At 34.5% G+C, this 72,089-nt stretch overlaps 1 protein-coding gene across 1 annotated transcript; it reads left to right on the forward strand.

Moving 5' to 3' along the window:
* The first annotated feature begins 16,525 nt into the window (after nt 1–16,525).
* LOC122146602 lies at nt 16,526–45,309 on the forward strand. Its single transcript, XM_042766348.1, has 5 exons — nt 16,526–16,604; nt 17,498–17,567; nt 44,554–44,620; nt 44,801–44,897; nt 45,011–45,309. The coding sequence occupies exons 1-5, from the start codon at nt 16,526–16,528 to the stop codon at nt 45,307–45,309; spliced, it is 612 nt and encodes a 203-aa protein (XP_042622282.1).
* Nucleotides 45,310–72,089: the final 26,780 nt, after the last annotated feature.

A 72,089-nucleotide genomic window follows, 5' to 3' on the forward strand; every position in this document is an offset into this window, starting at 1 on the left:
ATTCAGGCAGTGTAGTCTGTAGTGGATGACTCTTATGAGCCGTTTTTTTTTTAGTGAATCAAAAATACTGCATGGCCAGTGTAATTTCTCAATGAATGACACTTTACAAGTCAGTTCTGATATTGAATACACCGATGTCTGTATTTATTCAGTGTCTGTTGTTACTGTACTATAATTGTATGTTATTTTTGTTTTTTGTTTTTTATGTGGCAGCATTTATGTCCATGACAAATTTCCCTAGGGACAAATAAAGTAATCTTAAATCTTGATTTTGCAAGAATTGTTTTAAATGTATTTATTATCAAAATGATCACATCATTTGTTATTGGAACTGCATTTATTTATACCAAAAAAAAAAAAAAAAAAAAAAAAAAAAAAAAAATTCTAAGGAATCAGAAATAGAATCAGATCCAAATCATTACATTCTTTACATATCCCATCCATTTGAATAAATAATAAACTGTAAACATATTGTAACATATCAATCACAAAAAAAAAAGAAAAAAAAAAAAAAGATGAAAATGCTTATAAGTTACTTTATTAATCAAACAGAATTTGTTAATAGTATTGTTCTTGGTATTGTCAGCAGTAATAATGGACCAAAATATTAAATATGAAATTAATAAAATGCATTTGTTCATAGCCAACTCTTTTACCCTTTTTTTTCTTCTTATATTTTTCTTTTTAGTTGCTTCTGGTCAAGCAAGAACCAGTCATAGATGTTCTATCTAGATGTTCTAATCACAAAATATGAATTGATAAATTAATAATCTCAATAAACACAATGCTGCCAAAAACATTTTTGGTGCCTTTATTGCAAAATTGTAAACAGACAGTCAAATAATAAATAAATAAATAAATAAATAAATAAATAAATAAATAAATAAAAATAAAAAATGGCGATATGACTCATTATGAGGTAAACATCAGCTAATTAAATTAAATGGAATAATTTCAGACCCTCAAAGTTAAATAGAAAACATTCAAACAAGAATATGCAGCACACTTCAGATCTCCATTTGCCTGCTTCATTAAAATAAACAAATCAATAAATTAATGAATAAATAAATATTTCACCCCACACACAGGGAATGTTTCTGGCAGTTTTCTGTCAAATCTACCATTGTAACACCTCAGCTCTTTTCATAACAGACCAACCAGGGGTGACCAATCCAATCAGGCTATTTAATCCACCAAATCTAGTCCCTGGATCCCGACCTTATGCATCTATTAGTAGAGCTGTTCCCACTAGGTAATTGGAAGACTGCAGTGCTCATCTACATAACTCTCTTCCTATACTAGCCTGTTTTGGTCAAGTCAGCACTGAACTGTTTTATTCCAAGAAAGTATAAAGGCACATTCCATGCTTCTAATGTGAACATTTTTATTCTAAAAAAAAAAAAAAAAAAATGTAATAGCTTCCTTCAAATATTAATGAATAATTGCTGGTATAGCGGCTAAAGCTCCAGACTTAGGCCAATAGGTTGCTGGTTCAAAGGGGTGTTTCTATTGAAGCTTATTTCCACCACAAAATAATAATAATAAAAAAATAATAAATAATAATAATAATAATAATAATAATAATAATAATAATAATAATAATAATAATAATAATAAAGACAATTTACTTGCAATTGCAACAATAAAAAGTCAGAATAGTGAAATAAAAAAAATCACAACTACAAGAAAAAAATGAGATGAGTTGCAATTTCCTTTTTTTTAATTCCTTGAAACAATTCTTACAATTCTGACCTTTTCCTCACAACTGCGAGTTTATATCTCACAATTCTGACCCTTTTCTTGCCAATCTGAGAAAAAAAAAATCATCTGAATTGTGAGAAAATAACTCGCAACTGCGAGAAGAAAGTCAGAATTGTGAGATGTTAACTCACAATTGGAAGTTTATAACTCACAATTCTAAGAAAAGTCAGAATTGTGCGATACATACTTGCAATTACCTTTTTAATTAATTTACTTTTTATTACTTGAAACAATTCTCACAATTTTGAGTTTATATCTTGTAATTCTGAGAAGAAAGTCAGAACTGTGTGAGGTATATAATCAGAATTTGCGAGAGAAAAAAAAAAAGGTGCATTGTGAAATATAATCTCAGAATTGTGAGAGGTAAAAAGACAGAATCCCCAGACAAAAAGTTGCAATTACTTATTTATTTATTTACTTTATCAATTCTGTGGAGGAAGTAATATTCCATACATTAACTTCCATACATTTCGAGTGACAGCGTCAAAAATCTAACCCTAACCATCAAACAGTGGTTAAATTGTTCTTAATGTGAAAGGGGCTTAAACGTGATTTGATCATAAAATTCATATTTATTTCTTGAAATCATATTCTTTATTTATTTATTTATTTATTCATATTTCTACATTAAACTATAATGTGTGCATACATGAGTGTGTCTGCTATATGAACATGCATCACTATCAGGGACAGATGATCAAATAGAATGTTTGATTAGGTCTTCAAGTGAGACCAATCATGTATTTTTCCACAAGCAAATTCCTGCATAATGATCCAACATTCACCAGCATACTTCTAGTTGAGCTGGCACACCCACTTTAAAAGACTGGGATGTTCTGAAATTGAAGCCATCGATGCTGTTGATAATATACTTACAATGGAAGTCAGTGGGCCAAGGCATTGCATTGAGATAAGTGTTAAACACGGTTTTGAAAATCTAGCCACAAGACTGTTATAAAATCCTTTGCAAAGGTTCTGTATATCCAAATTGCAGCATTTGTCATGATCCCGTAAAGCTAGTAAACCTTGTAACTTTTATGTGATATGCTCAAGGATAATATGAAGGGATGTAACTATTTTTAAAATACTATTTGGACAATGAAAATCCTGAAAATTGAATGAATGAAAATTGATGTATTATTGATGTTAGATGATCTGGATCTAAAAGGATCTATCAAGCCGTGCAGAGTTTAGTTTCAACCCTAATTAAACACACCTGATCCAACTAATCAGGTCCTTTAGGCTTATTTGAAAACTACATGATAAGTGTGTTGTAGCAGGGTTGGAATAAAACTCTGCACGGCTTCGGCCCTCCAGGAATTGAGTTTGACACCCCTGCTCTAGAGGGTTTATACAAAAAAATGCAGGTAGAATAAAAATAGTTAATTGCCTTAACAAATTCTTAACAAGCATAACCAGACAGTTATTCTTATTGTTAGCTGTGCAATGCCAATTTAGTTCATTGAGGGTACTTCATTTAATGCTAAACACAAGTTATCATGAAGCTGGGTTCTCTCAACAAGCTTAAACAAAGTAGCGAGCAACAAATTTACCAAAGATTTATTCAACTGAAAAGACAAACAACCCTTGATGAATTTAAATGCCCTTCTCCCTCCCTTAAAAAATAACATAATCCACCTTGTGATGTTTTCCATCACACCATAATATGTAATTTTCCAAGCAGTTCCCTAGTCATGTTGCAAATGGTCACCTGTGTGATTACAAGAGTTTTGGAGATTGATTTCTCTTAAAATAAAACAGCTGTGGCCTCTCTGAACATGGTAAGAAAGAGCCTACCCTCTATATCAAGCGTCCAGTCCTCAATAGAACGCAGTGGAGGTGAACACAGTAGGATCATCTCACAGATGATTTAAAAGACAGATAACCTCTGGAACAAGGCATTCTGAGAATAAAGTCTCAACAAAAGCCTGGCCTCCACCTGCAAGCAAAACTGTGGGAGATGCTGCTAGCTGGTAAACAATATCTCCAGCACAGCATCCACATCAGGCTTTCTGTGATTTCGCCTCCTGCTTGAAGAACCTCTCATTATATGCTTTGTGTTGCACAAGCTTTCTCCATGGATCTGTGGGTGTTCTGCTCTGGAGATCTCGGCTTGTATTTAATAACAGCGTTTGACAGAGGCAGAGAATTCAATTGAAGCAAGTATCTTTGAGACCCCAACCAGGGGTGACATATAGGTTTGGTTAAGGACCCACATTGACAATGTAATTGCATTGGAAACATGTTGTGAGTTTAGGATCTCAGAATTAATCTTCCTAACTTGAGCAGACACCTGTGATAAAATATATAATTTTCCAATTACACAAGACTTTGAAATGCTGTGAATTTCTGTGTGATCCAGATCATGACCAATTTTTTAGTGAACAATTTTTTTTTTTTTTTAAGAAGCTTTTTCTTTTTGCAATGAATTGCATCATGTCTATCTTCTTAAATCTTGCAAACAATTAAAAGGTTTTAAAGGAGTAAACCGCTCCTAAAATAGTTTTTGGTCAGGAAGAAAAACTTTATTTTTTTTTCCAACAAGGATGCATTCAATTTATCAAACTTGAAAAAAAAAAAAAAAAAAAATATCACAAAAATATTAAGAGGCACAGATGGTTTCAATATTGATAATATTTTTTTAAATCAGCATATTATAATTATTTCTGAAGAATCATGTGACATTTAAGACTGGAGTAATGGTTGCTGAAAATTCAGGTTTTACATTGAATAGAAAATGGTCATATTAAATTGAAAAAATATTATTTCACAATATTACTGTTTTACTGTTTTTTTTTTTTTTTTTTTTTTTTTTCAAATAAATGATTCCTTGGTGAACATAAGTGACTTGTTTCAAAAATATTATTAAAATTGTACTGACCAAAAACTTGAATGGTAGAGTGGGCTGAATAATAGCACACATTTTACAATATTATTTTAATTATATTTAAAAGTGCACAAAGCTAATTTTACCAAACAATGTTGATATTTGAAAGCACCAAAACAAACACACCCATACCTCAACAGAACCTCGCCCCTATTTTGATAACTCCGCCCCACACATACTAACACAACCCTGGCAGTGACGATGGCAGAATCTGGGGGGTATTCCAGAAAGCAAGGTTAACGAACCGTCACATATACCCTGAACTCTCGGTTGATTAACCCAAACCTGACTTATTTGTGGTATGCTGATTCCAAAACACATCTGGAAGTAAGTTCAGTCAACCCAGAGTCTGTTCACAGTTAACACACAAGACATTCTCAACAGAGTGACGAATTATAAAATTCACCTTCAACTTTAGTGACCTCAGTTTGTCAGACAGTATTTTGTGCACATTAATATTTCATAAATAAATAATTTCAGGAAGGAAATCAGAAAAATGGACAACATCTGTTATTTAGTCTTCTGAAGTTACTGCAAAAAAGGATGAAAATACACAACAAAAATCTTATTTTTTCAACAGAGGCATTTCCAGATCAGTCAATCAAATCATTAACCTGCACATAGAGTGCATCCATACACAGAGCAGATTCTAGATCATTTCACTCATCCACCAATAAATATGTTCATGAAAGATACACCCAGTCAACCTCACGCTGAAAAATAAATCATGCAGTGATACATCAGTGAGCAAGTAAATGAGTTCATATATCAATCACTCAACCAGAGCTGCCCATTCAATTGAGTACAGCCAACAAATTCATTTAGTGGAAACAGATGCAATTTGGAAGTCAGAGTGATAAGGGCCATCAAACTGAGTTGCTTGTTGTGACTTTGTAAACATGTAAATGTGTTTAAACCTGTAATTGGAAACTGTGAGCGTAGCATAGGGCTGAAAAATACAAACAGGGAGATGATAGATCTGAATTAACTCTAGTTCAGGGTAAAACATATAATTTATTAAATTATTATATTATTTATTTATAACATTAAAGTATTTAATCCAGTAAGTGTGGAGTTACAGGTGAGAATTTACAAATGTTTTCTTCAGATGTGGCTAATCCAATAAAGTTTTGAATTTGGTAAAATTGTTTAATGACTATTTTAACTGTATTTTAGAGGATTCCTTTAGTCCGAAAGGAATGGAGTGTATGTTTGGACTATCGATTTACAGAAGAATAAAATAAGGTTGGAATTTACTAAGAGGCAGAAATGCAGTAATGAAATGTACCTGTACACTATGAATTTCAAAAGAGCTACTGGAAGGATGGACGGAAACAGGATAAACAAGCATATGGTCAGATATATGGGCTATATGGTCAGTAAGCACATGATGATGTTGTTTATTGTGTGTTTTCTTAAGCATCATTATTAATGCTCATACTCTGGGTTCGTTTTGTTGTAAATCTTATCTAGAGATCAGGATATCACAGATTTGAGAGTGGACTCTTTTGATCTAACCTTAAATCCACCCAGAAGACCCTAGCATCATGACAGAGTGTTTTGCATTGGAAATCATGACTCGCTCAAAACCTAAATACTTGCATTTTCATTTGTGATAAAGTACTGTATTGTCAAATTAATTCATGATAATAATTTGCTTCAAAAAGACTAAACAAACTAAATATATATTTTCTACTGTAATCATATGAGATCAAATCAGACACCAGTGATTATTGAAATGGGCTATATTTCAAATAAAATGATTTAGTGTTTAAATCTGAAAATGAAGAAGTTAATTAATAATCAATGAAAAAGGAGTTCAAGTTATGTGGTTTCAACTTTGGGTTCTTTGGAAATGGAATCAGGTCTAAAAATTTAAAGCAGTTTAAAGCAGTAGAAAATCTGTTCATACAAAAGTTATTTTTTTTTTTTACTCAACATCATGACATTCAAATCTGAAAAAAAGAGAGGTAATTTGCATAAAACAATGTTTGATGAGCTATGAATGAATGTTAAGACAGTTAATTGCCATACAACGTTTGTCTGTCTCATATATATAAGACAAAAACAGGTTAAAGGGATGCAATTTCCATAAGACAATGTCCGATAAGCTTTAAAAAATACTAAATATGCAAGTACATTGGTAAAGAATATTCAGGCAGGTAACTTACATAAAACAATTGTCATGAACTGCTCTGAGACAAGGCTGAGGATCCAAACAAAGTGTTTATTCAGAGAGTAATCTACAACTGTGATTCAAACACAGGGAAAAGTCATAAACTAGCAAAACAGTCCAAACAATAACAAGAAACACAGACAAAGTGTAATCGAGAACAGGGGGCAGAATCAACCAAGACACAAGAAAACAGAAAATACTGGCTCAGGAATACAGTAATTAACACGTACAAGACTACACCATGAATGGCTGAATGAACGTGGGCAGAATCAATCAAGACACAGGAAAATGAGACACAGGTGCAAACAATGAGTGCTGAAGCGTCTGGGCAAAGGATTATGGGAAATGCAGTCCAAGACTGAGTGACAGAGGAATGAGATGCAGTCCCTTCTGGTGGTTATCAAGGGCACTCCAGTTTGTGATTGTGACAACAATATCTGAAAAGCTTAAACATAAATAATTTGCAATTGTCTTTTTGTGTTTCACACTTTTGGTTTTTAAACAACACACAAGGGTGAGTAAACGATGACAGAAATTTCAATTTTGTTTGAATTATTAAAAAAAAAAAAAATAAATCAGGTAACAGTTCCATGCAAACACTCTGCAGTACTGTCCAGGCTGCTGTTCGGTTCTGGAGATAAGGCTATTCTGATGGTGTGGAAAAGAGACTAATGAATAAGCTGACTATGTGGAAAAGAGGCTTATAAATGAGGTGGCTTATTATCACACTAATTACATCATGCACAGCTTGCCAGAGTGGCACTATGGGAAGGAAACGGCTCTCGACCAGTCAACATCTCTATCAGCTTTCACAGGTACATGTGTATTGTGCTGGAACATGCTGGATAGGTTTATTGTGCTCAGTAGTTTTAGGGATTGACTAATTCATTTGAATTCCTTTGTATCTATGTAATGTTAGACAGCTATAAATCAGCATATTAGTCAAAAGTTATTTCTGTTCATCAAAAGAGCCCTTTGAAAGGTTTGCTTGGAGCTCCAAACAGGACAAACTAAATTTCCATGATGACCAATAGAATGGTAAGTGTTGATCTTTGCTCAACTGGGTGTTGTGCAGAGGACTTCTGGACATCAAGAAAAAGGGTCTGGAGATTTAAGATAAAGATAGAAAAGAATCAATATGCTGTAGTTTTAAATTTTTACAAATATGAGAAGCTGAGTATGTTTCTTCAATGAAAAATATTTGGAGAAATTTAGCATTGCAGCACTTTCTCAAGCACCATTTTACAAACAAAAACTCCAAACAGTTCTAAATAAATATTTCAGTGATTTTTTTATTAGTTTTTTTCTTCAATGGAGTAAGCAGTATTATGGATTACAAACTTGTAGATTATGTCCAGAAGGAAAGGTTTAAACACCTTAAAGTTGGATTTGTTTTGAATCAAAGTGTGCTAAAGGGTAATAATGGAACCAGAGTTTGAAAAAGTGATTTTCACTATTTTTTACAACAAGATCTGCATTTTCACATGTTTAAATAAACGATTTTTGCTATAAGACAAAATGAGGGCAATCAGATTTGCTAACCTTTATAGGTATTTTCGTAATTTTGTAATAATGAATTAAAATATAAAACCTTTAAATGTAATATTGTGTAACATTGCAGTTAAAATTAAAATGAAATATTTTACATGACTTTAGGATGCCAACACAACATCATTTAAAGCACAAAAAAAGTTAATTACATATATTCATTATATGATTTAAAAAAAATATTTTTACATTAGTACTTAAGTGTGTTAAGAAACAGTCATGAAAATTTACCTTCTTTAGGTATACTAAAGTGTAAGTACATCTACACTTAAGTCCACTTTTCTTGTATTAATATTATATTTTCTACAGGTTATCTACAAGTAAACATTTTTTGTAAAATGTCCTTTTAATATCTGAAGTGAACAACAACTGCATATTCAGTACAATTAAGCACAATTTTTTTGAGTTAAACATGACATTCATTGCATTTATTATAAATACAAACAAATAAACCCATGAATTGTATTTGCCATTGTTTATCCAAACAGCCCCCCCCCATAATAAAATAAAATAAAATACAATAAAATAAAATAAAATAAATTAGATTGTGCTAAAATAAATAAATACATAAGTAATTTAATTAGTAAAAAGATTTTGACACTAATCAGAGAACATGCTGGCATATTCACTGAAGGTAGCAAGAATCATAGTCTGTTAAGGTGCGGTCAAATCAGTATGACATTTTTTTTTTTTTTCCTCTTGTGTAATGAGCATTTGAACCGTTGCATGTTTCACCCTTACATAGCGGACAATATTTATTTTTTTGATAAAGTCTAATAGGATATTAAAGGAGTAAATTATGACTCACAATTAAAGCCTGTTGTCAGTTTTACTTGGGTCATGATTGTGCCAAATAACCAATGGAGTGTAGAAGTGTTTCTCAAAATGAAAACCAAAGCAATAAGGAAGAGTAATGGCTATCCTTCTGTACCATTCCTGTGGTGAAATTAATGGCTATAATTATGTGTAATTGCTGTGGTTATGTTTTATTTGTGTGTTTTACATTTAAGTGTTGATTTTTGTTAATTTATTTGAAAAAATAATAACATTTAAACAGTGCCTTTTGTTTTACACATTTATTTCTCAGAAACATGAAAAATAAATAGAAATGTGTAGATGTTGTGAGTGTTGTGAATAATGAATCATGAGGATGATGATGGTGTTTTTTAAAATTTTTTTTTGTGTATTTTGAAAATAATTATTATTATTTAGGACAGAAAATTTATGTAAATTATCCATAAGATGCTATACAGATACATCTCAGTATTTACTATTTGTATTTGGAAATACAAAATGCACCATAATCCAAATTTTAGTTTAACTCCTTTTGATCAATTTTACACATTCTTTAGCTTTAATGTTCAAACAGTTACTTGTAATTTTTTATTTGTATTTTTATTTATTTATTTATTTTTTATTTTTTATTTGTTTTCTTTTTATTTATTTATTACATCATGATCTACATTTTTTTGGGTTTACATAAAATATTTTTTGGTATAAGAGACAACTTTGTGCATCAAAGTACCTCCTTTCCTAGTAAAAAAAAGGTTATATATAAAATATAAAAAAAACTTGCTTTTAAAAAAATAAACAAATAAACAACTTTTTGAATTTTCAAAGGGCAACATGCAATTTATTTAAGCAAACTTAAGCAAATTATTAACTATGCAAAAAGTGTTTTGTACATCACATTTTATAATTACCTAAAAATCAAGTATAGTTCCCTCCTACATTATCACATCTGTCAAAAACTTTGGCTGGCTGTCGGTTGGAATATTAGAATTAAAAACATTAACATAACACACTCATGGGCATCAGTTATTTGAATTAATAATTTTTGGATAAGATATTAATGGTTATTAAATTATTATTCGTTTGTTTTTGAGATAAGAATTATTTGAATATAACAACAAAAAAAATGTCTGTCATAAAATAACATGCACAATACATGGCGATATTTATGAGAAGGTCCAGAGACTACACGCATTATTTGGAAAACCAACGTAACTGGATATTTTGACTGCATCATCACTTTACGAGAAAGAAAAAATTAGTCACTGTAGTCACTGTATGCTGAAGATGATAAATAGCAATCCAATCAAAAAACCTCACAGTGTTAGTGAACATCCAGACATTTTTATGCACAAACTACACATTTTGATTCTGACATTCCTGATTTAATGTCCTATTCTTGACTGATCCCCGCCCCCACCAATAATTTTAGCAATAGATTACCTGTTCAATGTGTGAACATGAGATGACTCCCTGTAGTCAAATTTGATTAATTAATGAAAAATTAATGATAAAACAAAGCAAGCAAATAAATTACTAACATACTCAATTTAACAAATTACTCAATTTACACATTAAATGAATTGCAAAGCTTATTTGCATTTGGCAAAAAAAAAAGTACCATTTTTTTTTTTTGGCAGCATCCAGGTGCAAAATGTTTTAATTAAAAGTGTTGGCGTATAAATGATCAACAGTTGCAACCATAACTTGGCACAATTTCAAAGGTTAAAGATCTAAACAATCACATTTCCTCATCGTGGCTCACTCCAATAAGGACAACAAATTATGACAATGAGACCAACTAATTATGTTAAATAATTTTCTTTAATATATTTTCAGCAATCTGTTACTATTTCTGAATTTCACAGCACTGATATCTCCACCAGTGTTGATGAGTAAATTCAGAAAAAAAGGAAAAAAAAAAAATATATATATACACAAAGTTACACTCATATAAATTTCTAGAATGAGAGATATGATGTGCCTGAACAGAATGAGACGACATGATCATGCCTGAACAAAAAAAGTTACACTCATATAAATATCTAGAATGAGAGACATGATGTGCCTGAACATTATGTCCTACTGCCTACATATAGTGTTGCACTCAAACCAGGTTTACTCACGAGTTTGCCTTGTATGCTAAAATATGGGAAAACAAGGTATCTCAAAAAGCCACATAATGTTGCTGTCTACTATTTGGAACATATATTTCTGCTGAAAGTATAAATGATGCCTTAAAACACCTGTGAAAACTCACCAGGTTTTTGGAACAGAACTAATGTGTCAAGCTTTTTAGATTCAAAGAAATGCAATGAAAATACCTTACATAGAAACTCTTTTCTGGAGTTTGTGTAACATAGTGCTTTAAATGTATAACTAAAAATGAGAAAGGTGCTGGTTTGAGTCCAGTAAGGAGCAAGGACTGGAGCAAAGGCCTTGTTAAAGGTACCTTTGGATAAAAGCATCTGCTGAATGACTATTTACTGTGCTCGGCATGCAACTTTACTCTTAATAAAGACACATTAAGAGACACAGAACAAATTATTTTCTTGTTCACAGACATGCAGAGTTCATCCTACCAATCTATACTCTTTATATGGATAGTGGCCTGTAATTACATCACAAAGTTTAAGTACAGTCCTCCAACAATGCAAATGGAAGAGTGGGGGAGCTCTCTCTCAATCTCTTTTTGTTTTTCTCCAAACATGCTTTCTGACTTTCTCTGTAATTAACACCCACACTGTGAACTATATCAGCAGATGCAAGTTATGGAACACTGGCCCTGATACAAAAGCACTTTTGCTGAACGAACAATTTCTGAGTGAAAACTGTTTCAAATTTCACAAATAAATACGAAGAAATGGCAAGCAACACATTCAATTAAACCTGAAATTTTGAAGTAGAAAGACTGAATTAGTATTTTTCAGTAAAACCTTCTTCAATAATCTTTGCTTTATTTTTAACATTGAGACGATATCGGAATTGTTTTCAAAGACTCATATTTTTTGAAGCATGTTTTAAAAGTTTTAAAAGCATTTTCAGAATCCCAAAACGGCATTGTTATGTAAACGATCAGCCAAAACACATAAAAAGTTTTACGGTTTTAGTTGAAAATGGTGTTGAGTAAATACCCGCTATGTGAAACAAAATATTTAATGAGAAATTATTTAGAAACGATTAAAAATCCCAAAACAAATATGAATCAGCATTAATTGCACTGAGATCATTTGTAGTTAAACAGTTCAACAACACAGTCACCTTGAGCATATTTTAACTGCATTTCATAAATTACCATGTTGATAATACACCACAGGCCCAAGCAAAAAGTCATCATCAGCTATAAAATCCAATTATGCAATGCATTATACCATCTTCGCCTCAAGCAATCAAGCATTCTTTTGCATGAGAGGCATCATCATCACAATTTAAGTTGAATAAAAAATGATTTAATTATGATCAGTGTTCACTGTGATCACTTCACTGAACCACCTCCATGTTCCCACATTCGTTGTCAGGGTTGTTAGAAGACACAAGAATCCGATCAAGGGGACTGATGCCTTGCTAATAGAATGAATTAATGAATGAATAAATATATATACATTCAAATTTTATATGAATAAATAAATAACAATAAAAACAAAGTCTTTATTAGATTTACATGAACTTATATAGAAAGAAAGATCAAATTAATACATATTTATCTGTGCTGGAAATATTTTAATAACAAGTCAAACTGTTTTATTGCAAGAATAAAAAAAAAAAAAAAAAAATCTAGTCTGTTCAATTGCTCATATGCCAAGCACCAAAGTAACTAACAATAATGTTTCACAATGGCTTCAAACAGTGCACATCCAAGATATGATCTGTTTTATAATTCCATACATCCAAAAGGATAAGAGTTTTTGTCTAACATCTGGATCGTGGTTATCTATTATCCTGGAAGTAATCTCTAGATCTGTAAAAGACCGTAAGGCTTTTGGCTCATATCAAGATCATCTGTTGTCCATGTCTATCACTCTGCAGTGACTGAGAACAGCCTGTATAGTGGTGAAGAGACTTGTTATTGAGGAGCAGATACAATCTGTCCAGCACCTGTATGCCTAGGTGATTCTGCTCTACCGTGTTGCACATACATAATGACTTTTGGGAGCCAACACACAGCAGCTGGACCTATAGTAGCAAAACAAACTCACAGGGACTTGCTTAAATCTTAGTTTTACAATTACCTCTGGATATTTTTCATCAGTGTAAATAAGAGGCTTTTTAAACGTACAAAAAATGGGATCAGTCATTGCTATGATTTAGAGATGAAAGGCTTGCTAGAAGAGCCCATAATTACATATTTTTATGATTACCAGTACTGAGACACATCTAAAAATATAACTTAAATGATATCAAAATTGTATTTCAAAATTGAGAGTTGGTAGCATTGTTATGCTGATTGTGATATGTAATTAATACATAAATAATAGAAGAATTAATACTCTGTGTGGGCTTTGTTGTCTGGGGAAGGTGAATAAAAAAATAAAAAATAAATAACTCACTAACTATAACAATGTGCACATGGTACAAAATATATCATGCCTTACAACAAAATACGATCCAAAGGAATTTTTCGCACATTTTCAGTAAACAATTCAATTCTGTACCTCCATGGTTCATGCATCAAGATGCCACCTCTAAATTGTTAGGTAATGGAGGTAGTCTTTTTTTTTTTTTTTATGAAATCTCCCCTGATACTGTTTAGAGGTGACACGAAAATGCAATCAGGTTAAATGGAAGAGTAGTAAATTCAATAAGACAGGCAAATGAAAGTGATGTTAAAGCCACATGCATTAGAGCACGAGAGACCCTCACTTAAGGGATACCACAGACAGATAAACAGCAAACTCATAAAGAAAAAATAGTTCAAACTTTAGAAGTTCCAGTAAGTTTTTATTTAATAAATACATACCAAAACAAAAAGCATTTGCATTGAAATTACACAATGATAACAGTCCACATGGTCAGCCAACAGAAAACACTATAACATCTGTTCCTATCCGTACTATGAGATACACTAAATCTCAGTTCTATAGAAAATATTTGAAGTTACATTTCTCACTCTTTAATAAACAAGAGGGCTGGGAGTACCTGAAAACCCCTCCTCCTCTAAGCGTATTTTCATACTTCTGGGATATGCAAATTACTCATGCATTGTTGTGTTCATTTAGATCAACGTTTGAGGTTTTATACCACAGTGCGTGAATGAATAAATTCTCAGTTCTACAGAAAACATTTGAAGTTGCATTTCTCACTCTTTAATAAACAAGAGGGCTGGGAGTACCTGAAAAATCCTCCTCCTCCAAGTGTATTTTCATACTTCTGGGATATGTGAATTACTCATGCATTGTTGTGTTCATTTAGATCAACGTTTGAGGTTTTATACCACAGTGCGTGAATGAATAAATTCTCAGTTCTACAGAAAACATTTGAACACTCTTTTGAGAGTTGCATTTCTCACTCTTTAATAAACACTCAGCAGGTTTGAGGTTTTATACCACAGGAGAATAAATTCTCAGTTCTACAGAAAACATTTGACAAACTGGGGGTAGAAAACTCCTCTAAGCATATTTTCATACTTCTGGGATATGTGAATTACTTATGCATTGTTGCATTCATTTAGATCAACGTTTGAGGTTTTATACCACAGTGTGTGAATGAATAACTAGCAGCAGCTCTTTTATGAGCCGCTCATGCCTCCTGTGTTTCAGATCTGACTTCCGCTCAGAGCTCCCGATGGTCTCAAGCACATAAATAATTAATCTCAGCATTCGGCTGTATAGAGAACAGAGCTTCACAGCTCTAGATAGTCCAGAGTTCCTCTAGCAGCAGAAGATCATGGGGTTGGTGGAAAATTGAGTAGCAGCAGCCACAGGGGACTCCCTCATTCAGTTATACAAATATAAAGAGTTGATATTCATTTTTAGAAAAATTTTGTTTAGAAAAATAAAGCCCTAGGGGCAGGGGTGGATTGATGCTAGCTTGCTAAAACAATGGTAAAGTTAATTTTTTATTTTGTAAGCTAATTTAAAATTGTGTAACACTAACACATATACACTTACATTTAAAAGTTTGTGGTTGGTAAGAACTTTTAATGTTTTTGAAATACCCACCAAAAATAATTTGACCAAAATGACAGGAAAATAATAATAATAATAATAATAATAATAATAATAATAATAATATAATAATAATAATAATAATAATAATAATAATAATAATAATGTAAAATATTATTGCATTTTAAAATAATTGTTTTCTATTTTAATTTATTTTAAAAAATGTAATTAATTCATGTGATTAGTCCATTCCAGTCTTTAGTATCACATGATCCTTCAGAAATCATTCTAATATACTTATTTTCTGCTATACTTATTTTCTGCTACAATAATTGTATAATTACATTGTAATTATACAGAATCAGAATCAGAATGAGCTTGATTCGCCAAGTGTGTGCAAACAAACAACAAATTTGTTATGTTTTTTTTAGTAGCTCTTGGTACATACAGATCAGAAAGAACATTTAAATAAGACTAAGGGGAAATAAAACAAAAACTAATTTATGTACAGATTTGTGCATTATTTACTATAGAGCTGTATTTGCATAATACTTGAGTGAGAGGCAATAATTAGCTATTATGAAATGAATTACAGAGAACAGGTGATAATTTCTCTGTTAGCTGTTTAAGCTGGAGATGGAATGGGGAAAAAAAACATGCTTAGATATTCTAGATGTAACATCAGCCAGAGGGGAGAAGTGCAAACAGATTGTGGCTGGGGTGAGGGGCCTTTGATGAAGTTACCTGCCCATTTCTTCACTCTGAAGTTGTACAAGTCCTGAACAGGTGCACACCAATTATTCTTTCAGCCGTCTTAACAGTCTGTTGCAGTTTTCTTGTATCTGATTTGCTGGATGACCCAAACCAGACAGATAGAAGTGCACAGAATCGACTTAATATTGCTGTTTTAGTATATTTGATTTTTTTTTTTGTTTAATGTAGAGCAAACTTTTATATGCCTTTTTAGGTTTTGTGTGATTGTGGTTGTAAGGAATCTGAATGACCCCACTGCAGCCAGAGTGCTGTTCATGAAGGTGTGAGGGGAGAGTGCTGGGGGTTTCTCCTAAAGTCCACAATCATCTCCACATTTTCAAGCATGTTCAGCTCAAGGTAGTTTTGACTGCCCCAGACAGCCAGCTACTCAATCTTTTGTAAGCAGATTTGTCGCTATCCTGGATGAGACCGATGTCTGTGGTGTCATCTGCAAACTTCAGGAGTTTGAAAGAAGGGTCTTTAGATGTGCAGTCATTTGTGTAGATGAATGCATGTGTAGAAGAGCAGTGGGGAGAGCACAGAGCCCTGAGGAGCTCCAATGCTGATGGTGTGGGTGTTGGATGTGAGTTTCCACAGCCTCACTAGCTGCTGCCTGTCTGTAAGGAAGCTGATGATCCACTGACAGATGTAGATGGTTACAGAGGGCTATGTCAGTTTATTCAGGAGGGTATCTGGGATGATGGTGTTGAAAGCAGAGCTGTTGTCCACAAACAGGATCCTTGCATAAGTCCTTGGTTTGTCCAGATGTTGGAGGATGTAGTGAAGCCCCATGTTGACTGCATCATTCACAGACCTGTTTGCACGGTAAGCAAACTGCAGGGGGTCCAGCAAGGGTCCAGTGATGTTCTTCAAGTAGGCCATCACCAGTCTCTCAAATGACTTCATGACCACAGACGTTAAAGCAACAAGTCTGTAGTCATGTAGTCATGTGAATTTTGGTTTCTTGGGTATAGGGATGATGGTGGACCATTAGAAGCAAAAGGGGACTTCACACAGCTCCAGTTATCTGTTGAAAATTAGTGTGAAGATAGATGACAGAAGCAAAAGGGGACTTCACACAGCTCCAGTTATCTGTTGAAAATTACCTTTGGCTTTCCTTAATTTGCATACATCGTCTTCTCAGATCTTAAGCGCAGGCTGAGAAGCAGTAGAAGGGAGGGAGAGGGAGGGTGTTGATGACTGTGTTGTGATACGGTCAGAGCGGGTATGTGGTGTGAGACCAGGCTTTTCAAACCTTCAGTAAAACACATTCAAACAGCCAGCAAAAAGTTGATTCTCCACAGTGCTGGGCGACAGGGTCTTATAGCTGGTGACAGATTGCAGGCCCTTCCACACTAATGTTGGGTCATTGCTTGAAGACTGTTTTTTTTTTTTTTTTTTTTTAGCTTTTTAGAGTAGCTTCTCTTAGCTACTCTTATCTCCATATTCAGTGTGTATTTGACCTGTTTGTACAAGGCTTTGTCCCCACTACTGTAGGCACCATATTTGGACTGGCAAAGCTGTTTGGGTTTAGCACTGACCCAAGGTTTGTTCTTGTTAAATAAGTCCTGGATAGAACACATATGTCCTCATAGAAACTGATATAGAACGTCACAGTGTCAGTGAGCTCATCCAGATCAGTGGCTGCAGCATCAAAAAACCCAATCAGTGCAGTCGAAGCAGGCTTGTAAAAACCCGCTCTGCTTCATTAGTCCATCTCCTTACAGTTCTTGCTACAGGCTAAGCAGATTTAGGTTTCTGTTTGTAGGCTGGTAGAAGATGAACCAAACAGTGATAAGAGAGTCCCAGAGTCCCTCGGGGGACAGAGTGGTATGCATCCTTTAAAACTGTGTAGCAATGGTCCAGTATATTGCTATCCCTGGTGGGCCATGTGCTGTCTGTATTTAGGCAGTTTGCCAGTGAGATTAGCTTTATTAAAATCACCCAGAATGATAATGAAAGATGCTGAATAATGCTGCTCTGTGTGTATGATCTGATCAGCCAGCTGTTCTAGTGCCACGCTCACAAACGCATTAGGAGTACTGTATGAACTCACCAGAATAAACGAGGAAAACTCCCACGGCGAATAAAAAGGGTTACAGTTAATGAAGAAAGCTTCCAAATTTGGGCAGCACATCTCCTTTAAAACTGTCATGTCTGTACACCAGCCTTCGTTCATCTAAAAACATAATACACCGCATCTTGTTCATAATAAACTGACTCGATGACTCAGTGATGCAATTGGCTCTGAACAGCTGGAAGCCCATTAGATGAAGCACGCTGTCTGGGATGCCACTGGTCAACCAGGTTTCCATGAAGCAAAGTGCAGCAGAGTTTAAAAAGTCTTTGTTTGTGTGGGTGAAGAGTAGAACTTCGTCTGTTTTATTTGCTCGGCAGTGAAGATTCGGCAGATGAATGCTCGGCAACGTAGTCCTAAAACTGCACTGTAGGAATTTCACGAACGCACCAGCACACTTTCCTTGGTTGGAGTGCTTGTATAGGATCACAGCTTCTCTGCCTAGAATGTCCAGTAAAATGTTGGATTGCTCAAAAGTGGCCAAAAGTCAGTCAACAGAAAATACACTAACATGTGTTTCCTATCTTTACTATACATTTAATGGTTATATACAAATATAAATATATGTAATAAAAAACATCACAAATTATTATGTAACTTAATCAGCTGTGTTTCTATATATGTGCGTAACTGGTAAGAAAAAAAAGGAACATTATATTTAAATGAAAAGAAAAAACATCAAATGTGAAGTGTCATGCAGGGAATTCTGGGGATGTCAATTTACGAATTTTCACAGTAAATTATAAGATTACTTATTTTTTCACTTCCAAAAAAGCTGTAAAATTACAATGAAATATTATTATTATTATAATCCATCCTATAGAAAGTAATTTTGAAACTAAAGTGTTATATGGATTAGTAACGATATAAAAACAAATATCACAAATATCAAGAAATTAGAATCTTTGTTGGAGTCTACTGCTGTAGCTGTTGGTGAGCATGAGAAAACAGAGCAGAGAGAGAAAAAAAAGAGACCCTAACAGTTCATTGGATGCAATGATCAGACACAAACACAAAGTCCACACATACCAATCAGGACACCATTAGATGCCATTCACTGACTCTTTCAGAGGTATTTGGCCTGTAATTGAGACAAATGGTTCACCTGCTCTCAGTCATCTCCATCAGAGGCCTACAGTAAAGAAGACAGTACATCACTTCAAGAAAAAGAGTTCCAAGACAAACAAGCAAACACTAGAAAAGCATATAGGAATCCAATGGAAAGCAGAACTCAGTAAAGAAATACAGTTTAGCACAACCCCAGCAAACAAGTAATTTGTTGAAGCGTGTTTATTTTTGAGTTTTGAGTTTTTATATACTATCTCATTTGATTACTGGCCAGTGTGTAGGCATCTGTGTTGATTCTGAACATTATATAACATTGAAATATTTAGTGTATTTTCATTTTTCATGAGAGCTCAAGAAGATGCTGGCATGTTGTTTATTTTCATCTTCACTGCCTTTTGCCACATTTTTTTTTTTTTTAGACTAGTTTTCAGAGGACGCCTTTTTAAAAAGTGAAGCAGTTTTTGAAGCTGGTCTTAAATATTCTGCCGCCTACTAATGTAACTAATTCATTATTAATGGGCTGTTTTCTATATCGGGGTAATATCTGTTTGAAATGCAAGTCACATCAGTCCATCCCAACAGCATTAAAGAGATTTACAGTTATGAAATATGAACCTGAAGATATGAAATAGATTTTAAAAAGTGTAAAGGTTAACATTAACCATAATTTCCTTTATCATTAAGTTCAAAGAGAATGTTAAACTTTTGTGGACTTCATTTTTCCCAACATTTTGATATCCATATATGAAATTCTCCATGTTTATAATAAATAATTAATTACCCCATGATTTAGTTTGATCAATTCCATCTAGAGATGATGCATGTATATTCAGTCAACATGGTTTCCCATAGGTGAGACAAAACAAACAACCATGAAAATAACATGTACGATTGATCAAAGAGAACAACCACATATCCTTAATGTCATTAATCACCTGGAAGTCATCAATCAGCATTTTATCCCTCATTGTTGGTAAGGCAGCTTTGTTTGCTGTGCAATAACTGTGTTCACATTTTTGGTTAGAATAAAACCAACTGAGGGCTTATATTACACATTTGGAATAGATAACGAAACACAAGACACCTGCTAAATCTAATCAGGAACCATAGAGACAAATTAATTGATGCGCAGAATCAAACAAGCTCGTAGAAACAGAAGAGAAACCATACCCATTACAGTATCACAAAATGTGATTCTAAAAGGACAGAATGCTGAAACATACTGGGTTCTTTTTGTCATAGGATCTATGCTTACAGTTCTCAGTTATTAGTTGGTAAAAATACCATCACATATACCCACATATATTTAGTCTAACACACAGCAATTTTGGATGTTTGGTAAGTTCACGAAATATATGTCATAAAAGCTGTCCAATCAGGTTGTGGCCCTATAAGCAAACTAGGACTACAATTTTTTTTTTTTTTTTGGTCCAGACCAAAAGAACAAAGAAAACTGGTTCATTCCTTGGGAATCAAACACATGACCTTGGTGTTTCTTGCCACCATGCTTTACTGTTTGAGCTATAGAAATGTCAAACTCTTCATTTAACTTTTTAAGTAATATAGTTGAGATATAGAAATGTCACACTCTCCATTTCATTTTTTTTTTTTTTTCTGGTAGAACAAATATAGTACGAACAGTAAAATGTGTAACTTCTAGAGGATCAATATATTTATTACTTTAATTCGGATAATAACAAAAACAGTTAGCCTGTTTGTTGAACAGTTCAGTTTAAATGATCTGTGCAATAATTTGCAATCAAGTCAACGATATCGCTGTAAATGAAGTGCCCCCAACTAAGCCAGAGGCGACAGAACCAAAACTCATCAGTGAAAGAATGGAGAAAAAAAAATGAAACCAAGTTGGGGGGCCAGTTCTCCTCTGGCCAGACGAAACCAGCAGTTCAATTCCTGGCTGCAGCAAAGTCATGCAGACGAACAGCCAAGATGTGTATCTGTCTTGGATGCTACATATCCGCTGTCATCAGGGCTGAGATTTTCTAGGTGCTGATCCACCATCTGGGCTGGATACATAATACACAACATTGGGTTTGTAAATATGAATACATATGAGGACACACAAGGCGAAGCCTAAGAAACATATTGGCTTACAAGACCATTGAATGAACATAAGATTATGAAGACTAGGTTAGGTAATTATTTTTTTTCTCTGTTGTTTTTTTTAAACCATTTATTTATTTATTTATTCTAATGAATTTGATTATTTTCATTAATTTCATTAATTAAGGGATTATGACAGACAGAGTGAAACTGTGCCTGTGTTTGTTGTTTATTCAAAACACACGGGGCTTTAGACAGCCAGCAGATGGGTTATGAAATTTACTGTATGCAATAATCTATATCCGGTTGATATTAGTGTGACCTCATATGTATTCATATGTAAAATGCAGTTCTATCTATCTATCTGTCTGTCTTTTAGATACTATATTTTAATGTACAATCAAAACAAAACAAAACAAAAATGCATACACACTTATTTATTTGAAAATATTATTTATTGTATAAAAATAATGTAAATGTTTTATAGAAAAGTTATTTAAAAATGCTATTAATACTTTGAAATTAGAAATTATTATAAACGTAACACTGTTTATATTTATAATAATAAATTACTAATATAACTCAATTATTATTTTTAAATATATAATTATATTTACTATATGGTTTCATTTAACACAATGATCTAGGTTCACATATTCTCTGTTGAAGAAATGTGTGATGGAGATCATATGATCTCTGAATGGTGCGCAATTAAAGTTATGGGGTTTATTATCTTATTAGCTGCTTATGAAGGCTATGAGTCAAAGCTTTGCTGAGAGAACACTGCAGAGAAATGGTAGTGGTAGGTAGACATTACACTTTCATTAAAGAAGCCATTAAACACCCGTGTGCCAATAATCTCAGGAGGCCAGAGAAAAACATTTTCATCTCTTTACGTGATGCACAATTAGATTAGGAGAAGTGCTGTTCTGTAATGAGAGAGAAAATGTCTAAATGTTGTTGATGCTTCACAAAATCGTATGGAAATATAACAAATAATATGCATACAGACTGTCAGTAATCACCCAGGGACCCCCAGTATAATAATAAAAAGCTAAATTTTATCTTTAACTTTTTTTTTTTTTCGTAACTTGTGTGTGTTAAAATTTCACCTGCTATTTTAAATACTGAGGGTGAGTTTGACTGCACTGGATATACAGTTCAAAAACACTCTCATCCATCATTTGTTCATTATTTAATGATGTTGCCAAATTAATGTAATTATGAGACAGCAACTCAGAGATTCTGCTCAGAGCTCTTCACATCTAGAGAAATTATTTGTTTATGTGTCGCTCATAATGGCATAGAGGATCTACTAGCAGATGTATTGTTATTGACGGCCAAATACTTATTCACTTCATTGTTTCTCTACATGTTCTTGAAAAAAAAGGAACAAAGATAGCGCACAAAATGACATGACTATAAAATGACCTACCAAAACACAAATATGAGTTATATAGAGATTACAATTCGTTGAAGACACAGTATTTTGTTTTTACATGACGTCACAATAGTCAAGTAAAAGAAGTTGAGGTTTCCAACTTGGGTTTGATAAAGACATGAATGCTTTATAGTTTACAACTCAGTTTAAACCTCATTTACTACATAATAACATGAAATAAGTTAAATACACTTATACAGAGCTAAACCAGTGCATAAAGTGGCCATAGGCGGTCCTTAAAGTTTTAAAACTAAACATGCATGCCGTCAGATATACTGCTGTTGTGTCTGTCAAGTGAGACACTAATTGCTCTTAAATAGCCCAAATAAGAAAATATTTTAAGACAAATGGATGTGTTAATGTGTGTAACCATCTGTCTGTTCATGCACTTATTTTTCTACATTAATTGTGACCTGTCAACATGTCATGTGGCGATTGGTTGGGCAGGCTGGCTGTCAAAGCAGTCGCTGTTGATTCTGAGTGGAACAAAGCGGAGGTGAAGCTCTTTGAAAAGACAAATAGGAGGGCTTGCCACCAATAAATAAATAAATAAATTGCAGTAAAAATGGTGAAAATAGTCAAGTCACTGGGGCAGTAAGTAAAATTAGGTGTAAAAGACCTGTTATTATATATTACAATGTGTTTGACTAATCAACTGACCCTTTATGTGGTTACAAGTTCTAACTCTAGATTAGATAGTAACAAAACAAGAAAGAGACAAATATTTCTGTCAGGAAGTTGAGGCCCAGTTGTTGCGTGTTAAAGCAATCATCATACCTGCACTTTAAAAAGATACAGAGGCTGTTTCATAGTTCAAAATGTTTAATTGAGTTCACAGCAAAGTCCCCTATGAGATATAGAATACAGTATCAACCTTATTTTTAATATAAGAGTTTGTAAGCTTCTGGTGTCATTCGCTTCCAGTTATTCTAGCTGTACAAAACAGTTTGAGTGCAAATAGTTTTCTTGTTTACTGTACTTTGTTATTATTCTATTTATTTAACTATAGTAAATAAGAACTAGAAGTCTTGCACATTAAAAGAAACTAGAATGCTTGTGTGTTGCAAAATAAGGTACAGTTGATGTGCAAGTATGATGCTAGAAAAATTTATGTGAATAACATACATAATTTAGTTGCATATCATTTTCAATGTGGACATGGATGTAATAAAAAAAGAACATTTCTCACTCCACCCGTTTCAAGGCTATCATAATTCAATAACCATATATTGTTCCACAAATTATATTGTATTAAAATAAAATAAAAAATATATACAATTTGTTGATTATTTTTGATCTTATTATGTATCCTTTTTGCAAAACTTTGGCTGGTCAGCGTGAATCTAAATTTGATTAAAGTATTGTTGCAATTATGAAGCACTTTGTTTGTGTGTTTTGACAGTACATTTAAATTACAGTTACATTTATTCATTTAGCAAATGCTTTTATCCAAAGGACAATAGAAACAATCAAACCAACAAAAGAGCAATAATTTGTACCTGTAAGTGCAGTGACAAGTCCTGGCTAGTCTAACGCAGTACACAGAGCAATATGTGTATGTGTATCTATGGTTTGTGTTAGAATGTACTTCTTGCGATCTGTGGTCACTTTTCTTTGGTTTTGTTAAGCCAAAGTAAAGAAATTAAAATATATAAATAAATAAAATATTTTAACAAATATATTAACAATAACAATGTATGCTCATTAAAGAGCAATGATTATACATGGATAAGTGTCTATTTGGTCTACAATGCTCTCCAAGTCTACATTCGGTCTTTGTTTAATCTCATTGTTGCCTGGTATAAACAGCTGAGATTTTAAAGACATGTATGCATTTTCTTTTCTTGCAGCATTTAAGACTTCATAAAGTCCATCCTTCTGGTCCATAGTAAACCCTTGCACCCCACTACATTAATCACAATGATACAAAAACATTCAGTCAAACTTCTGCATCAGTAGGCCTATCTACTGAGAACAGACTCACGCCATGGCAGTTTCATCATACTGATCGCAAAGACATCTCCAGTCATGAAATATTCATCTGAGTGGCACTCATGTCAGCAAATAGAGCCCAACAGGGACTGATGATGCAAATCATTATTGTCCATGTAGGAGATGCCGTCTAGCAGAGGTTTATTGCAAAGGACTGTCTGTTAGAAGAAATCCTGCTGATATGGATACATTAAAACATATTTACCAAAGATTATAATAACTGAAGCATGCCACATGAATCCTCACAGTAGACGATCGAAATGTGTCATGCAAAACTCCAATCATCTAGTATTCAACACACTGCTTTAGCCCAGTGGGTATTTCGCAGCTCTCAGACTTTACATCAGTTGCACAGCACACTAAAGTAACCAAACAGAGTCATTTTAAACAGACAAATGTGCGTTATTGCTATTACATGTTTTTACACTTCTTATAGGTCCTTAATCATATATATTAATATATTATCAAATAACCCAGATTTTGAGACAATGGTCGTGTGAACTAAAAATGGCAGAATTGATACTCTTTTGGGATGCAACATTTACCAAATCAGACACTATTTCCTCCTGTAATGTAATCCAAATGAATATATACCTGAAATATTTCGGATTTATTATTGTTTTGACAGAAATCTCTTATATAGTAAAAACAGTAATATTGTGAATTCTTGCAATGCAATTTTTTTCTATTTTAAAATAATTTAAAATGTAATTTATTCTTGTGATACAAAGTTGAATTTTCAGCACCATTAATCCAGTCTTCAGTGTCACATGATCCTTTGGAAATCATTTTAGTATGCTGATTTGCTGCTCAAGAACGGTTTCTTGTTATCATCAGTGTTAAAAGTTTTTACTGCTTGACTTTTTTGTGGCTGCACTGTTCAGCAAAATCTGTTTTCAACATTGATAATATTAAGAAATGTTTCTTGAAAAAATCAGCATATTAGCATGATTTCTGGAAGAGCATACACATTACTAAATGACATTAATATATTCAAATAGAAAATGGTTTTAAATTTTAATAGGTATTTTAAATTAAAAGGAAATAATATATTCAACAATATTGCTGTTTTTACTGTATTTTTTACCAAATAAATGCGTAGCTTGATGAGCATAAAATAACTTTGTCGAAAACATTAACAATAATGATGATAATGATAACGATGAACCCCCTGCAGTTCCATTTTGATCCCCTAGGTCAGGAGTGTCAAACTCAATTCCTGGACGGCTGGAGCTCTGCCGAGTTTTGTTCCAACCCTAATTAAACACACATACATACCATGTAGTTTTTAAATAAGCCTGAAGGACTTGATGAGTTGGATCAGGTGTTTAATTAGGATTGAATCTAAACTCTGCAGGGCTCCGGCCCTCCAGGAATTGAGTTTGACAACCCTGCCCTAGGTGGTTTGCAAAATCTTGGTTAGGGACCCTGCTATCTTCTGCATTTACATTTATCAGCAGGCCCAGACTCTTTCTAATCAAAGCCTCTAACCGAAACTAGAATTTGACATATATCTATTTCCAGATACAATGACAAGGACTTAGATGGTTCTAAAACCTTTCAATATCTGATCCTGTTGATGACTATGGTGAACTGGCAACCACATTTTGGATGCTCCTATGTCAATATCTTGGCACACATAGATTGGCCAAAAGAGAACGTGGTTCCCATAAAACCTTAGTACAAAAACAACTGGCCTTTAAAGACAAGACAAGAATTTGGAATTAACTGTGGTGTTTGTTTTAACTGCTTACTTGTCATTGCTATTTTCAATTCAATTCAAGTTCATTTGTATAGTGCTTTTCACAATAAAAATCATTGCAAAGCAACTATACAGAAAATTACGTTTCGACAATATTTAGTAGTAGCTTATCAGAGGTGACTGTCAGTTAATGTACATGTGGCAGAAACAAATTTCAGAAAAATCCATTAAAGACTAGCACTTTCTATTCTAATTCTATTCTTAAAAAATCTAACAATAGCTTTCTAATATTTTTGTATACTGTCTGTTTTCTTTTCATTTATTATACAATTAACAAAAGCAGAATGACCTCTAACATTAGCTTGCTCTATTCTTTTTCTATTCTATCTGTTTTCTTTTTATTTATTATATTATTAAAAAAAAAACCTTGCTACGTGTACTGAGTTAAGCTAACTGAGACTTGTTATAGCACTTGTATAAGTGCCTTTGATCAGATATAACTGTAGTGCAAGATTATGAGATGCATTATTTGAATGCTTGGCCAAAGAGATGTGTCTTTAATCTAGATTTAAACAGAGAGAGTGTGTCTGAACCCGAAATGTTATCAGAGTTTGGGAGCCAAATGCGAAGAAAGCTCTACGTCCTTTAGTGGACTTTGCTATCCTCGGTACTACCAAATGTCCAGAGTTTTGTGACCTTAGGGAGCATGGTAGAAAACTAGTTAGGTGCAAACGAGCTAAACCATTAAGGGCCTTGTAGGTAAGTAATAATGTTTTATACTGATACGGAACTTAATAGCCAGTGCAGAGACTGTAAAATTGGGGTAATATGATCATATTTTGTTGACCTGGTAAGGACACTAGCTGCTGCATTTTGGACTACCTGTTTCTTGTCAATTAAGGATGCAGGACAACCACCTAGCAGTGCATTACAAAAGTCCTGTCTAGAGGTCATGAATGCATGAACTAGCATTTCTGCATCTGAAACAGGTAACATGTTTCGTAGCTTGGCAATGTTTCTAAGATGGAAGAATGCTGTTTTTGTATGGAAAATATGATTTTCAAAAGACAAATTGCTGTCTAATTTAACACCAAGACTTTTGACAGTGGTGGAAGTAGCAGTACATCCCTCTAGTTGCAAATTGTAATCCAAGAGATTCTGTGTACTGTTTTTTTTGGTCCAATAAGTAATATCTTTGTCTTATACAAATTTAATAGGAAAAAATGATTGGTCATCCAATCTTTAACATATTAACACACTCTGTTAGCCTAGATAATTTAGATGTTCCATCTGGTCTTGTTGAGATGTATAGCTGAGTATCATCAGCATAACAGTGGAAACTAATCCTGTATTTTCTAATAATATTACCAAGGGGCAACATGAATATTTGAAATAGCAAAGGACCAAGGACAGATCCTTGTGGCACTCCATTTTTTACTGGTGATAACTGAGATGACTCCCCATGCAAATAAACAAAGTGGTAGCGATCAGACAGGTAAGATCTAAACCATCTTAAATCATGCCCTTGAATACCTGTATAGTTGTGTTATCTGTATATGAGTATGTCATGATCTATAGTGTCAAACTCATCACAAAGATCAAGTTAAACTAGCAATGAGATGCAGCCTTGGTCTGACACACAAGAAGCAAGTCATTTGTAATTTTAAATTGTATCTTTCTTCCCTTAATATAAACTATTATAAAAGGAACCATTCTATTAATATTCTTCTAATGGCAGTGAATAAGGCCAATTAAATAAAAATAAAAGTATTCACTTATTTTTCTGAAGCAGATTTTTTTTTTTTCTGAAGTAAAATAACAAATTTAAATTCTATTTTTTAAATCAAATTCACCCACACCATAGTTTCCAAAAGATAAGATGAGCTCAGAATGAGTAAATGGTGAGTGTTTGATTATCTAAACACCTCATCAGCCACAAGTTACTTATAGACATGCAACTCTACTACTTCTGCACCAATCAGACCAAACAGCTGTTGGTGTGGAGGTGGAGTTTAGGTTCAGTGTTCTACAGTGTTGTAATGTTGCTTAAATGGCTTCGATCAAGCATCTCAGCACCCTTTTTCCTTTCAGGATTTCTTATTATATTTCCTCTCTGCGGTAAATCTGGTAATGCAATTTCCCAGCTGCTTTCCTGTTTATTTTGTTTTCTTCTTTAGGACTAATTTAACACCTTAGTGGGTGTTGTGATGCCACAGCACATTTAAAAAAAAAAAAATGGTTTGAGGTCTTTTTGGTTTTAGTATTTTGAAAGGGGAACATTGACTAAAGCTGCACCATTCTGTAAACATGCAGTTTACATCATTGTTCCAGGAAACAAATACTATAACTCATTCTCTCCCTCAATGCACTGCAAAAAGATCCCTTCCTATACAGACAATTGATTCACTTCAAAGCAGTTATTTTACTATTAGAGTCAGAATCTACTAACTATACTAATGTAATAAATAGGGTAATTAAATGTAACGTCAAGTATGATATTTTATCAGAAATTAAACCACATTTTGATCAAACTTTGATAATTGCCTTAATCTTTTAAACAACTGAGAACATAGTGATCTACAATTTATAAAAATAACCTGTCAATTTCAGCGACAGAAAAAAAAAATATATAGATCTTCTTTCTATCTATCTATCTATCTATCTATCTATCTATCTATCTATCTATCTATCTATCTATCTATCTATCTATCTATCTATCTATCTATCTATCTATCTATACAATTTGAGTTGAGGTTTATTTTATTTAATGTTTATATATATATAAGATAACCCTGCTCCAAAGCAATATACTATATACATTGCTAAAAACATCCCAAAGGTTTTCACATTCTGCACTGTTTATGCCATTTGAAATTTGCATATATTTTTGAAAATCAGGCTTTGTAAGTTAAAGGTTTCTATGTATGTTGGTCTAGCAAATGATTCCATAACAAAGTCAGCTAAATATTTCTGCATCAATAGCTCAATTTTGCTGATATTATGGCTGTTTGCCTGATAAGAGACTTTGCAGAAACACTAATGGAGCTGTGATTACCACTTAATGACCAAAATGTTGATGATGGACCATGACTTTGTTCTTATGCTTTTATGCAGATTGGGCTTAAAAGATAGTTCACTTAAAAATGAAAATTACCCCATGATTTACAATACTCACCCTCAAACCATCCTAAGTGTATATGACTTTTTTGTAGCCCTTTTGTCTTCAGGTATAAAGTTGTGTATCACATACAAAACTTTGGGAGAAGCTAAGATTCTTAAAAGGGTTAAGATATTTTGAAGACTGACAAGCTAGGATAGCTGTTGAAGACCTGCTACACTGCTAACTTCAATAAATTATTTTCCCCACAAGAACTCTGGTCAAGCTTATTTACATGCTTACTTACAAAGCAGGATGGATTCAGGGCGAGTAACTCATGGGGTCATTTTCATTTTTGGGTGAACAATCCCTTTAATACCAGAGATGCCATTATGACACCAGTATGAGGAGGATGCTCATCATCATCATCATGCTCATCAAAAACTATGTGTCAGTCTATTTCTGCTCATCATTTGCACAGTTAACTAAAAAAAAAAAAAAAAAAAAAAGTCTACACATATTTGGCAGAATGCATTTATACAGGATGCTGGAAACGAATCAAGTTTTCCACTAAAATAATTATGTAGGTTGGCATAATTCTCAAACTATTTTCTTGATAAAGCAGTCCATCTGTGTCGCTGTAATCATGCTAAATACAATCTAGATAGTGTCATCACTTAATATAGTAAGACATCAATCACATTCTTTCTCAGCATAGACACTGCTAGACATTCTGCATTATTGACTTTGAAAACTTTGGTGTTATTGTTGATTTTAATGTAGCTCAAAGTCTTTTTGGGTTCTGTCTGGGGCAACTGCTGGAAAGACCTTTTGATATCCTGAGCTGTGAAACTTGAGGAGCAGCAAGCAGTCAAAACAACTCACTCTGCATTTCAATCAAAGGCAAAACAATATAAATGTCATTGTGACTGTTTAATGCAATCTGTTTGTTCTGCTCCTGTGGTGGGCGATATGACGCTGTGCATATTTGCCCCAAACCATCTGTCACAGGCAGATATTAAAAATCCATAAAGGGAAACAATTTGAAAAGCCTCATAAATTAAACACTACTGAATAGCCATTTTAATACAGGCATAAACTAGAGGCAAGCTTTAAACTGCTACACAAATCCATCATAATGGACTTACTTAAAACCTGAGCTTTTAATTGTCACTCATAAAGGCCTGACTGGAAAGGTAGAGGATATTTAAGTGCAAGTGTAATTTGTGTGTATCATATATTTAATCTTCCTTTTTTTTTTTTCTTTTATCTCTATTATGATGCAAAATACATTACCAGTCCAAAGAAAGTTTGGCTGAACACATGAACTCCTACATTTTTTCTCAGAAATATCCTATTGTAATTGATTATTTGCACGTTACAGTATGTATTCATACCACTCAGTTATTTTGCCATTTAAAGACATGTTTTAAAAAAGGCCTCGTATCACCTAGTAGGAGCCTTGTACAAATTTAGTTGCATTCAGTGCAGGTTACCTAGGTTTACAAACCTACAGTATGAACATCACATAAATCAATCACTTTAATTAATCCACCAATCCACTAAATACACAAACAGCAAACATTTTTTTTTTTTTTTTTTCTGCAACCAGACTGTAAAAACTCCTGCAACTTTCTTGAAGGCTTATGCTTTTGAACAGATGGTGCATGTCAGTGATGCCTAAAAGCATGCCATAATTCAAAGGTTTTGCCAAATCTGATGATTCATCTACAATCTACTTCATGATATTGAGACATGAGTTAGGCCAGCACAAAGTAAAACCACCGTCTTACTTTTCAAAGTCCTAACAGCATTTTATACGCCATAGGAATTAAATTTATCTCCTGCAGCAGCTCAGCCACACTCCCATTTATGTGACTGCTGATAAGAACAAATGGCAGCACTGCTCTGGGGCATCAAAATCAGACGTCTTGGTCTTCAATCACACATTATGGTTTACAATAACCTCATGTGTAAATATAACAAGATTCACTCAACGAAAAAAATAAATAAAATAATAATAATAATAAAAAATAACACACACACACACACACACACACACACACACACACACACACACACACACACACACACACACACACACACACACACACACACACACACACACACACACACAATTGTTGTGTTGTGTTTCTTCAACTATAGGCACTTTTATGTCCCAGGGGTTGATTATTATTAAAACTAACAAATTTAGAAAAGGAATAGTTCACCCAAACATCACTAAAAACATCACAATTATTCATAAGTAATCTACAGTACATGCCTCCAGTCCAACAATTAATGTCTTAATTATAAATTTGGTAATTACAAACATGCAGCTTTTCCACTTCACAAGATACCAATTGATGGACTGGAGTCGTGTGGATTACTTGTGGATTATTGTGATGTTTTTATCAGCTGTCTGGACTCTGACAGCACCCATTCACTGCACATCCATTGGTGAGCAAGTGATGTAATGCTAAATTTCTACAAATCTGTTCAGATGAAGAACAATTAAAAATTTTGGGTGAACAATTGCCTTAAAACTGTCCTGGTAACTTATAATACCAAGCCTTCATATTATAGTAGTAGTAGTAGTAGTAGTAGTAGTAGTAATCTTGCAAAGTCTTTTTTTTATATATAGTAGTTGTTAAAGTTTTGCCAATGTCCTAGACCCAGACACTCAAACTTGAAATATAAAAATCCATCATAAAATATGAATTACTAAACTATGCTAATCTAAAAAAAAGTAAAATAAGCCATTTCATTTTAACATTATTAACTTTTTTTCCTCAACAAATTGTCTCTCAGTATTGGTTTCCCCAATAAAGTTTTATCAAATCTAGTGTACTTGGTAACCAACAAGACAACAGAATCAGTAAAGCACTTGAGATGAGAAAAAGAAAAAAAAGTAAAATAACAAGGTCAATATAACTTGTGATCAGAATATTTGTCCTTTAATCAATGTTATTATTTCCAAATTATGCCAAAAGTGTGAAAATATGATTAATTATGTATACTTTGGATACATAAAATACTAGCTAAAATTGGACAAAGGGTCAGACATTTAATTCCAAAAATATTTTAAATGTTATTTTCAGCATTTCATTCCTTACAGAATGTAATAAAATTAATAACTTGTAAAAATAAAAAATTAATAACAGTTATCCTTTGATGCATGTAGATACACTGTTGGACATTGCCAGTAGAGAAATTAAATAAAAAGAGTGTAAAAAGTTATTTTCTAAAAGTCCACAGGGCCAGAAGTGCCCACAGTTCAAGAAACAACCAATTACGCTTACACCTTATTAAAGGATGGATTCTAGTTGTGTTATGAGTTTCTGCGTAACATCCCCTCAAGTCCTGATAAAAGTGACAAAGTGTTGCATTGTAGTTTAATCTACCATAAACCATTTCCAAAGGCCCTTTCAAATGGCATATTGAATCACACCAGATTTGATCAATGGAAAAATAATTGCATCTCAGTTCTGAAATTGAATATCAGATGGTTATGATGCAATAAATGGCATCTGTGTCATAAAAGTCATAATTGACTGTTTAACTTGTGAGTGGGAACAGTGTGACACTGCACTGCTCATCCTTCTCTTTGTGTTCATCAAAATGACACACAAGCCAGCAGCAGCCAGACATTAGTAACAGCAGCACAAGTGTTGGAGAAAGTCCTCTATCACAAGCATGCCGTAGGGATGCTGTGTGGTAATACCATATGATAACCTCTTCTTCTTCCCCAACACAGTGTTGACAGGTGGTATAGGTTGCACATTTGCAACTGAAGTGTGCCTTACAGAAAAATAGAGGTCAAAAGAATAGTTCACCCAAAAAATGAAAATCGTATTATCATTTACTCCCCAATCAAACACAAAAGTAAAAGTTTTGAAGCAAATATTGACAGTGACCACAGCTGCCTAGCTCCAAAACGACAATAAACTTACACTACCATTAACATTTTGGGAATATATATATATATATATTATATATTATATATATATATATATATATATATATATATATATATATATATATATATATATATATATATATATATATATATATAATGCTGATTACATTGAAATATAAATCTTCTGTAACACTATGAATGTTTTAATGTATGGTCACCAAGGATGCATTTATTTTATTAAATAAATAAATAAATCTGTAAAACCTGCATTTTTATGCAATACTATTACAATTTTAACAGCTTTAACTCTTTAAATATTAATATATTTATAAATGTTTTAAATAAATAGATATAAATTAAATTATTTTCATTACTTCAAAGCTGAATTACTTCAGTCTTTAGTGTCACATGATCCTTCATAAATCATTCTAACATGCTGAGTTGCTACTCAATAAACATTTCTTATCATTACAAATATTCTTGTGGAAACAATGATAATTTTTTTAAGGATTGTTTGATGAATAGAAAGTTCAGAAGAACAGCATTTATTTGAAATATAAATCTTTGGTAACATTATAAATGTTGTAACTGTTATGTTTGTTCCATTTGTGTCCTTGCTGAAGAAAAAATACAATCTTCTCAATCTTATCAATCAATCAATCAATCAATCAATCAATCAATCAATAAATCCTGTCATGGGTGGTCACAGGGAAAGTGCGCACAAAGACAAAATAATCAACAAAAACAGACTTCAATACAAAGGAAACCAGATAAACACACCTTAACATTGACAGAGACAGTACAAAGGAACTCAGGAACGTAAGGACAATAAATACTAAAGCAAATGCGGGACTAATGAGTCTATAATAGGACGACAGGTGAATGGAATGACTAATCAATACAACACAGGAAAACTTGGTCACACAGACAGAACCAAAAGCACAATGAAGGAGGGAAAACATAACATACATGTAACATACGTACATATACATTCCAAGCCATTGGAGAACGCTTGTCATCAGCACCAGTGGAACTAAAGTCAAGGATAAGGATACATACATATTAATTGAAAACTATTAACAATAATGTGCAGTCACATGAGATTAATGAGTAAATTCATTTTACATCAGTGGTCTCAAACTCAATTCCTGGAATCTTCTAGTAATCCTGAAGAACTTGATTAGCTGGATCAGGTGTGTTTGATAGGGTTGGAGCAAAGCTGTGCAGAGCTGTGGCCCTCCAGGAATTAAGTTAGAGTTATCTAAAAAGACTTCCCGATTGCAGTTCAATTCTGAAATTAGGCAAAATGTACATAATCAGCAAAATCTTAATTCTTTTTGAAGCTAAGGATCTCACACTTGTAAGTGAAAGCCAGCATGTGCTAACTGTGTGCTAATTTTTCCCATAAAAAGCTGTAATTATGCTAATGCTAGTACATTCGTGTCAAAACTGACACTCCGTATCACGGGTATAATGAAATTGTAGGATTTTTACACTCACAAGCCCCCTTGAGCTGCTGTTCTCTCTCACTGGGTGTGCTGCCTCTCACTGAAACGATTGCCAGGCTAGTTTACAGCCAGAAAAGACCAAGTATCCACTGCTAAAGTGGAGACGTAGAGGAGTCAAGAGGTTTCAGCCCTCTTCTCAATGAAAGTGTAGCTAATTTTTGAGGACAAGTGGCCCTACATGTACTTCACTGAGACACAATGAGAACTGTGGAGAGAGAGAGAGAGAGAGAGAGAGAGAGAGAGCTGGCACATCATGTGTTTTCAGCAAAACAATAATATCAGCCAGCAAACAAAAGACAGTGTGTGCTGAAAATGACTCCAGGTACTGTTCAAGACCTATGGGTCATTAACTAGCTGTACTTTGTAAAATATACACTTAAGTGAGTATAGCAGAGACTGGGGCTAGTTGTCACACAGGGAAAATTTGTCAGAGTATGTTTATTTTTAAGTCAATTACTCATTTTCAGTATAAACACTGAAATCTTGGCTCCAAAGAGTTATGGAATATCCCATCTATTATTACACAGGCAAAGAATAGAGTTTTATTTAAACTGGTAATTTCTTTTTATTATTTTTTTTTTATAACTTTGACTTGATTAGTGATCATCCTTCACTAATGAATGCCAGTGTGGCATTTTCAAAAAAGCTATTACAAAATGTTTATGCATTTATGCAATTTGTTGCTCAAAATTGACCAAATTCTCCTCCTCATCACAACTAGCCTCAGTTTGGCATATAAGATATAAATATGACAAATAGTGTGTGGCATATCCTAATATCCTACAGTAAAATGTGTTATGGGTTATGTATCCAAAAGGTCAAATGCAATCCACGTGTTTAAATCTGCAGCCATATGAAAAGGAAGCAAGCAACATAGCCAAGAGATCAAAAGAACCGAATATACAAGAAAATGCAGTATATGATCAAAGAAAATATATATTAAGTGAAGACCCATTCATATCAGTACAGAGGCTCATTCTGCATACAAAACCAGGTTTATGTTAAATTAATGATAAATCTTTAGGAGGTCAAATAGCTTGTTATACGTAGAGTAGCTATGGAGGACAGTAAATTACAGATAAATGGAAGAAAAAAGGGTCAGATATAAAAAAAGAAAAAAAAAATCAATGTTCAGATTTTTTTATGATCATATATGCAAAACTAAATAAATAAATGACAACAATAAACTATAAAATAAACTACGACTACTGCTTCTGCTCCTAATAATAATAATGATGATAATAAAAGATCAATTAAAAAATGAAACAAATATCACAAAAGCTCATATGGTATACTATTATAAAGTATACAAGCAAAGTATAAATAGTCATAATAAACAGAACAACTCAAAACAACAGCTGAGAAATGTCAAATGAAATTGGATACATAAAATGTATTTTAGGATTTAATTAATAGAATGCACATGGGACCTTTGGCATCTGTGCAATGTGTATGAAAAGACAAAAAGTAAAAACGGGTTAACTTCAATAAATTAATACAATACAAAGTGTTTCAAAACACACACACATACACAAACATACAAACATCTCTTTGTTTTAAGCTCTGGTTTTCTCACTCTGCAGGTATGTAAGGAGCCAAGGGCCTGATGAAACAAAACTTTCAAATCCTATATCATCATTAGCTACTGATGAAGTACTCAGGGCATGGTCAAACTGCACTCTTGAATATAAGCTATGAGTCTGTAGGACAGATCGTAGTGACACCATAAATCCAGAGGCAGTGACAAAACCACAGAGACAAATGAGGTACATGCAGGTATTAAGAGATTAGCAACTGATGCACTCAACATGCTGCCACAGAATCAGGTTCTTAATCAATAACACTTAACACACGGATGCAATGAAAGATAAACCAATAAACCCTCTCTAGAATATGATTTAACTAATTCAGAAACATCCATTTTAAAGGTGCTTTGTGAGCATTATCTTGCTTTACCGCAATCTGTAATAAATGATGCACACATGCACTGAACTGATTAAAATAACAGTAAAGACATTTATAATGTTACAAAAGATTTGTATTTCAAATAAATAGTTCTTTTGAACTTTCTATTCATAAATAAATAAATATATAAATAAATAAATAATAATAATAAACAGTCTTCAGAAAAAAAATATTAAGCAGCACAAATGTTTTCAACATTGATGATAATAATAATAAATTTTCTTGGGCAGTAAATCAGGATATTAGAATGATTTTGGAAGGATCATGTGGTACTGAAGACTGAAATGATGCTGAAAATTCAGCTTAGCATAACAGGAATAAATTACATTTTAAAATATATTAAAATAATAATAATAATAAAAAACAGTTCCTTTAAATCGTCACATTATTTTACAATATTACTGTTTTTACTGTATTTTGATCAGAAAAATGTAGACCTAGAGATTTTATTCAATAACATTAAATATCTTTAAACTTTTTAAATAGTCCAAATAATAAATTGTAGGGTTTATCTAAAAAAAAAAAAAAAAAAAAAAAAAAAAAAAAGATGATAGAGTGACCGGCATGATGTCTGTAAGGACATAACTTCTTTCAGCAGACATGCCACTTAAAAATATATTTCATATAAATATCAGTGAGTCAGTGCTTCCCTACTGAGAAGACAACCTAAAAAGTTTTTTTTATTTATTTTAAATTACAATTTTTAATTTAGATCAAAGCACAAAAATAACATCAAGGGCCAGTTTTCCAAGATTAAACCAAACATAAAAGCCAAACATAAAATACAACATCAGTACAACATTTCCCTGCAAAATACTTCCAGTGAGCATTCAACCCATTGGCCTCTCCTGAACATCATCATCATCTGCACAATGATCTTATTATGTTTTTACACTGGTGTCACATAACCAAGGTTTAAAATAATCGCCAATAAAAATGGATTGTTCTCTGTTGGGTGACAAATGCAGCGGCTGATTCAGATGTTCAGGAAGAGACTGTTTAGCAGGTGTGATCTGTGACAGCTTCCATCAGGGACTGCAGAACCTCTCCTGGTGCCTCAATATACCAGTTTCTCCCTCCAGCAGACAAATTAGCATCTGCCCCATATCCTGAGGGACTGCAGCAGATGCACACACCGGAATGCCCGGAGATCAGCCATGCATGCGGATATTGATATACAGAGGTATGTGTGTGGCTCGATAGTAGCTTGGTGCATCATACTGAGTGATATCCTTTATCAATCCCCCAGATGCCTAATTGTTGTGCTAATGATGCCAGGGCTAATGGAAATGTTTATAGTTTCCATTTTGAAATGATAGCGCAGTAATTAGCCACACTTCAGTTCATTAAGCACTGTGAGAGCCAGACAGGAAGTGGCACTCAGACTGGGTGGGGTTATGGGGGGTGGGGGTGCTTTGAGAGCTTGAGAGGGAGGAGTGGTCTAGCGCATTTGTCATCTGATGTCATTTGTGGGTTTAACTTTTATTTTATTAAGAAAGGAAACATTAAATGTCTGTGAGAATTTATGGACTCCTTTCAGTGTTCATTACACATAGGAGTGATATTACTAAAAAGTACCAAAAAAAAAGAAAGAAAGAAAAAGACAGTGATTCTCATATTTATTACAAAACTGAGCATCTCATTTATGAGTATCTAATCATTTTTAAGTCATACTTATGAGATACTAAATCTAAATATGAGACTAAGGCAAAATCATTACATAAAAGTCATAATTATGAGATAAAAACTGTATTATGACAAATGTTTAAATTATGAGAAGTCATTATGACAAGTCAAATAATGTCTCAATTTCAACAATGTCATAATTTTGACTTGCTATCTCATATTTATGATTTAACATCTCTTAATTACATCTTTTCATCTCATATTTAAGTTTTACTAAAGCATTTGTTTTTTAATGTAGTAGAAATGGCTAGAATGTACTGATACTGGCACTTCAACAAGCTTTTACAAAAGCTTAACAAAGTTGCAGGTATTGAAAACCCAGTGAGCAAGAAGAACCCAGCTGCAAAACATTACTTTTCCTTCTGGTTGAACGGGTGAAATTATTACCTAAGCGCATTGTTATTAAAATGAGAGGATCAATAAGGTTTGTGAGTCCATTAGTTAATAATTTAGCGCTTTTTGCTTAACAATTGATTTAAAATATAGTATTCATTTTATTGCATTCTCTTTTATTTTCCAGGACAGTCTGTAATCAGATTCATGTTTGGATATGGGAACATTTCCTTCACAGTTACAATGTGAAATTCTAAATATGGGTAAAACACCTATGAAAAAATCAATACAGAAAATTCTTTGAGTTCATGGTAGCTTGCCAGTTTAATGGTATTAACATGATTATTTGGGGTATATGGTACTCAATGGTAAGCATGCACTTAATACCTAGTACCATTATATGGTACTTCTAGGAATATCATGCCTTTAACGTTGAGCATGTCCAGAAAACACAACATGGTAAAACCATAGGTTTTCTCATAAGTATAAAAGTCTAAATTATGACATAGTCATAATCAATGAGATAAAAACCTGAAATAAAGATACAATGTCAAAATTATGACTTTTTAAGTCAGTTATGATTTAACATGGTACAAATTGATTTTCCTTGGCATCTTTAGATATTAATTTTTTTTTTTTTTTTTTTTTGCAGACAGGAAATAATTGAGGAGTAGATATATCCAGGTTAAGGACGAGATGCCAGCTGAACAGAGTGAACAGAGGCCCTGGGAGCAGGAACAGACAAGCCCACATTAGTCCATACTGGGGTGGCAGATTTGACATGTAATTAAATACACCTATTTCCACCCATCAAACACCTTCTGCAGTCAGGCCTGGGCCATCTGCTACATCAGCTTGTCTAAACAAATAGCAAAAAAGCGACAGGACCACAGATAAAGCAGTAAGTAAGAGGAGTGCTCTTGCGGTGTGTTACTTTTGATGCAACTCTTTTGACTCCTTTTCTAGTTCACCCACCGTTATGATACAAGTCAACTAAAAAGGTTGCATCTGGTTTAATTTATTTCTGCGTCCATGACCCCTTCCTCATGATAACACATCTCAGCTTGTGTCAGGACAACAGAGAAAATCAGGTGTAATTTAGCCTCTTTTTAGGGCAAGGACGTCAAAGGAACAAAAATAAACCATATACCACGTCCACTGACCACCCTGAGAATCATGACAAAAAAGGAAAGTGAAATAGCATATTTATTCGCAATAGTGAGAAACTGAGATCCCCACTGGCAAAATCCTGGCAAAAACTCATTTATTATCATGCTGTGCCAAAGGACATGAAAAATTTCTTCGACTTCAGCTGTTACCAGGCCTATGTACCGCATCCAACTTACCCAAGTATGTAACGGTGGCTTTGCCAAGATCACACCAAGCCAAATTTAGTGTGTGGCGCATCACACAGCAAGAAGTGATGCATCATCTAAATACATCTCACAACTATGTGCTCCAACAAACACATTTAATCTAACATTTAATCATGCCAGAAGTATTTCGTAATCCAGAAGATACAAACCAGTGCTGCAGAAAATACATCAGACATGATGAAGCAAACAATTCTGATGCTCGAAAAGCTGTCAATTTACGAATACACTTTCAGGCAAAGGAGAATAATTGGGTTTTCTAATTAAATGAACCTCACAATTAATCTTGAAATAATAATTAAAATGGAATATTAGAAAGCACTTTTGGGAAGCACACACCAGAGTAACTAGAATGCATGTTGTAATTACAACTTCCCAACTCATCAACAATGTGACATTTGATTTAGAGGGCCTTACTAAAGCATTTGTACAGGCTATCACTGTCTGTCTTAAAGTGTTAACAAGTTTAACATTGTATACGTCAAAAACGTACATATCTTGTATGCTGTATATACATCTATATATCTATAACATGTCTTTTAAAAGAAGCTCAACTCTGACAGTTGAAAAAAGTTCCAAACTTTTTCTGAGTTCCAAATATGCACCAACCTGTTAAAGAAAAGCAAATAGGCATATAAAGAACTGAAAGAAATGGAAATTGTAAATAAATTAATATGTAGTATCTAGAACAGAAATGATTATCATTATGCAAGGCAGTCATTTTCAGTGGAATAGCCCTAGTAGAAAAACATCCTTTATACTGATGTTATTTTACTTGACATCATGAATGTAGTATTCATATTGCCAACACAGTACACATTCAACAGTGAGTGCTTTAGAGAACCTGAAAGATACAAACATGATGAATATAGTCCCATGACATGCATTACAGAATAATTTTACATCACCGCAGTGGATTGAAAATAACTAAAACATGCACTGAAATGTCAACAATGATGTCATTTGTGATGTTGAGTGAACCAGACCTCAGTTTTCTGCCCAACAGGACTTGATGAAAGACACTGCAGCTCTTTTATGCTTTAAAGTGTACCGTGACGCTAAAATGTAGCAACAAACAACAAAAGGAATCAGCATGTCTTTGTTTCTCATTTTTCCTGCGTTTGTTCTTAAAAGTCAACAGCACATCTGTGTCAGTGTGGAGTAATTGCTTTGGGAGCTAAAACACTTGGTATCAAAAGTGCAGCAAAATTTATGCAGCGCAAAGTATGTGCAAAATGGCAAGCAACTTAGCAAAAAAAAGTAGTAAAATATTTCAATGTTTTACATTTTTGGAAAGTCTCTTTTGCTCACCAAATATGGCTGATTTTTTTTTTTTTAAATCAAAATACAGTAATGTATTTTGTAAAAACACTAATGTTGTGAAATAGTATTATAAATTAAAATAACTATTTTATATTTCAATATATTTGAAAATGTAATTTATTCCTGTGATGCAAAGCTGAATTTTCATCATCATCACTCTAGTCTTCAGTATCACGTGATCCTTCAGAAATCATTCTAATATGCTGATGTGCTGCTCAGTAAACATTTCACATTATTATCAATGATAAACCCAGTTATGCTGCTTAACATTTTGTGTGGAAATCATATTTTTTTTTTATTTATTTTTTTATGTCATTTTTGATCAATTTAATGTATCCTTGCTGAATAAAAAATATTCAAACAAACAATTTCTTTTTCCTTCTTTTTTTTTTTTTTTAAATAATAAACTAAGTCCTATACTTCTGGGGTTTACCATCCTGCTCAGTGCCGCCATTTTGCCACAGCTAAGTGTACTATTTACACACATGAGTCTGCCTTTCATTAGCCAATAGCCAGAGACAGGTGGAGTAAAATTCATTGATGTTCACTGCAATAATCTCTACACACTCACCCTGCTTAGCAAGAGTGGACAGATGCTGTTAGAACAGACCCTCAGCTCAGATTAGGCTTTTCATCAGCCTGCAGCTATTGCCCTGTCTATCAGTCTAATAGCCCCACTCACTGAGTCCAACTCAGACTCCGGAGATTCACTGGAAAGCTGGCCAAGCCAATAAGAACATACATATATAACATAGATGGTCATTTTCTGATGACTTTAGACAAGAAGTGACCAGATTTATGACGGCAGTTAAAGGTCTGGCTCTTTTCCCTGAAAATATTACTCTACACTAATGTTCCAATTAATTAGTCCTAATAAATGTATTTAAACCATGCGTTAAAAGTAATGTACCAACTACACCATAATGCATTTTACAGTTGTAAATATCTACTCATAAATTCATATGATGGTGCTTCTGTTTGGGGTCAGTAAGGTTTTTTAAAGAAATTAATATTTTTATTCAGCAAGCATGATCAAAGTTAAATTAAAAACATTCATAATGTTACAGAAGATTTATATTTCAAAGTAATCAGCATATATATTATATATATATATATATATATATATATATATATATATATATATATATATATATATATATATATATATGTATGTATACACACACACACATACATACAGTAGTGTGTGTGTAAGAGGCAACAAACATTTATTGTATCTTTATTTTCTTTTATTTTCTGAATATCTGCTGTCCAAAGAACAAATGATAACCATTCATACGTGAGTTCATGATCATAAAACTAGTAACTCAGTGAAATCTGTTTTCTGCATTGCAAAAACATTTCATTTGCTTCAGTCATTGGACACACAAAACGGCATCGCGCCTCAGACTGAAAAGCTTCAGGTCTCAGGAAAAATGACGTCAGGTGTCAGGTCTCATACAATTAGGCATCAGACGAAACGGACTCAGACAAAAAGGCATCGGACGAAACGGACTCAGACAAAAAGGCATCAGACGAAACGGACTCAGGAACAAAGGCATCAGAGGAAACGGACTCAGGCAAAAAGGCATCAGACAGGAAAAAAAGGGACTCAGGAACAAAAAGGCATCAGACGAAACGGACTCAGAACAGAAAGGCATCAGACGAAACGGACTCAGGAAAAAAGGGATCAGACGAAACGGACTCAGGTGGAGTATCGCGTTGCCCCGCCCCAGGTGACGTCACACGCACGCGGTTCAGAGGAAGTGGTATATAACGGTTGATTTATGGCAAAAGGAGGTAAGCAGCGTCTGATATATTATATTTTAACAGTTTTATTCAAATGTTACACTAATTAAGTTATATACGGAAGAGAACATGCATTTCGAGAGTCTTGTGTGCACGTTTAAAATGTTAGTTAGCCATATTGCAACTAGCCAGCTTTTATTTTGGCAAAGTGTAGTAAAATTACCCTTACGAAAAATAACCATGGTTTTACTACCAGAAAAAAAAAAAAAAAAAAAAAAAAAACCCTGGATGATATAGTTAAATCATGGTATCCACAGATTAACCATGGTTTTGCTATACTAACCATAGTTTAACCATGGTGTTTGTAGTTAAACTGTGGTTATACAAATGGTAATCATTACACTAAAACAAAAACATGTTACTACACTTTTACTATAATAAAATCACAATGCATTATATATATGTGTGTGTGTATGTAAACCCTTTATGTTGCTTCATCTCATAAATATTCATAACATCAATTATAATACATTATTAAACTTAATTATTTTTTTTTTTAATTTTTATGAGTATGATTATGTATATCACGCAATAAACACCATGCTAAATCCACATAATTTATAATGGACTATAAGTCTAATATCTTGACATTATTTATTTAAGATCTGTACAGTATCTTACTATCTTACAGTAAATATAGTTAAAATCAAATGTGCCATATTACACATTCATCTGATCAGATATCTGATCTTATGGCTGTTTAAGGAAAAATATTATTTTTATTTTCATTATTATTGTTGTTATTTATAAGTGGTATTTTGTCTGCTTTAAGTAAAGTAACAAGTCAACAATGCCAAGATATGAGACTTATATTATATCTATGGGAAACATAATCCATTGTAAGTTAAGTGGATGCATTATATTCATTGTGTATTATAAATCATAATCTTAAATGCTATAACCACAAATAAGTAAATATTATAACACATTAAAACTGTTGTTATGATTACTCATTAGATGATACGACATATTATCATGTTTTTTTATAATACATTATGCATTCATTATAATGCCATAAGAATACTCTTATAATGTGTTTTAAATACGGGCTTCATAGAAAGTGTTACCGTTAAGTTTAATCGATAATGTACTGCTTCACTGATGTTAAATATACAATATAGCCTTATACAAATGAAAAAAAAAAAATTTTTTTTACAGCATATTGTGATTTTATATTTTAGTGATTGGCATCTGAGAAGATTAATAAAATCAAGTGAGCCACAGAGATGGCATCGTCCAAGAGCACAGGTAAGTATTTTTCTTTTCTGCACTTGGTAAGAACACTATTAACTCAAAGAAAGTATATGTAAACATTAAAACATCATAGACTAATAATGAACAAGAGTGCAGATTAAGTACCAAATAAATGAAAATCACCCACGATCAGTAAACAATTTTTAACTATTACTGTATTTGTTTTATATTAAGGGAGTACATCCAGAGGCAGTGAGTGAACTTCTTGTCCTAAAACCAAAATCAGTTGGGAATACTGGAATCAAGTCTACCCTACACAAGGGTTACACAGGTAATTCACAACTCTGTTTGTGTGTGTGTGTGTTTGTTTCTGTTTGTATGTGTGTGCACGCACAGCTACAGCTTAATGTCTTCATGACTGATAATTTGTGTTCATTTCTTTAGGTCCCCTTCCAGATGCTGATGTCTTGGCTTCTGGTGCAAAACTAAGTCAGATTAATCCCAAGCCTTTGCTGGCACACATACTTGATGGCATGTCAAAAGTAGAGTTGGTCCCCTCACAATTCAGTCCTGTACCTCATGGCAATCCACTTTCATACCAATGTCTCCCTATAGCTGCAGGTGTTCCTGATGTTAATTTTCCCCCACTACCTGTGCTTGGTTATCAGTTTGGCTGTAATTTTAAATTTGTGCCCCACACACCATCAAGCACTTCATCTGGAGTCTATAAAGGTTACCCATAGTTCAGCTTGCCAGATTGAAGAGGCCAAAAGACTACAGTCAAAATGCACTGCTCAGGTTCCATTTATGAAAATTCAAAGAGGACTAGCCAAACTTAAAGTGACCCATAAGTACTACTGGTAGGTACAACATCAGCTTGCAGTTACTGGTCTACATTGGTGTGACTTTGTGAGCGACACAAAATCAGATTTCACAATAAAGAGGATCTGGCGACATGATGCCTTCATAGCATCAATGAAAGACAAGCTACACATGTACTATTATAACATTTTTATGGATTTGTATCTTTCAGTGGTATGAATGGGCAGATTCTGTTCATATTATAGTATAAACTTAAGATTTATTTTTACATTAATAATAAGTATATATTTTATGTAGTTGAGTAGTATGTAGCATATTTTGTAGTAGATCTTTTGTAACATATTAGATACATCACAAATTATAACATTAAATATATAGTACTTGCTATTAATTAGATGTAAATATGTACATACCAAGGTGAACACATTGTTTTGTATTAGATCTTCTGTAATGTATATGATATGCATACACATAGTTGTATATTTTTTCATTTGATACATTGTGTGAAATAACAATGAACACCAGAATGGACTTTTTTTTTAATGAATTATTATAAAAAGACTTTTCATTGTCAACTATTTCATTGTGTCTGTCAAATTATTTTCGGGGAAATTTTATATAAATAATTTCAATATACATAAGATAAAATTTTCTTTTCAATAAAAAGTAAAAACTAAACTAAAAATAAATAAGTAAAAACACGTTTAATGATGGTAAGTAGTATTAAAGGTATGTACTGCAACTAACTGAAAAAGTAACAAAAAAAGTATTTAAAAAAAACTACTACCAAAAGTTAACACTAAAACACTACTATTGTAATAATCACAGTCATTCTAAAAAATGTAATATACTAATATACATTCACTGCTCAAGAAACATTGGTCCCTGATAGTTAACCATAAAACAGCAATTATGCCAGATCTGATTAATACTTCCTGACAAGGTGAGTGGCACAACAGAATCCCAGATGTGGAACCTTCTAATCACCCTTTCCACCAGAATTCTGGGGCGTGCAATGGCCTGTGTTTTTTCACAGTCCTGTTTGCTGAACTGCTTGGCACATTTGAAAGGTGGAATGATCGGTCTAGCACCAACACTGGAGAGCATATCTTCAATAGTGAACCCCTTGTCTGCCATGGCCACATCTCCAGGCTCAAGCAGGTCCAAAATGACGGATTTCTTCGTGATTTCTTTGTCAGAGATTGAACCGGTGTAAAGCTGGGAGATAAAAGTCACTGCACCACATGGAGCTACCCCAACCAGACCTTTGAATGTGGTAGTGCTCTTGTAACTGGAGAAGATCTCAGAGTGGAGTATCAGTGATGTAGGGCTTTCACAGCGGATTTCTGTACAGTACAGGATGACATGCAGGTTTGGATTGAACAAACGGTAATTCTCTGGCATGGAGGAGCTTATTTGTTGCCTGGACATCTAAATGGGTACTGAACCCGGGTAGTTAGCCCAGGTGATAATGGTCCTGCTCACCGTAGCCATGCTTACCCCGAAAATGTCAGCGATAACTTGATTGACTGAAACAAACAAATATATATTTAGTTATAAGACAGAACCATTGTTTTTGCAAAATCATTTAATTCAACAACTAGTGTTAGACACATACAGGTATATTATAATTAGACTAAGATTTCAATCTAATAGCTCGAAAGAATTTGCTTTACCTTGACGTAAAGTGACCATGGTTTTATTATAGTAAAAGTGTAGTAACATGTTTTTTTTTTTTTTTAGTGTAATGATTACCATTTGTATAACCACAGTTTAACTACAAACACCATGGTTAAACTATGGTTAGTATAGCAAAACCATGGTTAATCTGTGGATACCATGATTTAACTATATCATCCAGGGTTTTTTTTTTTTTTTTTTTCTTGTAGTAAAACCATGGTTATTTTTCGTAAGGGTAATTTTACTACACTTTGCCAAAATAAAAGCTGGCTAGTTGCAATATAGCTAACTAACATTTTAAACGTGCACACAAGACTCTCGAAATGCATGTTCTCTTCCGTATATAACTTAATTAGTGTAACATTTGAATAAAACTGTTAAAATATAATATATCAGACGCTGCTTACCTCCTTTTGCCATCAGTCAACCGTTATATACCACTTCCTCTGAACCGCGTGCGTGTGACGTCACCTGGGGCGGGGCAACGCGATATTCCACCTGAGTCCGTTTCGTCTGATCTGAGCCTTTTTTTCCTGAGTCCGTTTTCGTCTGATGCCTTTTTTTGTCTGAGTCCGTTTCGTCGTCTGATGCCTTTGTTCCTGAGTCCGTTTCGTCTGATGCCTTTTTTGAGTCCGTTTCTGAGTCCGTGTCTGAGTCCGTTTCGTCTGATGCTTTTTTTTCTGAGTCCGTTTCGTCTGATGCCTAATTGTATGAGACCTGACACCTGACGTCCTTTTTCCTGAGACCTGAAGCTTTTCAGTCTGAGGCGCGATGCCGTTTTGTCCAATGACTGAAGCCTTTTAGTCTGAGGCATGACGCCTTTTCATTTAATGACTGAGGTCTGAGGATGTCCTAAAATGTACACCGTACATTCAACATATTTTGGACATTTTCTTCTTTGATTTATCCTTATCACCCCTTTGAAAATGAATGAGGAAGGCCAGAATGCTTTTGACCCAGTAAATCACAGATCTCACCTCAGAAAACCCACAGAGAAGCTTGAGGCGTTTGCATACACTAGCACTGTCAAACAGCGACAAGAAATAAGGCAGACCATTTGAGAGCAGAATGGCACAATACCCAACTCACAGCGGCCCTTTGAAGAGCACCAACACACCACAGATCAATAACAGGAACCAAACCAGAAGAAAAAAGACTTAGAGGATGGAAACATTACAAGTTCTGGAGGTGTTTTATTCACATAACATGCTGTAGTATAAGTAGTATATTTTATTTCACAATTACAAGTTTATAGCTTACAATTCAGACTTTATTTCTACAGAATTGTACGTTTTATTTATCACAAATGCAATGAAACATAAAAAAGTCACATCTCACAATTCTGACTTTTTTCTTTGTAATTGCGAGTTTATTTCATATAGCTCACTATTTAGATATTTCCATTTTAGAATTGTGAGTTTATATATATATATCTCACAATTATTGTTTATTTTTCTTAGAATTGGAAGAAAAAGAGTCAGAATTGTGAGATGTAGACTCAGAATTGCCAAAAAAGTCACAATTATATTTTTTATTTGTTTATCCCAGACATTGATAACATTACTAAATAAATAAATAAATAAATAAATAAATAAATAAATAAAACATACCTAACAATATCTCCAGGGAAATAAATTATTCTTTAAAACTTCATGTTTCTATTCTTTAGGAGAAACAAAAATTAGACCACTGCAGTCATAAAGAAATGCAGACAGAAACCAAAATTAAGAGATGCTTTTTGATGCATTATCACACATTAGGTCACACTAAAGCATATGAGAATGCTACAGGTCTCAGAGGTCATTATATGCCATAATCATTACTGGTCCATTATCATATAAAACATAATACAGTTATAGGCCCCATTTATAAGAAATACACATTTGAATATAACAGTTAAAAGCATCAGTAGATCTCACTTTGGGTTAAAGCACTGCTCTGTGGATCAACTGACTGATCTGTTTATAATTTTGCATAGACGGAAATGCATGAGGGGAAACAAATGATGACTAATTACAATGTTTACAGACCCCCATTACAGTCATGCAAGGTAATTACATCTTTAACCGCTGCAGCGTTCAACAGTGATTTGACGATGGTGTAAAGGAAAAATTACAATATTCAACATAAAGAGAGATTAAGATGAATAGCGTTATGACATACAATCATAGGAATTCCCACTTTGACCAACAATATAGCCACTCAGTGACCACCAATAAGGGAAGGAGAAAAAAAATAAAAATACCTGCATCAATTCCCTTTTAATTGTCATAATTGTCCACTCTTACTGTTTTAACATGCCAAGATCATTGACAGGATTGTTAGCAGTTTAAGACTATTTTAATCACAGTATAAAACTGTCATAGGTTGCACTTGCCACATGGGTGCACATCATATAAAATATTCCACTGGAACAAAATGCACTGGAATGATGCAATAAAACAATTTGTAAACAATAGTGTGCAACTGAAATAATTATCTCAAATATTTAACAGTATAAACTCACATTTTGCTTTAATTACAGTCTTTATTTTGTTGGAATATGTCTCTACTAACTTTGCACATCTAGACTTTGCAATACTTGCCCACTCTTCTTTGCAGAACTGCTCAAGTTCAGTTAAATTTGATGGTGAGTGTTTGTGGACAGCAGACTTCAAGTCATTCCACAGATTTTCAATGGGGTTTAAGTCTGGGCTCTGACTAGGCCAGACTGTGTGTATGTACTTCTAGTCTGTCAAACAACATTAGCATTCCTCCCACAGACTGAATAGTGCAAGGACATTACTATAGATCTCTGCCAAAAGTGTGTGTGCATGTGTTAGACTATAAAGACTATAAGCTTTCTTGAGTTTATTATAAACCCAGAATCTGCCCCAACTAAATTTACAGCCAGAAGCCGCTACTGGTCATGTTGGCAGGTCAATCTCAATTGGGCTCAAACTGATAAGCACGCTGTTCTTTACAATACAACCGGAGCACATGCTGCTGAGGAGAGGGGTGGGACATTTAGACTCACACGAATGGTGGTTTAGCCAGTCACAACACACTGGGCTAGCTAATCAATCAGAGCCCATCGCCTATTTCTGAGGGAGGGGCTTCATATAAGCAGGAAATTATCAGCGTGTTTCTCAAAGAAGGGACAGAGTGGTGTGGAATAAAGGTAAATTATGTAAAAAAATAAGGTTTTTTTTTTTTTTTTTTTTTAAACGAATCATTAACAAATGTTAGACTGCACCCCATAAACACAATCAAGCCTATAATAAATAAATAAATAAAAAACAGTGAACCAGCCTTAAAAAAATAAAAATAAATAAATATTAATTAAAGAGATTGTTCATCCAAAAAATGAAAAAAGAAAGAAAAAAGAAAAAGAAAAAACTTAATAACGTTACCTTTTCAAATGTCTGTTTCATGTTTTTGTCATGTAACAATAAAATTTTAATTGTGTGATTAATATGCGATTAATTAGATTTAATGAATTGCCACATTGTGTAATTAATCAGATTTAAAATTTGAATTGACTGACAACTCTAGTATTAATCTAAACATGTAAGTATAAATCTAAACATCAGAGTATGTGACCGGAGTGGAGCGGCAACAATTTCCCCTCCACGCTCCAAGCATTCAATGATCACTCTGCTCCAGCTCCGCTCTGGGTTCACCATTTCCCGCTCCTCACTCCACTGATCAGAAACACCAATCCACGGCTAAATTATTTTGCTATGCTTGAAAAATCAAAGTTCTGTTCAGAAATTATATTAAATGAAAAATAAATGCATAATACTAGAAGAATAGTTTTAATAAGGTTTATTGGAACACTACAGTTAGCCCAAGTCCATATTAAATGACTGTTTAACTCACTTAGCTTACTTGTCTGTGCAACGTCTCTCTCTACTATGGCGAAGCTAAGGGTTGTTACTTCAGAAACAGAAAGAATATGCTGTAACTTTTACATTTTTCTTCATTCCTGAATGTATCCATGTGATCTGTACATTATGTGCTAGCTTGTGTTCTATGCCCATGTGCAGCAATGTAGCAGCACATTAGTTTCGAGCGGAGATTAACAAACTGTATAACTTACAACATGCTTTAACCTCCCTCAATCGTCCACCGGCATGTTTATCTTCTTATGTGATCCACATATCTGTCAAGCTAATCAATTATGTTTAATGCATGAGTTGGCATAATTTGTGCTCGTGACGGGAGCGCTAGCAAAGCATTCTCGGAGCAATTGAAAACCTCAATGCTCCGACTTTCAAAAAATCCGCTCCTAGCTCCAGGCAAAATTACGCCGCTCCACTCCGTCCTCGCTCCGCTCACATACTCTGCTAAACATACATATGTAAATCCAAATGTAAAGTATATAAGTCTAAATATATATTGAGACATATATGAAAATATAAATGTAAATCTTGAATATACAGATGTAAATTTGCATCTATAGAGTTACAGGTTTGAATACATGTAAATATAAATATACAGTCAGAATGTACATATCAATATACAGTAGTCAACATTTGAAGTGGATCAAAACCTTTCATCAAAGTTGTCCTAAAACCTAACACCAAAATGCGTTCTTGTCTTTTTTGATCCACTTCTAATGCTGACTACTGTCTATGTCTGAAAACATACGTAAATGTAAATTGGATATATATATATATATATATATATATATATATATATATATATATATATATATATATGTGTCTCTATCGCTCACATTCAACAGTTATTTATTTATTAATTTATTGTTTGTCTGTCTGTCTGTCTGTCTGTCAGTAAAAACTTAAAAGGTGTGTGTCTATACAAAAAAATGACTTTCCAAAATAATTCTACACTGAAGTAAACATGTGACAACTTGCCCCAATCTCCTCTACAGTATGTAGTTTATAATCTGAAGGCTGGTAGACTCATTACCTGGAAAAAAAAGTGGACAATGGCCTACAACAACATATGCAAGTATTGCAACAACATCAGTTACAGAGTATACAAGAAGAAAGCAAATGTTTCTCTTCAGACAGCAGAGCATAATCCTTTTTTTTTTTTTCTCATAGCAAAGGCCACGAGTGTAAAATGTATGCAGACCTTGTGAAAGCATGTCATGAACACATATGGCATTGCTCCCTGTTTGCTACTGCATTGCAAAAATTTGTGGTTCACATGAGAGCTGCTTGCTTGCCATATCACAATAGGCCAGCGGCGGCTCATGGGTTTTAAAATAGAGGAGGCACACTAATTGTATTGGTCTGGGATCCCTGCCGATTATTATTATTATTTGCTTAACCACTTTAAAATGGCTTTTTGGTTGCTTTTAGTCAGAAAATGTGAAGAAAACGACACACATACAACAATATAAAATAATTTCACTTACCTGGCCTATCACTTGAAGCAAACATCCATCCTTCTTGAAAGTCTGTGTTAAAAGAAAGTAGGTATAACTGCAGACCAGAGATCTCCAAAATGGGACATGAACTCCAAAATTGGGCAGAGACTTTCACCGTTGGCTGTGGCTTCAGCCAATTGTTACTGACTTACATTTAAAAAAAAAAAAACTTTATAAATTAAACATTGTTTATAGTTCATCTAAAATAAAATATGCTATATAAGTAAAAGTTCTTCATGAGAGCAGAGCCCAAAGCTTGTGGCCAGTGTTTGGACCCAAGTTTGAACCTCAAATCAGAATCACTCAGGAGCTGTCCCAGCGGAAGGGAAAGATTTTACTCTATCATTTTATTCCAAGCATTTTATTCCCGGGGCACGAAATTCGCAGGCTAGGAGGGGGTAGTGATGCTGGATGTAACTAAAAAAGTTGGCGATCAAATAATCAATATCGCTGCTCATCATAAGTAATTAGTGCCTTATCAGTGGAGTGCGAGACGTTCAAACAAATATCACGTAATTTACATCTCTATGATGATTGGTTGATACCAGAAGGGAGGCTTGCCTCCTCTATGAGGTTTCTTTTCTCAACAATCATCAGCGCTGAAAGTAAACACTCGATGCTGATTGGCAATTTTTTTTTACCAACGGAGGCACGAGAGCTCAATCCACCCCCCCCATCACCTAGCGGTTGTAATCACATCAGCAGATTCAGCACATTCGTGATAGAAATGCAGCGCTTTCCAGCTTCATTAACATTTTATGGTATTACAACTGTGAAATTACAAACAAAAAATCCACATTCTGAGAAATGACCTGAAATTAATTGTGAATTGTATTAACATTAAATAGTCCTTCTCCCATTTTCACCTCAAAATGCTGGCCTCCCCTGATGAGCCGCCACTGCAATAGGCTATATTTTGTCTAAGTGGATGTTGGAGACATAGATCACCTCAGTCAGTAAACAGCTAGCTCCTTGCAAAGTTTAGAAAGTCAAGCCTTATTCAAGCATCTGTATCGAGTTGAACTACAGTATTCAAACTACTACGAACACACTGGGCTAGGAAATGACAAACCATAATCCATAACAGACAAATGTTTTGCATCTGCAGTCTTTTGTAAACTGGAAAATTAAAGGTTAAAAGGGTCATATGATGTGGCTAAAAAGAACATTATTTTGTGTATTTGGTGTAATGAAATGTATTTATGCGGTTTAAGGTTTAAAAAACACCTTATTTTCCACATACTGTACATTATTGTTTCTCCTCTATGCCCCGCTTTTCTAAAACGCGCTGATTTTTGCAAAGCTCATCGTTCTGAAAAGCGAGGTGTGCTGTGGTTGGCCAGCTATCCAGTGCATTGTGAATGGCCGAATACCTCAAACGTGTGACGGAAATGTTACGCCCCTCGCCATACTATGATGCCATCTCCTGGCACGATGAGACAAAACCAATAAAACCCATTACAAATGAAGCAGTTGTTGCATCCAGTGGGGACATAATTACTGATTATAATGACTTATACTGTCTCTTTACGTGTTGCGTTGCATCGTGCCACATAAGCATAAAACCATGTCTGCATTTGTGATTGGAGAAATGACAAACAACAAGCGCTACTCTACACTGCTCAAAACTTGCGTTTGAATCACCAGTGGCAAATTCTTTAAATATAACTGTTGAACTGTTCTGGAACAGTGTTGTAAATACAACTTAACCACTGAATGGATGCTGGAGTGAGCGGAGGCCGGCTAGAGTAAACGGATGCCAGAGGCCTAGAGTGAGCGGAGGCTGGTTAGAGTAAACGGATGCCGGAGGCCTAGAGTGAGAGGAGGCCGGCTTCAGAATGGCGCGGCCAGCGGGCAACCACATGTGATGACCCAGGGCTGGACTCCGCTTCGTCCACGGGGAAGGCCGATCCGGCCATTCACAGCGCAAAGTTGATGTATTTCCTCAGTTACCAGCACGGATCAACTCTAGGCATGATGAAGCGAATATCGTCCTCTTTTGGAAGGCCGAACAATGTAGTTATGCTTTCACAATGAAACACACAGCATTTCCATAACATGGAGGCACGACAACAACAATACTACAGCGAGAATAAAAGTTACGCCTTCTTTCTTTGCGTGAACATTTGGGCGGTGTTATGCAAATCTTCCCACATCGTAATGTAGACATGTGGGGGCATGTTAGAATGAGCCGTTTTAGGAGGGTGTGGTTGACTCTTAACTTTTATAACAAATATCTCTTTGGATTTGAGACTTTAGTCTTTGCCACTTTAACTGAAGTGACCCAGTTCTCCCTGCTGTTAGTTTTTAATATCAGAACACACATTGTTTCAGGTGATGCGACTGCACCATATGTGATGCTGGCAGATGTGTGCAGTAATTAAGCCGCTAAGAGTCTTTCTATTAATTATTCTACTCTCCCAAAGGGAGAAATCATACTGCTTCCACATGAGAGGCATGAACACTATTACTATACAATTTAGATGCAATGGTTTCAAACAGCCACATAATTTGAAAGATAATATGACTGACTGCATAACTTGAAAAATGTGACAGGTTTGGTGAGAGTGTTTAGTTTGTGTTCACTTAAGTTTTGCTATGAAGCAAATAATATTAATAATATTGCAATATTTTGAGCTGTTTCAGTACAAATTCTGCTTTTAAGGTTGAAACCCAATGAAAAGTGGAAAAGTGTAGTGCATTTTTCATATAAAAGCATCAAAATGTATTTCCAAGAAAAGCTAAAAAAAAAACAGTAGTAGTAGTAGTAGTGTTAGTATAATAATAATAATAATAATAATAATAATAATAATAATAATAATAATAATAATAATGTGCCAAAATATATAATAATGTATGGAAGAATGCTGACCTTAATTATTTGATCATAATATTTTTATTAATAATGAGTAATGAATATTGTTCAAACTAATAATATTTTGTAAAACTTCAGTATACATGACATTAGTATACTTAGTATAGTATATTTAGTATACATTTAACTGTAATTGTAATTTCAATATATATTTTTTTATTTTTCATTTATTTTTTATTTCGAGTTTTAGTCATTTTATGTGTTTTTGTAATTTTTGTATTAGATTTTGTTTATAATATTTCAACACAGCCTTAACTCATTTTTATGTTTAATCTTAGCACTTTAACCAAGTTAACCTAAGCTTATTTCAGTTAGTTGCCAAGGCACCATTTCTAATTTTGCTTAACATTAATTTTGTGAGTGTGAAAATGTTTTTCATCTAATATTTGATTTTATTTCAGCTTTATTTCAATTAACAACAGCACATAAAAACCACTAATGATCTCTGATAGGGACAAAAGCATATACTAAAAGTTCTGTTGGACCTGTGCAGGTAGATATAGATATACATATATATATAGTATTTGTAGCTCCTTATTGTAATTGTAGCTCCTTAGCCAAGCTCAGGTCCTCTGCAGACCTGACAAAGGTCAATCAGAATCAGTTACGTGGCATGCTAACATACCTCTCTTCCTAAGGGCTTCATTCAGACTGTGTCAGAGTTCCCCTCCGGGCTCAGAGACAAGCAGAGATTGCAATGAGCCTTTGTAAGAGGAAAAAGAGATAAACAATAGCTTATTAGAGCAGATAAATAGTGAAGATAACGGCCAGTGTCAACACATTCTTGCATTTAAAATCAACTTGATAGAGCTGCACAGAATGCAAGATCTAAAGACACATTTTAAAAGTACAAACTACTTTTCATTTTAAAAGACACTGCAAGTGTCCATTATGTTGCATCTTATTGTCTCATTCTATCATCAGTACAATCTTTTATGGACTGACAGCCATAAAATTTAGACATCTTAAAGGAGCCATGTGTAATGTCTGGCAAAAAAATCAAGTCATACTCCACATTCCATACCAGATGGGGGCAGTATGCCTCAATAAAGTGAATTGGTCTACTCTAGAGTAACAAACGAGAAACGGCCATAGTCTCTATGCTCCGCTCCTACCTTCACAACAACCCTAGAGCCATAGCCGAAGCCTAAAGGACGTTTTGCCTCCAGAGGAACGTTGGGTGATGTCAAGTGATTTTGAAACATGACATCTTCAAGCTACTCCCCTTCACCTTTACCAGTGAATAGGTTCATATTCGTTTTGTTCATATTACATTTTGAGTTGTATATACACATTATTTGAATTAAATTAATTTGACAGACAGCATTCTGTCAACATCATTGGTCAACATCAGATAGCTGATGTTGACCAAGCTAGCGCCAACCAACGTAACCAGAGCTGCCAACTCTCAAGCATTCACCGTGAGACACACGCAATTGACTCTTTTCACACGCTTTCAAAAACTTGACCGCTCTGAATATAGTGAGTGAGTGCGCGCGCGGCCGGGGCGCTCTCCCTCTCTCTCGGGTTTATTATCATCGAAGACATTTCAAGCTTCTTAGGTAATGTTACATTTTAGCATCAGCTTGGTAGAGACGGGCTTTGGTAGATAACAGGTGAAAACCGATCGGATCTGTGGGTAAGTTATAGCTAGCTAATTATCAAACGCAGCTACGGTTAGCCATTGCTAGCATTAGCACGTTTATCGAACAGCCTTCGATACATTTCTATGTTATAACTTCCCGAAAAAAATACGCAAACATATAAAAAACAAACTTCTAGCGAAATACTAACATCATCTTACTTACCAATCCAAAAGAAATGTTGCAAGTTCAGAGTCGAACCTCATTTCTTTCAAGTCCATCAGTTGTCTCCAGAGATGGAAAGCAGTGCCGATGTTTTTACTCTGGTTCGGCTCCTTTTGTTATCGGATTTGATTTGTGATTCCGAGCGCGTCGGTTGTGGTCCCTGTAGCGGGTGGTGGTGGTAGGTGTCTCTTGCCAAGGGCTTCAGCCATCCTTCCGCTCTCTTCCCTGAACTGAAATGAAGTAGTGGACTGTACCTTCCACACGATTGACATCAGGTTCCAGTACGCCCACAAGCCGTGCGAGTTATTCGTGTATTGCAGGTTGGCTGGTGGTTATGTTGCCCGCATACCGCCTCCCATGGCCGAAACTGGTATTACGACACCTGTCGGGCCGTGGCTAGTAATGCTAATGCTAATTAAGGTTGATATCTCTGCAGCACTATAACTTGACATTTTTTTAATGACATCATCGCCCTTATTTCTTCTCATTGTTTTGATGCGTGTAGGTCATTTTTTGGATATTTTTACCTCAATTTTTACACATGGCACCTTTAAAGAAAGGCAGGCATGTTTGGTTCTCTTGATAACAATCAATGCTTTCAAACAACAATTAGAAAACTTAAAACATTACAGTGCAATTATGCAATTATATAATGCAAATATGATGATCACTCAATGTGAGCAAATAAAGACCTAAATAATAAAATAGTAAAGGATAATTTACATTCAGGTCCTCATTATAGCCAAATAAAACCTGATATGGTGATCAAGGACAGTTACAATTGTTGCAACTTGCACTGATATGATTGATTGAACACAAATCTCAGCGTTATAAGCCTTCTCCTACCCCATTTTCCAGGGAACTGTCTTCTCTTTGCCTACATTTTCAATGGCCTGAGAACTGAAAGACATAAATGATTTGATTACATAACTTGTACACAAACATACTCAGGGCATCACAACCATCTCTCCACATAGAGGACTTACTTGGCTACTTCCTTGGATAGGATACTTAACTGTCTTCAGTTTCAGTCTTTACTAAGCCTTCACTACACACTGGCCAGCACCTTTCCTGCACCAAACTAAGAACTGTTTATGCTCAAGCTAAGTGCCATCTTTTTTTTCATTGAATTATACCTGTATTACATCTCAAAAAGCTGCAGTTTTAACAGGGGTGTGCAGATTTGTTTTTATAGCTACTGCAAAATATCGAACTAATGTGCAACCACATTATTCAGTTTTGGGAAACTAGCTAATTTCTCAAAAGAATCGTTCTATGCTCTTTCAAGCAGTCATTCAGTTTTGTATAGCATCAGTTGTTCTGTAAAAAAAAAAAACTTTACACACACACACACACAATACAAAAACACACTCACTATACAAACACACACACACACACACACACACAAAAACCCTCTATTGCATAAGGTATGGGTTGTAGGCTTTTAATGTGTCATCTGAAACCGAGCAAAACCATATCACTGTAGTACTGATGCACTTTTGCAGATCTGCATCTATTCCCTGTTTTGCTCACTGCCCTGCATTTGCACTATGAGCAACAGCTTTCTAAATCCAGCAGCATTGCTTGTTATTGTGGTGGCACACAGCAAAGCGTAAAATACTCCTTTACAACCGTGACAGAAAGGTTTTGTAACATAATGCTCTCTGAGGAAAGGCTTAAAAGAGAAATCAATTACATGGCCCTACACAAGTAAAGAAACAGCTGTCTTGAATCCTCTTCTGTAAAATTCACCGGCTGAATGTTCATTCAAAAGACTATTGAGATTGTCTCACCTCTTGCCTCCACTCCTCCACATTTCTCCTCAGCAAAAGAATGAAAGAGCCAGCAAGCTTTCGAAAAGACATGATCACTTCTCACAGGAATGTAATTTAAACTCACGGGTACTTACACATTCACACACCAGTTACCAGCACATGGTGTGTGGACATAAGCAATGGAAACTGGAAGCAATAATGGCGGCAAACTTTATTTGCAACGAGAACAGAAAGGAGATCAAGAGGGTGAAATATTGCCCTTTGGCTATCCGTCTGCTGCGTGTTTGCATGTTTGTTTGTTTTTTTTTAAATTAAAAGAACTTGCTCAAAACTAAAAAGTAAACCTCTTATTTAGAAATATATACAAATGCATGTATTATAATACAAAATATAATTATAATATAAAATGTACTATAAAACATTATAAAAAAAAAAACTAAATCAGATTTTGTTGAATTGTGACATTATTTTTTATATTAAAAAAGCACATTTTCCCAACAAATTTATATTCTGGTATTACATAAAAATAGATAATAATTTATAATTTAAAACATTAAATAATCATATTTTATTCCAAAATGTATACATCCCTTCAATTGTCACGGAAATAATAATATATATATCTATATATATATATATATATATATATATATATATATATATATATAGTCATATTTTTCTTTAAGAAAATTTTAAATTTAGTGCTAAAAAAGGTTTTTAAAAATATTGCTTTGGTATTGTTTGATTGCCGCAAAGTGCCCTTGGTGGTGCACTGATTTTTTCTTTATTTATTTTAATAACTGATCTATCATCTCACTCATCTATGAACAAATTGCACTAACAATACTAACAATACATTTGGAGACGAACAGCTAAATGTGAAGAGGAGGCAAACAGACTGCAGTTTTAATCTGGGTTGAGAGCAGTTCAATTACGGCAGAGTGACAAGCCTGGCACAGTTCACACTCCATATGCAGCATGTGGCAGCCGCGGGTGTGAAGCTGGCACAGATAATCTGCCACCGACACCACTCGTACCTAATTCAACACACCCATCAACAGAGATCAAGATAAACACACAGATCCATTCTGGATTGCATCTCGAGAGGCCTGACCTTTAGTGCTGACAGAGCTGCTCGTAATTTTTAAAAATCAGTCTATGAAATTAATGTATTTTTGTTTTCATACATTTATAACAGTACTCCCATTGTAAACTTAAATGCCTAAATTGCCACTCACTGTCTTATAGAAACTTGAATGATATGTCGACTCATATGGCTCTATGATTTCCGTTATGTGGAAAATATGGACGGAATCCAGTCTTAAAAATGGAATTTACTGTATAATGCAAAATGTCACAGAATTTTGTCAAACTATGGCTGAATACTATAAATCAAGGTACTGTAGGGCTCGCATGACATGGATGAGTGTCTGTGACTATTAGACTGCAAAAAGACAAAAATAAAGTATTAAGTCTGCATGTTCTGTGAGTCTCTGTGAATGTATGGAATTACATTTGGTTCAATAAAAATGAACGTAACTTTATAAAACTGAACGTAACTTTTTCAGAAACTATTAAAAATATGCCATTACAAAAGAAGAAAAACACAATGAAAATGAAAAAAATGAACTCAGTCACACAAATTTAACAGGCTCTTCAAATATGCTTCATTCTTTGTTAACGTTTTTCAAAGATTCGTTTTCGATAATCATGGATTCTGAATGCATTGCCACAGATTTCGCTTACGCTTCGCAGCTTTTTGATTGCTGTTTTGACACAAACCTCTCGTGGGGGCGGGCTTAACAGTGATCTACTCTGATTGGATAGTGAGCTTTTGATGGTTCATTTTTTTCATTGTCATTGTTTTTTTCTTCTTTTGTAATGGCATATTTTTGATAGTTTCTGAAAAAGTTACGTTCAGTTTTATAAAGTTTCGTTCATTTTTATAGAAGCAAATGTAATTCCATATGAATGATCAGTGCAGTTTAGTCTATTACTCACATACTGAAGCACACATAATGCTTGTGGTGTTCTCAGCATCTGCCATCTCACTATATGAGGACATGAATACATGAACTTCATCTCCAGAGCTGCTTTGAGTTAGCACTTCTCCATGTCATTTAATACAGTTATCATCAGCTGAATACACTAAATGGTCTTCACTAGAAGCCACAAAATAAACGTTTGGTTTAATTTGAGAAAATTATAACAGAAATATTTTACTGCTGTAGAGCAGAAAGTATTTATCAAAATAATACTAATATTAATAAATTCAAATCTTATTTTTAAGGAATATCATCACATGTATATTATTATATTACTGTTATTATTATTTATTATTATTTGTATTTTATTTTTTGCAAGAAGATAAAAAGAACTAAAGGAAAGTTTTATGCATTCATTTTATGACCACTGTTGATAATAAATGTGCATTAAATCATAAAACACAGAATCCTGAAAAATTCAAAAAATATATATTTTTTCTTTTGGGGGGTAGGGGGGTAGGGGGGATCTTAGGGCCCAATCAATGTCAAAATTGTATGTGTGTGTGTTTATTTATTTTTTCCTCATATTTTTAAAGGTCAAATTTCAGGCTTTTTAAGACTTGAAGAAATACAACACAATTGCATAAATAATGCTTAAAGCATGCTCAAATGTAACACTGAGTACAGCGTTTCTGAGTTAAAAACAGGCCACTCTTATAACTTGCCTCCATGAAACTGAGCATCTAGATGCCACTCGTGGACCTGAAAGCAACTAGAACAACTGCTCTCCTTTTTTTAATTTTCTAATCCAATTTTTAAAGGGATAGTTCACCAAAAATTAAAATTATGTCATTAATCACCCACCCTCTTGTCGTTCCAAGCCCGTAAGACTTTTTTTACATTTACATTTACATTTAATCATTTAGCAGACGCTTTTATCCAAAGCGACTTACAAATGAGAACAGTAGAAACAATCAGATCAACAAGAGAACAACAACGGTATACAAGTGCTATGACAAGTCTCAGCCTTGTTCATCTTCGGAACACAAATTAAGCTATTTTTAATGAGATCTGAGAGCTTTCTGACCCTCCATAGACAGCAAGGTAACTTCCATGTTCAAAGCCCAGAAAGGTAGTAAGAACATTGTTAAAATGGTCCATGTGACATCAGTGGTTCAACCGTAATTTTACAAAGCTTCGAGAATACTTTTTGTACCCAAACAAAACAAAAATAACAACTTCATTCAACAATTCAATGGTTGAACCACTGATGTCACATGGAGTATTTTAATGATGCCCTTACTACCTTTCTGGGCCTTGACTGTGGTAGTTCTCAGATCTAATACAAAATATCTTACTTTGTGACTGAAGATGAACAAAGGTCTTACGGGTTTGGAACGACATGAGGGTGATTAATTATTTTTAATTAATTTAAATTAATTAATTATTATTATATATAAATTTTGGGGTGAACTATCCCTTTGAGTTCAATCCAGAGATTTATTTTAAGAAATGTCAGTGTTATATTATATAGTGTACCACTAGAGATGCTCTGTACCAGAATTTAAACAACTTGGGCACAGCCTCACTGGCCAATAAGAAACCATCTAGCAACTTAGCGATGCTCTAACCCTGGAAATTATTCCAGAAGACTCCAGCAACTACACAGCAACACCCTGACAATCATCCAAAACACCTTAGCTGAGCTATGCATTGGAAAGCTCCACTTATGCTCTACATAAAATGTATAAATCAAGCTCATGTTAAAATGCTAAATCGAAAACCTGTTTATAGTATTAGATAACATGTGATGAAGGTAAAACAGACACAGCTGCAATCCAGCAGACTTCAGTGTTTGTGAGTGTGTGTGCATAATATTCTTCTGGTGGGATGCCCTTTAAAGATAGACCTCTCTCTCACACAGAGTCGATGAAACTCACAAGCGCTGAAGGGAATACAATATGTCCTGTAATGTTGCCGGTTACGCCAAGCTCCCTCTGTTTACGGTTAACCACTCTGTCAGAATGACCTTTGAAGAATTCAAGTGTGCTGAGACTGTCAATGCAACTTTATTTTCCCAAAGAAATTCCAAATCCTCCATATAACTGTATGCTTATATAATGTTGGTATATGGCTGTTGTGTAATAGAAATAGAAATAGAAATGCTTATAATTGCAGAACAAACTGATATTGCATTCATGATGTTCCAAGCACTGTCACTAAATGACTACTAATAAGAAATCTACAATGCCAAACTCATAATACTGATAATACTAACAACAATGACAACGACAATAATGACAACATCAACAATAATAATAATGTAAATTTATGACAGTTAACAACAACAACAACAACAATAATAATAATAATAATAAATAATGTCATCAAGTGAATTTTTAAGTTAATTATGATTCCTTTAAACATTCATAATATTAATGTTAATTAATGACCGTAACTCAACCTTTTAATTTATACAAAATGTGAGAACCTAAGAAACCCTGAGACCCCTGTTTTTATTCTGGTATGAGAATAAAAGAGCAAAAACTAACAAAAAGCATTCCAATTATCCCTGCTCTTCCTTACACACAAATCAGATCAATATGAAACACCAGAGTATAAACAATCAAATCTTAAAGCACAGGTAATATTCTTGCCGTTACTGAACATGGGTCATCCAGTTTTTGAGAAATTATCAGAAGACAAAGGTTAAATGCCCTAATATGCTTTCTTTTTATGGTAATTGCACTGATTAATGAGAGACCCTGTACTAGAGAGAGAAAAGGGGAGGTTAGAGGAAAGTGTGCCTACCATCTGCATGAGTGTCCCTGCCAAAGAGCTAATCAGGCTATTCATTACATCTCTACCTGACACTGCCAAATGCACCCTGTTCTTTTAATTTACGTTCACTGCCGCCATGCCGAGTAGAATTTAAGAGTTTTTTAAATTTTTCTAAATTCTTTTTATCTCACTTTTTTTTGCTTTGTAAGACTCTGTGTAATGCACCACATAAAGCTCTGTTATATTAAATCAACACAAAGCCAACTGCAACTCAAAAAATGTCACAACTGAAGGCTACAGCAGTGGTTGTGCACTGGTTCTTCAGGAGACTCAAATCAAGTCGTGAGTTGAAGTGGCCCAACACAGCACCAAAATAGTTTTGCATACAGAACTAACAAAATGTTTTACTTTTTTTATTTTTTTTTTATTTCAGGTAACATGAAATAATAATAAAAAAAAAAATAATAATAACATGCATTCCAGGTCTTATTGTAAACGATTTAAAGTGATTAATCGCTTCAAAACTCACCCTTCTTCTGAAACAATTTTCTGTCGACATCACCTTGGCCACTATTGGAATATGGTAATTAAAAATCTGGGTAACACTTTCTATGAAGCCCATATTTAAAATACATTACAATGTTATTCTTAAGGCATTATAATGAATGCACAATGCATTATATATATATATATATATATATATATATATATATATATATATATATATATATATATAACCTTATAATATGTTATATCATCTTATAAATATTCCTAAGAACAGTTTTAATGTATTACAATATTTAATTATTTGTGGTTATAGCTTTAAAGAGTATGATGATTTATAACACAGTGAACACATTGCATCCACTTAAGTTAAAATGGATTCTATAAGTCTCATATCTTGCCATCTTTTTTATGCTACTTTACTTAAAGCAATCAAAACCACTTATACTGTATATATATATATATATATATATATATATATATATATATATATATATATAATATATAATATATATATATATATTTATTATAATGCATTATTACTATAATGCCTTAAGAATACCCTTATAATGTATTATAAATATTGGCTTCATAGAAAGTGTTACCAAAATCTGTTTAGACAATGTTTCTGGTTCCTGTCTGCCATGCTGCTGAGTGGTTTGCTATTATAGCACTGTGTAGCTTTGTTTTCCTGTTAAAAACTATTACTCTCTGTTGGTTAAACTGCTAAAAGATAACTTAATTATCATTATATAATTCTCTTTATATTCATTATAACTAATCTGGCATTGTTTTCTTAACCACTAAAGCTGTGTGAACAATATTTTAGCCTGTTAGCTTGTCATTCGCACCTAGTGTTTCTTTTCTCTCTCTCACTCCCAAACAACTGTGGTGAGTTGGAATCATTCAACAAACACAGTGAGTAATGGCTTCTTCTCCTGTTATTGTCACTTGCACTGCTTGCCACATGTATAGTGTGCACTTCTCTGTCAGCGGTGAGGGATTCACATGTGATAAATGCAGGAAAATAGTTAAGCAGACAGAGAGGGCCTTAGATACAGCTATGGATGCGACTAGCTTAGCGAGTCCTGTATATTTTTTGGTTCTGGTTGCAGAGACCCTGCAGCAGGGTGACTGGGTTACTGTGAGGTGGCATAGTTTCAGGACAAAACACCACTCTGCTCCGATCAGAACATTGAGCAGGTTCTCCCCACTCAGTGATGCACCCACTGAGAAATCTGATGAAAGTTATTTGGTGATTCTATTGTAAAGAACGTGAAAAAAGATACACCAGCCACCATAGTCCAATGTTTACCGGGACCCAGAAAATCTGACATGTTGGCAAATTTAAAACTGCTGGCTAATGCTAAACGTAAATTCAGCAAGATTGTTATTCACGTCGGCATTAATGATGTTCGACTTCGCAAGTTGGACTAATATAGGAAAATAAACTAGTTGCTATGTAAAGAAATGTATTTTAGTATTAAAGGTGATTCAAAACTACTAGCCTGTTACTCAGTTCATTATATTTAGCAAACTGAATAAGTCCTGTAGAGTAAATTGCATTGTATATCACTCAAACCTGGGCAAACTGAGTGCCAGCCACAGAGCTGGTCACAATTAACAAAGCTTACTGACGATTTAAAAAATTATCATCCAACCTAATGGCAAATAGGTTTTACAACTCATGTAAATCAATATTTACATAGCATAATAGTTGTAAATATATTTCTCTCACACATGTCCCACATTGTCCCACAAAATCACATGTCCTGCAACAGAGGAAATAACCAAGTGGTCACCCTATATGCAGCTCATATCTGGTCATGTGACCCACTACACTTGCATTCAAAGTGAAAAGCAGAGCAGACTCAACATGAAGAAAACCATTAGCCATGACAATATCACAGATGTTGTGCTGAAGTGGAGGCCCATCTTTTTGGACTGCCAATTAGAAGAGCCCTGGATTTGACAGAGCCAAATTTATGATGAAATTTTCAGCACAGCAATCATTTATCCACTGCTGAACCAAGGCCAACAGCAGGGACCCCTTTTATCCCAATCAGGCCACTAAAATCAATGGACTAGTTCAAAACCACCACTGTAAATCAGCAACTATTGTGAAAAAAAAAAATCACTGAATTGACAATTTCAGTGATAAATTATGATAATGAAAAAAAAATGACCATAATTAATAAGATATTCAATTCCACAAATCACAAATCAATGAAACAGCATCCAGCAAGGAAATTACAGTAGGACTATGGCTATTCATTTAAATTGTGGAATTGTAAATTTATTGCAGTTGACTGAAAATGGTGGTTTGTTTCTGCAAAATTTGTCTGGTGTAAAACACAGTAAAGTGAGGAACTGAAGAGATTAGCTATGCATTTCATATTACTCATGGGCCTGTCTGAGTGCTTTAGGTGTCAGCAAAAAGAGTTGAGCTTTAGAGGAAATTTGAGCATGGCTAGTCATTTCTCAGGCTAATCAGTCACAAAGGGTAACGTTAGCTTTGTGCTAATTAAAGGAGGATTGTTTTTTCTTGCGGTTTCTCTTGGTGGACTAAGCTAATGAAGCAACAGCACAAAGGTCTACAGCTTTAGACCCTTACTGTAACTCTGTAGTAGCCACTAGTCCTCATTTTGAAGCAGGAAAAGATCTAATTACTTCACGAAAAGTTTGTGCATAACAGTGTCAACCCTCTGCTGGGTAACACACTAAAGGCTCCATATTATGGGTTCAATATAAGTTAAGCTCAATCGACAGCACTTGCTGACTACCACAAAAGTTAAGTTTAACTTAAAAGTTAAATTTTTCAATTCTGTTGCCATGGCAACATAACACCTAAAATGATTGTAAAAAAGATGAGAGCAACTTTACAGCTCAAATAATACAAAAGTTTAGTAACATATTACAATAAGGTTCCATTAGTTAATGTTAATTAATGTTTTAACCAACTTGAACAAACAATGAACATTTGTTCCCTTTCAGTCGGTCACTCTCGACGTCATGCCGGATGACCGATGAATTGGGATCTCGCTTAGAGAGACCAATCCACTTCAAGTGTAAACTAAACAAGCCAATGCACATTGGCATGTGATAATTACATCCAGCTGCTGCTGATCACAGCGTGAGTATAAGTAGGCAGCAGATGCAATACATATTCAGCTTTCTGCTTCGGAGCCGAGCAATCACATCGTTCTGCTCCTGACTACCCACTGAGAGAAGAAGACTGAACAATTTCAGTGTGCTCTTAGAGAGCTCTTCGTGTTGGCGGTACAGTGCTTCAGCGATGGTGGTTTCCCGTGTCGAGTGGCTTGCACACATCAGGCTGCACTACTCCCTGTTTGTGTAGTCATGGCGGGAGTCAGGCGGTGCCTACTTCAGGCAGTAGCACGGGCAGTCTGAGTGTAACAGTGATGGCAAACCCTCCAAGGAACCAACCTTCAGGGGACCATCGCACTGCAATCAGTTGAGCTGCCAATGGAACGTGCCAGGCACTCTACAAGGAGCATACCAGCAGTATCCTTTGGCGCTCCTCCTGACGACCAGATGTCGATCGCTGCAGGGTGAGCCGGAGCTTTCTGGAGAGGAAGTTTCGCTGCGCTGCTGTCCTCTGGGCCTGTAGCAGTGCCTGAATTGGATCCGAAAATAACAGCTATGCTTTCCCGGGCCGCCATAGGGGTAGGGCTCAAGTGGAGACTTCCACCATGTCCCAAGCATTCAAGGTTGGATGATTGGTTCTTCAGGGGTGTCCGCACTGTTTCTCAGCACCCCGCCTCTGTGCCTTTCTTCCCGGAGGTGCATGAGGAGCTCACCAGGTCATGGACGGCACCTTTTACTGCCGGGAACCTATCTGCTGGTTCCTCCTCCCTCACCACCCTCGATGGTGGTGTAGCTAGTGGGTATATGGGGGTCCCCCAGTGGAGCTGTTGGTTGTGATGTTGTTTCATCCTAATACTGCCTCCACTCGGCAGAGAAAACCGTGCCTCCCCTCCCAGGTCTGTAGGTACTTGTCTGGCCAGTGATGCTTATACAGCCTGTGGAGAAGCTACCTCTGCCTTACACACTACGGCGTTACTGCAGGTTCTTCAGGCTAAAGCACTGAGGGACCTGCACGTAGGTGGTCACGATCTGAAAGTTCTGAGAGAGCTCCGAACCTCGCATGAGTTCTCTGGGTTGTGCGATGTCCACACTTGTGGTCCAGGAGCATCACCTCTGGTTGTAGTTTGGTTTCTCAAGGTCCCTGTGTCCCAGACCGGCCTTTTTGACGACACAGTAGAGAACAAGGCCCAGCAGTCTGACCTTATGCACGATGGTGACCTAGTGACCTAGAGAGAAGGATGCTCATTTTCCTTCCCCTGAGGGTGGAGAATCTGGTTTCCAAAAATCTCAACAGGAGAGAGGTTTTATCTGTCTCTGGGTCGAAAGATGGCATGGAGAGTCGCAGACGGACCAACACCGGACCACACTCATTCTCCTTTCTTGCCAGCAGGCAGCAGCAGGCGGTTCAAGAGCATTATCAAAGGGCCTACTCACGCACCCTCTGCCAAACCGTGGAACTTCAGATCCCTGCGTTCAACCTCGCTGCCCCACCGCGGGCACCTTGGTGGTCCTGCTGTTCCAGCTTGTGTGGTGTCTGGGTACCTGGTTACCCATACCGTCTCACTGGTTCCTACATATGAATTAGCCACCAATTCAACCGTAAAATAGTCACAAACTGCTGTGGCAGTGTATCGCCACCAGCTGCTATTACCTCTTTCTTTCTTTCTTATTTTCCCTCCACTGAAAGACTGAAGAAATGTTGAAATCTAATCAGTTTCAAAACGGTTTATCCACACTATTTTTACTTAATTTTAATACACACTTAAAAGCACAATTACAATCTGAATTCAGCTAAATAATCTGCCCTTCTTCCCAGAAGCCCAGTGACAAATGAGCTAAAATGAGCCAAAGTGAATAAACTAAGTACTGTGATCTAAACTGCTCTTCTGTTTATTTTTGAGGCTTACAGAGAGAGATGACTGTTACATCTCAGGGGAGTTTTCATTAAAAACTGGAAAACAGCCTAATAAGACAATATGCAGGAAGAGGGACATCTCCTGTAATTGTTTCTATAAACAAATTTGAACATAACAGAAAACATAAGCCATTTACCAAAAAACAAAACAAACAAACAAAAAAAACTATAAAATAAAGTGGAACTGGTTTAATGCAGTGTACATGACTCACACAAACTGTCTGAGAGTTGTTGCCCTTTGCTGTACAGTATCTGTACCGTATATTAATAAACAGAGATGTGCTGATTGATGATTGTTATTTGAGGAGGAATTGAATGGTTCAATCTATTAATGATCATCAGAATATCCTGGAGACACATCTCACATTTAACAAACATTTTCAAGATTCCACGAAACTCACCAAGCTCATTTGGTATTCAGTTCGTGGTGCCTCATTGCCTGAGGAAGACATCCATTAGAGGAGAATGGGAGAGTTGTAAAGGGTTTCCTCACAAATCACTTTATTTTCCTCTTTTCATCCCGTCTGCTCTCTCTCCTGCAACACTTTATTATTCTTAGGTCCATTTTGTTAATGTTTCATCCTCTTTCTGCCGGGTTTTTTTTTTTTATCTTTTTTTTTTTTGGGGGGGGGGGGGGGGGGGGGGGGGGGGGGGGGGGGGGGGGTTTATTTCCTCTGACTCCCTTTAAATTAACAAGTATCTTTGAACTTTTGAACAAAAGTGCAGAATTACTGTAGAGTAGAATATCTCTAGAAACACACGTGCCCTATATTGCTGTTACTAACCTAGTGAGCTGGCTCGCTGTCTACAGTCAACAGGCAGAATCCTAACTAAAATGGAACCTAATAAGTGATCACACTTACCACCAAAAATACATGAAAAGATGCCTTAAAAGCCTAAAATAAATTAAATTAAGTTGCCTTTCTTATAACATGCATTTAGAAAATAGGGTGAACTTTTGTTTCATGCCAGCCTCAAACCCCACATCACTCTTTCAACATGTCCATCAACACCTGAGAGGTGATCAGGGTAATTTCAACAGTCATCATATCACACACTTGACATTCTAGTATAAAAGTTCAAACAGTAGTGTAGAGGGAAGTATCTAAGCCATTTAATACACCTTTATTCAACAACAACAGTCTAAATCCACACCACAAGAGAAAAAGCCAGACAGCAATTACTGAGCTTAATACTTTTTACCCCCTCAGGGGTGAGAGAACTCACTTGAAACCACATCAAGAATTATGCATAACTAAAGGCTTATCCATTTATAAAAAGATAAAGAAATCCTGTAGATATCTCAAGGGATGTTATGACTTAATGAGATCATTCTGAACTAAATGTGAAAAATATTAACACTGATTATCTCTAAAAGCTTTAAAGGTGCTTTTTATCCCATTTCACACAGCTAGTCTTGTCTTGACCTCAGTAACTCTGGACTGATATTACAAAATCACCAACTCAGGTCAAGACTGGGACTTAATGCTACAGAACAAAAATAATATTGAAAATACCTGAAAGCATCTAACCTCCCTCAGGTAGAACCAATGGGCAATGGACCTACTAAATGCAGATTCATTCATGTATAATTATTAAATTAAGTCGCAGTGAGATTCTATAAGCTAGATTTCAGTTCTTCAGTTAATTATCTTTGGATTTTGCTAGTAGATGAAAAGGTCAGTGTAAAGCACATCTCTTGTGAAAAGGGAACTTATAGTTCAAAATTCTGAAACCAAATGAGCTGCAAAATGTGATTTATTGACTGACTGACTGACTGACTGATTGATTGATTGATTGATTGACTTTTCTGGTTTATTATGCTATTTTATATAACAAATACCACAGACCCCATTAAAGTTTCTCCACTGTTTGGCAACCTTAACTGAACTTTAGATAACTATATTACATGAAATATACATGTTATAATGCAAGTTTTCTTCAAAAAAAAAAATTGTTTGAAAAAATTGTAAATTAAATTGTTTGTGATCTTAATGCCCATGCCATCATTCCATCTTTCCTTAGTTAGTTTGTTGTTTCATTATCGCATTAACTTCTTTTTGTGTTTCATAGTCAGGTCTCATCTCAGTGTTGTTGTGTGGATTGCCTTTCTCTGTTGAATTTACCCTGTCTGGATTATTAAAGACTGTGTATCACTCATCATCATCTTCATGTGTTGTTTACACACAGTGTAGTTGTAACAATAGTTCCATACATGTGTATTTTACACTGCTGGGTATAGAGTCATGTGACTGGAAAAAAGGGCACCAATTTGAAAACACCAATCACACATTGCACAATTCCAAATACTGCTAAAGATACTGCTAAAGAAAAAAAAATAAAAAAATAAAAATAAAAGTCTTTATTCTGAAAATATAAATCCTATATATATATATATATATATATATATATATATATATATATATATATATATATATAAAATCTGATAATGTATTTATTTAATTATTCAGATGTATTGATGATATATTCAGATGCATTGTTCAGCTTGAATGTGTACAGTTCTTTAGGATGCTGTTTATGAGCAGTGGGTATATTATTTAAAGTAGACTTGCATACATGCTAATTGGGCAAGGATCTCAAAGAAAGGAAAAAAAAAAGACAGAGACAAAGTGAATATGTTAATGAGTGTGTAAAATATGTTAACCCACTACAAACAGTGATTACTGTAGTTAGTATCTACCAGCAGGGTCGAACTGTACAATTGTTAAACCAAAATAAACATTCCTGGCAAGTTTATTGTGGTTTTATGTTTAAAGAACTTCTGTATGCAAATCAAAAGTTGTAGACTACACTTTTAACTATGCGATGCATAAATATGTAGGATCTAAATTAGATTCCATAGTAATTTATGTATTTATCCCAATCA

This window comes from Cyprinus carpio, chromosome A1, assembly GCF_018340385.1.
Source record: "Cyprinus carpio isolate SPL01 chromosome A1, ASM1834038v1, whole genome shotgun sequence".
Taxonomy (NCBI): domain Eukaryota; kingdom Metazoa; phylum Chordata; class Actinopteri; order Cypriniformes; family Cyprinidae; genus Cyprinus; species Cyprinus carpio.

What these genes read in the sequence shown, in the direction of transcription:
- LOC122146602 (XM_042766348.1), top strand. Translation starts at nt 16,526, where the DNA reads ATGAATGCATGTGTAGAAGAGCAGTGGGGAGAGCACAGAGCCCTGAGG. An exon ending in TGATGGTGTGGGTGTTGGAT is followed by an intron (nt 16,605 to 17,497) that starts GTGAGTTTCCAC and finishes TGTTTGTACAAG; the next exon opens with GCTTTGTCCCCACTACTGTA. An exon ending in GGCATCGTCCAAGAGCACAG is followed by an intron (nt 44,621 to 44,800) that starts GTAAGTATTTTT and finishes TTTTATATTAAG; the next exon opens with GGAGTACATCCAGAGGCAGT.